At 43.2% G+C, this 59,028-nt stretch overlaps 1 protein-coding gene across 1 annotated transcript; it reads right to left on the bottom strand.

Annotated features, from left to right (window-relative positions):
* Positions 1–353: 353 nt before the first annotated feature.
* Positions 354–44,384, bottom strand: LOC143503133 (uncharacterized; the record flags this gene model as incomplete). Its single annotated transcript, XM_076995576.1, has 51 exons — positions 354–714; positions 929–1,121; positions 1,242–1,297; positions 1,724–1,845; positions 2,269–2,438; positions 4,915–5,073; positions 5,256–5,320; positions 5,437–5,558; positions 5,765–5,943; positions 6,162–6,308; positions 6,449–6,510; positions 6,611–6,732; positions 6,916–7,091; positions 7,281–7,341; positions 7,470–7,523; positions 7,606–7,706; positions 7,801–7,862; positions 8,128–8,249; positions 8,364–8,518; positions 8,609–8,681; positions 8,762–8,862; positions 8,956–9,017; positions 9,297–9,418; positions 9,581–9,735; positions 9,826–9,898; positions 9,981–10,081; positions 10,175–10,236; positions 10,425–10,546; positions 10,658–10,812; positions 10,903–10,975; positions 11,058–11,158; positions 11,252–11,313; positions 11,488–11,609; positions 11,724–11,878; positions 11,976–17,287; positions 17,798–18,387; positions 21,044–21,122; positions 21,905–22,150; positions 22,652–22,843; positions 23,174–23,266; positions 24,986–25,069; positions 25,811–26,497; positions 27,293–27,367; positions 27,443–28,092; positions 28,165–32,710; positions 33,332–34,191; positions 37,289–37,367; positions 38,273–39,174; positions 41,356–42,594; positions 42,847–44,202; positions 44,272–44,384. Coding segments are annotated over 51 exons (20,866 nt in total), but the record flags the coding sequence as incomplete, so codon positions are not given.
* Between the last annotated feature and the right edge of the window lie 14,644 nt (positions 44,385–59,028).

Genomic DNA, 59,028 nt, shown 5'->3' on the forward strand with positions numbered 1-59,028 from the left:
TAAATGCATTAAAATGCGTTAATTTTTTTAGTTCGTTAATTTTCTAGTATTTAATTAATTGAAATTAACGATTTCAGATAATATGCTGTCAGATTCCATGCTGTACTAAATATAATTCCAATGAAATAGCATCATTTTTCCTTGAAAATACTCTCCAGTTATAGTAACACAAACAAGCAGGACTTTATGCAAGGGTCTTTTTAAAAAGTACAGTTGTCTGTTTTTCTTTTTCAGTCTGTGCATTTTGACTTGTATATATGGACATTTATGTATGTATGTATGTATGTATGTATGGACACACACCACTGACAAAAGTACAGTTCAGAGATACATAATTGAATAAATATGTTTAATTTTAAATATATATTTTAAATACATATATTTAATTCTAAAATAAAAATCTGAGAATTTCACATACCACTCAAATTTTAAAAAATCACAACCAATGATGAAACAGTGATGATAAACCTAACTTATGAATAGATTTAATAGATGTGAACAGATATACACATATAAATACATTTTTAAAGATTTTAACAACTACATTTGCTAATTTTTTTGGCAACTACATTTGCTAATTTTTTTGGCATATTTTAAATGTTTTTGTCTTTTTAATATTTAAAAGAGTCCATTCCGTGTTGTGTACTGTATACTGTAGGATCGTCTTCTGTTGTAACGTCTCCTTATAGCAGCACACCAACCACATAGTATACACTGAAACATGCAGAGAGAAACACACCAACAAAAAGAGAAAGAGAAACAGACAAAAGAGAGGACAGATGAAACAATAAAACTTAACATGGCTTCTTAACGAGTGCCTACAGTTACTGTTTATTTGTACTGATATTGATATTCAGTAAGATGCTATGTTTTAGCCAAATAGTATTTTGCAGATATATGGCTTTAAAAATACTTTGATGGTACTTACACAGAGTAGAATCCAGCATGGTACAATAAAGATGGCTATAGCACAGGGGATAATGATGCCCAGAACCCACCATGCTCCGCCACTTGTCAGACCAGTGATTTTAAGTATTTCAGCAAGAAAGTTACTTGGGAAGTTGATATCACTCGGCACATAGACATACTGTGCCTTAGCCATAATCTCCAAATTATTAATCCTGCATGAAACAGATAAATGAAATTGAATCACTATACAGTCATTCTTTATCCTATGAGTTGATGAAGTGCAGAATTAATCTTTTGGCTGAAGTATTCATTTCAAATAGCCCATCACTTACGTGATGTTAGCTGGCGAGAAAGTAAAATTTTGATTCTTGGTCAGTATTGTGTTCATCTGAAAATAAAAGATGAAATACATGATTTTAAATGTTAAGTGCTATTTTAATTTTTACATAGGTTACATTTTATTTTCAGAAGAAAAAAATGAGACTCAATGCTTGTGTGTGATGAATGTGTGGTAAAGCAGGGAGTTCATGAGATGTGAGTGTGTAACTGGTGTTCTTAATTCTCCATGAAGAATGAAAAAACAAGCACATCAGTAAAGCTGTAAAACATTAGGCATATAGTTGTAGCAGACATAGGAAGCACAGTGGTAGCAGTAGACACATTCACAGTGTCAGCAGCACAAGAAGTCATGTACAACATTGGATCAGAGGGATACTTTGGCTGGGTTTTTCCTTTTTCTTTCCTACCAGAAAATTGTTTTGGGAGCAGAAGCTAAGATAAGTATAAAAAAAACATTAACACAGCTTACACTCACCAAGTCGTTGGTTGTTTGTTGAATTCCATCATATGTTTCTTTGTTCAGTTCAGTTTTCGAAGACATAGGCACATTGTTGAGCATGAATCCAAAGTTGATGCTGAATGAGGTGCTGTCAATTACTAAAAAAGACGTGGAAGCATTAGATGTGTGTGCAGACAGTTGCAATAGTTGGTTGAGATAATTATTTGGTAAAGAATATTCATGACGTCCTCCAATGCAACACACAACATATACAGTAACATTGTCATTTTGTTCATTAACTACATAGGCAAGTTTATTTATATAGTACCTTTCATACACAATGGCAATTCAAAGTGCTTCACATAGGAATAGTAAAAGTTTATTACAACTCAATCACCCCAGGAAGGTCTTTGCCAGAAATAATAATAATGTTTAACACAAATATAACAGTGTAAAGGCATAAAATAAAAGGAGAAATTGGGAGAAAAAAAAGATTAAAATGCATTATAATTCAAATGTATGCTTTAGAACTTTAAGAAGTAATCAGGAAAGAACCTCAAATAATCCAGTAAAATACTCACTTTTCAAGGTAGCATTTTGGATACTTTTAGGGTCATTTAGGTTTTGAATTTTATCTTGTGTTTTGACAACTGGGTCCAGCAGAACATAGGCTGTGAGAAACTCTGTCTCACTTGGCATGTGTGTGAAGTTCTTAATCACCACTTCAATATAAATCATTGCAGTCCCAGATCTGAAGCAGGACAGAATATAAGAATTATAGCAGTGGTTCCCAAAGTGGGGGCGCGGAGCTTGGAAGTAAAACATGTGCACATGTTGTCAATATTAGGGATGCACCGATTCCGATACTAATATCTGAAAAAATTCTAGATTGGGTATCGGTGACAATGTGACCGATCCATAAAAACAGATCTATTCAGTCTAATTCTACGCTTGTAATGCTTTTCGGAGTTAGTTCAACCTTAAATATCCACTCTGTCCCAGATAGAAGTGAACTTGGACAGTTAACAGGCGAGTGAAACACGAAGCACACAGACGAGAGGTGAATCACTGACTCCACTTAGTCCGTTTATTTGCTGGTTGACCAAAATAAACCTGGGCTCCAGCACTACGTTACTGTTCATACATGAACTGGTGAGATGTCCAAAGCTCATTGAATGCGTTACTTACAGAAATAAAATAAAGATAATATAAAGAGCAGTGGTCTGAGTCGGTCTACGGCAGAAAGCTAAAAAAAACAACAATATTCCATACGCGCGCTCAACTCGCTCCCTTAAAGAGACACTAGCTGCATAGGTATAGCTGTTTCTCTTATTTCATCTCCTTATTTATTTTAAATTATATTTAGAATTCTTGAATCAAAGGTTTCTTGCCGTTAATTTTTTCATGTTTGACCAAAGTTGTAAACCTATTGTTTTTGCAGGGGTGGAAAGTAACTAATTACATTTACTCACATTACTGTAATTGAGTACTTTTTATGAGTAATTTGTAATTTTCTGAGTAGTTTTTGAAATATGTAATTTTTACTTTTACTTGAGTAAATTTTGACCCAAGTAGTTTTACTTCACTACTTTTGAACGCCCTCACATTACTGAGTAAAAAAATATTGATGGTGAAAAATTAAATGCGGGCAGAAATTTAAAACGCTCACAGGATCCAACTATTCAAAATACAGTGCCCACAGGATTCCACTTTTCACAATAAAATGTCCACAGGATCCCACAGAACCTGATAGATAGAAGATTTAAAGATAGAACAATCTCATCCTTTTGGAAATAAGTGCACCAGATTATGACCTGATTATGAGATAATGGAAAGGGCGCGCGCAAGGCAAGGCCACGCAATTGGCCTTCAGTTCTGGGACTCAGAAGTTTAAATAGTGGAATCCCGTGCATATTTTTGTTTTATTTGGAGATGTGGGATCCTGTGGTCATTTTACATTTTATTTTGAGCTGTGGCAACCTGTGGGCATTTTATTGTGAATAGTGGGATCCGGTGGGCACTGTATTTTGAATAGTTGGATCCTGTGAGCACTTACTTTTAAATTGTGGGATCCTATGAGCATTTTTTAATTTTTGATATGGGATCCTGTGGGCATTTTATTGTGAGTAGTGGAATCCTGTTGCATTTTAGGTTGATTTGTGGCATCTTGCAGGCACTTAATTTTGTGTGCATTTTGTTTTTTGAATAATTTGTAATTTAAATTTCTTTATTCTTATCATAGTGTTGTCCGTTGGACAATAGGACTGAAAATAGTTTGCACTTTATGGTACAGGTTGTGACTGTCCTTGTGCTGTGAGGAAGTATGTTCCTGAGCCCAGCTCATCTTTTGCAAGTGTGGATGTGCACTTAAATACGCTTTGAAATCGATTAAAACAACTTGTGCTGAATTCATCCATTCATCCTGATTCATCCATGCATTAAATAACTGAAAGTAACTAAGTAACTTTTACTCAAATTACATTTTAAATGAAGTAATTTTGTACTTTTACTCGAGTAAATTTTGAGATGGGTAATTTTACTTTTACTCTGAGTAGATTTTAGGCAAAGTAATGATACTTTTACTCAATTACAATTTTTCAGTACTCTTTCCACCTCTGTGTTTTTGTCAGTTTCAGGTTCTTTGGTATTATTTATTTTACATTCAGTGTTATATTCATAATTGCACTGACTGAACAAATGCAAGTTGTGTTGTTTTTACATGTTTTTATGTGTGTTTAAGTGTGCTATACTGGTGCAGAGTTTTCAATAAACTTGTAATTCAGTATGTCTGTGTTAAAAAAAAATGCTTTAAGTTGATTCAGCACTGTTTTACTCTATCAGATCGGTATCGGATTGGTATCGGCCGATACTAAGCCTCAGATATCTGAATCGGTATCGGAAGTGAAAAACGTGAATCGGTGCATCCCTAGTCAATGGGGGGGGGCAAAAATATTCTCATCTACTAAAGGGGGGCACGACAGAAAAAGTTTGGGAACCACTGTATTATAGAATATAATTTTTAAATATTATATGAATATTAAAGAATTATAACTGACATACAGAGAATGTGTAGACAAAATTTACTAGTTATTTACTTCATTACAGTAAATAAAATTGTAATCAAAGTACAATATAATCTTAATGTAATAAGGATTCTTAGTCTTTACATGCAAGAGCACATAGATGCACAATACACTACAGTATTAGTTTGGTATCAGTAAACTCACAGAGGAGTTGACTGGGTTGGCAGGGTAGCTGTAGTTGTAGCAGGAGTAGTAGCCAAACCACTAGCTTGAAGTATCTGAGACAGAAATCCACTTGGTGAGTTGATATCTCCACGCACATAGTCATATTCTGTGTTGGCCATAATCACCGTAGCATTACTCCTGGAAAAAAATGAAGAGATAAAACAGTATCAGTAATGTAACGTTAATGTTCATAATGTAACTGTCCCTCAGAGATAAAATGGATCAATAATATTTTAAAATAATTTTCCACTAATTTAAAATAATGCTGATAACATGGGGATTAACATAAGGATTAACTTAATTAGTGTCTATTTACTTACAAAAAGTTAGTAAGTTGTGGGAGTACAAATGGTGTAGCACTTGGCTTGTTCAGTATTATGTTCAGCTGAGAAAAGTAAATATTATTAGAATAATAACATGTTAATGTTAATTTTAGTTCAAAGACATATTTGCAGGAAAAAAGCAATATATAATACTAAGCATCAAAGTAGATTCACTCACCAAGCTGTTGATGGCATTGTTAATTAACACATATGTTCCATTCCTCAATTCAATATTTGTAGCCATGGGCACTTTACTGATCTCAAATGTAAAGTTGATGCTGTATGAAGTGTTGTCAATTTCTGGAAGAGGGGTGGAGGCATTTTGAGGCATAGAAAACAAAAAAATACTCCAAATGATGACCAGAAATGTCCATATATCTGCATTAGTTGTGGTCATTATTTCCTAAAAATATTCATGCTAACAAAGAACTTACATTTAACATTCAGGATCACACTGATATTTTGTCCATTTACAACACAGGAGAGTAAACAGGACAGATACTCACTGTGGTAGATGATGTTCTGGATGCTCACAGGGTTATTTAGCTTTTGTATTACAATATCTTGTATTGTTTTAACACTTGAGTCCAGCTGAGCATTGGCAACAGCGAGAACCTGATCTGCACTAGGTAGAGTTGTTAAATTCTTAAACACCAGACGAATATAAATCAGTACTGTTCCCAGCCTAAAGCACAATAGACAAGACAAAAATATGTTATTAATGAAATTCATGGAGACTGCAATGTATTCAGTTAATGTGTATATATTTCAGTCAGTAAAACATATCTAGAATTGAGTTCATCTAATCACATTCCGCACGGCATGAGGAGACTTTTGTCTGACAAGCATTACCACACAGATACACAAAACATTAAAATATTTATTTGACATCAGTCCACTCACAAAGTTGGAGATGTAGTAGACTGTGCAGCTGTAGTGAATGTCACACCACTATCTTGAAGTATTTTAGCAAGAAAGCCACTTGGTGAGTTGATATCTCCTTGCTCATAAACATATTGTGTATTAGCCACAATCACTGTAGCATTACTCCTGGAAGAAATGGAGAAATGAATTAAAGTGAATCATTAACGTTTACTGTTTCCCTCTTGTTTTCCACTAAATTTAAAATAGTGCTTTTATTCTACAGGACAATTCTGCATAAAGATTCAGCTCAGAATCTCTTTACTTACGAGAAGTTAAATCGTGGGAGTACATATGTTGAAGCACCTGGACTGCTCAGTATTTTGTCCAGCTGAGAATATATAAATATTCAGTACATCTTAAGATCCTGAACTATAATCAAAAAACATTTTCCCCAGAACGTTTGGAACATAAAGGTAGCTCCCACTCACCAAATCATTGATGGTTTGTTCAATTGAATTATATGTTTCATTCCTCAATTCAATGTCCATTGCCATTGGGACATCACTGATCTTGAATGCAAAGCCAATGCTGTATGAGGTGCTGTTTATTTCTAAAAGAGGTGGAGGGACAAGAGAACACATGAAAAACTAATTCTGAGTTCTGATACGGCATTAGTTGTTTCAGGTCATTATTTGGTAAAGGATATTTAGTATGTCCACACAGAAGTTACACATAACAATTACATTTTTGTTCATTTACAACACAGTGAAATGTAATCAGGAAAGAGACTCACTCAGGTAAGTAATGTTCTGGATGCTGACAGGGGTATTTAGCTTTAGAGTTGTGATTTCCCGCTTTGTTCTGAGACCTTGGTCCAGCTGAGCATAAGCTGCGAGAACCTGAGTCTCCATAGGTACGGTCCGCATGTTCTTAAACACCATGCGAATATAAATCAGCACTGTCCCTAAACTAAAGCAGGAGGAAAAGTTATGATTACTAAAATATACAAAGAATGAAATGTTACCAGTTACACCAAATAATACTTATCTAGAAAACAGTTCACCTTACTATGGTGTCTTGATAATGGAATAAGAAGACCTTAGGCACACATACAACAACAACTTCATTACAGTATTACTTTGGCATCAGCTCACTTACAGGTATGGAGTCCTACTTTGCACAGGTGTGCTGGCTGTAGAAGGTGTGGTTGTTCTCAAACCTTGAAAGTATATTTTTGTAAGATAAATTTGGAAAAGAATCACTTGTAAGTAAATGTTGCAAAATATACTTTTATTTGTAAATAAAATGTTGAAATCGATTGCAGTCAGATATTGATCTTTAACATACCAGATGTTGCCACCATACTGCTTGTAGATGTTGGAGGAATTATTGTAGATGAGACTGCAAAATAGTAAGAGAAAGTTTTAAGGTATGTTTTCATGAGAAAATAGGTGTGCATAACACATAATTTTCTATAACATACCACTCAGTGTTTTGAGACCATTGAGGAAGCTGAGTGGAATTTTGGTTTCTCCATCTTTGAAGTAGTATTTCATGCTACCTTTAATGACATTTTCTAAACTCCTACAACAGAAAAAAGGAAATGCTTTAGAGTAGCAATTTTGTTGTTATTATTATTGTAAGAACAAAATGCCATCAAATAAAATAATAAACTTACATGAAGTCACAGCTCTCAGGTTCAATTTGTTCTGCATCAGGTTCATTCAGAAGCATGTTCAGCTGGAGAAAAACACAGAATGTTAGTACTAAAGTTCATGAATGTTCTTACAGTAAACTACAACTGGAATAATTTCCAACTTAAAACATGTTAAGTGCATCATTTTCTGAGACAAATTTACTTCCCATTTTAAACAGTATTAAAATTAAATTCATTTTTATCTGTCCAAAATCCTTATGTAAAGATGTCAAAACCATGGATGATGCTTAATGACATATTCTTATTAGAGGAAGATTTCCACTTAGCTAGATATTAATATAGCCTTACCACTCTGTTGATTGTTCTTTGCACCTGCTTGTATGTGTTGTTTCTGAGATTTATACTATCTGACATGCTGATTTTGGTGACGGTGAATATGAAGATGACTGCATAGGAGGTATCTGTAATTTCTGTGTAAGGAAGACAGTAGAATTTATATTAATGACTAAGCTATATAATTTATGAAGGTGAGATGGTGAAATAGATAATTGTATCAATGTTGTGGTACTGAACAAGAAACATACTCTCATAGGTCACATTTAACATTTCCACAGGACCAGTCATGTTTGTAAACCGAGAGCTGAGCAGATATCTGGTAGAATTGAGGACCAAATTTTCACTGGGGACTGGAGAGGAGGATTTGAATAAGAGCCTGGTGTTAACCACAGCTGAACCAGTTCTAGAGAAAAAACAAAGAATGTGATCTTCAAGGAAAAGTCAGAATGAACACATGAATATTAAAAACAACTAAATCATAAATGAAACATACATTATAGAGGGAGATGTTACAACGGTCACCATCATAGTGCTTGTAGATGTTGGAGGAACTGTAGTAGATGAGACTGCAAAATAGTAGGAGAAATTTTAAAGGGATGTTTTGATGAGAAAATAGATGCGAATAACACAATTTTCTGTAACATACCACTCAGAGATTTAAGCTCCTTTAGGAAGCTGACTGGAATTTTGGTATCTCCATCTTGGAAGTAGTATTCCATGCTACCTTTAATGACATTTTCTAAACTCCTACAATAGAAAAAAAGGAAATGCTTCAGAGTACCAGTTTTTGTTATAATTGTTGTGAGATCAAAATGGCATCAAATAAAATAATAAACTTACATGAAGTCACAGCTCTCAGGTTCAATTTGTTCTGCATCAGGTTCATTCAGAAGCATGTTCAGCTGGAGAAAAACACAGAATGTTAGTACTAAAGTTCATGAATGTTCTTATAGTAAACTACAACTGGAATAATTTCCAACTGATGTATACATGTTTAAAACATGTTAAGTGCATCATTTTCTGAGACAAATTTACTTCCCATTTTAAACAGTATTAAAATTAAATCCATTTTTATCTGTCCAAAATCCTTATGTAAAGATGTCAAAACCATGGATGATGCTTAATGACATATTCTTATTAGAGGAAGATTTCCACTTAGCTAGATATTATTAAAGCCTTACCAGTCTGTTGATGGTACTTTGCACCTGCTTGTATGTGTTGTTTCTGAGATTTATACTATCTGACATGCTGATTTTGGTGACGGTGAATATAAAGATGACTGCATAGGAGGTATCTGTAATTTCTGTGTAAGGAAGACAGTGGAATTAATATCAATGACTAAGCTATATAATTTATGAAGGTGAGATGGTGAAATAGATAATTCAGAATCAGAAATACTTTATTAATCCCCTGGGGGAAATTGCAAAAATTGTATCAATGTTGTGGTACTGAACAAGAAACATACTCTCGTAGGTCACATTTAACATTTCCACAGGACCAGTCATGTTTGTAAACCGAGAGCTGAGCAGATATCTGGTAGAATTGAGGACCAAATTTTCACTGGGGACTGGAGAGGAGGAGTTGAACAAGAGCCTGGTGTTAACCACAGCTGAACCAGTTCTAGAGAGAAAACAAAGAATGTGATCTTCAAGGAAAAGTCAGAATGAACACATGAATATTAAAAACAACTAAATCATAAATGAAACATACATTATAGAGGGAGATGTTACAACGGTCACAACCATAGTGCTTGTAGATGTTGGAGGAACTGTAGTAGATGAGACTGCAAAATAGTAGGAGAAATTTTAAAGGGATGTTTTGATGAGAAAATAGATGCGAATAACACATAATTTTCTGTAACATACCACTCAGAGATTTGAGCTCATTTAGGAAGCTGACTGGAATTTTGGTATCTCCATCTTGGAAGTAGTATTCCATGCTACCTTTAATGACATTTTCTAAACTCCTACAATAGAAAAAAAGGAAATGCTTCAGAGTACCAGTTTTCATTATAATTATTGTGAGAACAAAATGGAATCAAATAAAAGAATAAACTTACATGAAGTCACAGCTCTCAGGTTCAATTTGTTCTGCATCAGGTTCATTCAGAAGCATGTTCAGCTGGAGAAAAACACAGAATGTTAGTACTAAAGTTCATAAATGTTCTTATAGTAAACTACAACTGGAATATTTTCCAACTGATCCAAAATCCTTGAATATGTAAAGATGTCAAAAATATGGATGATGCTAAATGCCATATTCTTATTAGAGGAAGATTTCCACTTAGCTAGATATTAATATAGCCTTACCACTCTGTTGATTGTTCTTTGCACCTGCTTGTATGTGTTGTTTCTGAGATTTATACTATCTGACATGCTGATTTTGGTGACGGTGAATATGAAGATGACTGCATAGGAGGTATCTGTAATTTCTGTGTAAGGAAGACAGTGGAATTAATATTAATGACTAAGCTATATAATTTATGAAGGTGAGATGGTGAAATAGATAATTGTATCAATGTTGTACTGAACAAGAAACATACTCTCATAGGTCACATTTAACATTTCCACAGGACCAGTCATGTTTGTAAACCAAGAGCTGAGCAGATATTTGGTAGAATTAAGGACCAAATTTTCACTGGGGACTGGAGAGGAGGAGTTGAATAAGAGCCTGGTGTTAACCACAGCTGAACCAGTTCTAGAGAAAAAACAAAGAATGTGATCTTCAAGGAGAAGTCAGAATGAACACATGAATATTAAAAACAACTAAATCATAAATGAAACATACATTATAGAGGGAGATGTTACATTGGTCACCATCATAGTGCTTGTAGATGTTGGAGGAACTGTAGTAGATGAGACTGCAAAATAGTAGGAGAAATTTTAAAGGGATGTTTTGATGAGAAAATAGATGCGAATAACACGTAATTTTCTGTAACATACCACTCAGAGATTTGAGCTCATTTAGGAAGCTGACTGGAATTTTGGTATCTCCATCTTGGAAGTAGTATTCCATGCTACCTTTAATGACATTTTCTAAACTCCTACAATAGAAAAAAAGGAAATGCTTCAGAGTACCAGTTTTCGTTATAATTATTGTGAGATCAAAATGGCATCAAATAAAAGAATAAACTTACATGAAGTCACAGCTCTCAGGTTCAATTTGTTCTGCATCAGGTTCATTCAGAAGCATGTTCAGCTGGAGAAAAACACAGAATGTTAGTACTAAAGTTCATGAATGTTCTTATAGTAAACTACAACTGTAATATTTTCCAACTGATCCAAAATCCTTGTCAAAAACATGGATGATGCTAAATGCCATATTCTTATTAGAGGAAGATTTCCACTTAGCTAGATATTAATATAGCCTTACCACTCTGTTGATTGTTCTTTGCACCTGCTTGTATGTGTTGTTTCTGAGATTTATACTATCTGACATGCTGATTTTGGTGACAGTGAATATGAACATGACTGCATAGGAGGTATCTGTAATTTCTGTGTAAGGAAGACAGTGGAATTAATATCAATGACTAAGCTATATAATGTATGAAGGTGAGATGGTGAAATAGATAATTATATCAATGTTGTGGTACTGAACAAGAAACATACTCTCGTAGGTCACATTTAACATTTCCACAGAACCAGTCATGTTTGTGAATCGAGAGCTGAGCAGATATCTGGTAGAATTGAGAACCAAACTTTCACTGGGGACCGGAGAGGAGGCGTTGAATAAGAGCCTGGTGTTAACAACAGCAGAAACAGGTCTAGAGAAAAAACAAATAATTTGATGGTTTCTTCAACTAAACTTCATAATACACAAAACTCTATTTAAAAACTTTGAACATTATGAATTGAACATACATGGTAAAAGGAGTTGTTACAGACGTCAGCACCACATCACTGATAGGGGATTTTGTTGTTTGCTGTGTTGCAGCCATTGCAGGTGCCAGAATTGATGTTGACATTTTGATATTGATTGGGAGCAGTTCACTTGAAGTAGGTGGTATCACATTTGTTACTGTTTCTGATTTGCTCGCTTCTGTGTTGCTTTCAAATACTTTGGTAGACATTGATATAGATGTTTTGGATGAAGTCATCATGCTGAAATTTGTAAAAGTTAACGTTGGTGAGAATAGAGTGGTTGTTGGTGGTGTTAATGTATTTAAAGTGGCAAATGATGTTTTCTGAGGTGTGGTTTCAGTTGAAGCATCTGAAATTTTTGATCTTGTCTGTAGTCTCGATGCAGAGGTTGACTCTGAAGTAGATGCTGCTGAAGTAGCTAAAACAGAAGTAATCTGGGGTGTGGACATTTTTAAGGACACTAAACTTGTTGCTTCTGTCTGTGGGCTGGATGAAGTGGATGTGCCCATAGTTGTGGAAGTGATTGGTGGTGTGCGTACAATGGTTATATGTGGTTTTGACCCAGTTGAAGGGGTCACTGTTGATGTTGTTTTCTGAAGTTTTGTCTCAGGTGAAGTAACCACACTTGATACTATAGCTTGTTGTGTCAATGTAGCAATTATTTGTGGTGAAGATACAGTTGAAATAGCCACATTAGATGTTTTCTGAGGTGCGGTTTCAGGTAAAATGGTTAAAGTTGTTGCTTTCATCTCTAGTGGCAACGAAGGGATTGTTTGTAAAGTATATTGAGTTGAATTGGCTAATTTGGAAGTTGTTCTCTGTGGCATGGGTGTAATTGAATATGCTAATATTGTTGCAGCTTTCTGTTGAATTGATGCACTAATATGCTTCAAAGTAGTAGGAGTAGTTGATGGTGTGGATGCAGTTGTTTTCTGTATTATGGATATAGTTGAATTGGACAGTGTTGATATTGTGTTCTGAGGACTGTTTTCATGTGATGTGACTACAGCTGTTGCTATAGTCTGTTGTGTAGATGCAGGGGTTATATGTAACATATATGTAGGTAAATTGGTCAATACTGAAGCTGTGATCTGTGAGTTGGTAATTGAAGATGCTAAATTTGTTTGTGTTTTCTTTTGGGTGGATGCAATGGATGGGCTCAAATTTGTTGGAGTGGTTTGTGGTGTGGATGAAATGGTCTGTGAAGTAGTAGCAGATGATGTGGCCAATGTTGAAATTGTTTTTAGGAATTTTATAGGTATCTGTGATGTAGTTGCTGTGGGTGTACTCAGAGATGTTGGAATTGTTGGTGAGGATCCAGTGGTTGTCTCAGCAGAAGTTGCAGTTGAAGTGGACAATGCTGAAGATGTCTTTGGTGTGGATGTACTGGTTGGGCTTAAAGTTGTGGCAGTGGTTGCTGGTGTGGATGAAGAAGTGGTCTGTGAGATAGAAGCTGATGATGTGGCCAATGATGAAGTTGTTATCTGCGATAAAGATGGTGATGATACATAGGTTGAAGATGACTGTGGAGTTGATGCTGTGAATGTGCTCAAAGTTGTTGGAGTTGTTGGTGATGGTCCAATAGTTGTCTCAGCTGAAGTTGTAGATGAACGAGCCAGTGTTGAAGTTGTTTGTGGTGTGGATGTACTGGTGGTGCTCAACATTGTTGGAAAGGTTGTTGATGTGGCTGACAATGTTGTCTTAGCTGAAATTGTACTTGAAGTGGCCAGTGTTGAAGTTGTTTGTGGTGTAGATGTACTGGTGTTGCTCAAAGTTTTTGGAGTGCTTGTTGTTGTGGATAAAGTGTTTGTCTCAGCTGAAGTTGTAGTTGAAGGGGCCAGTGTTGAAGTTGTTTGTGGTGTGGATGTACTTGTGTTGCTCAAAGTTGTTGTTGGTAAGGAGCCAGTGGTTGTCTCAGCTGAAGTTGAAGTTGAAGGGGCCAATGTGGAAGTTGTTGGAGAGGTTGTTGATGTGGCCATAGATGTTGTCTCAGCTGAAGTTGTATTTGAAGGGACCAGTGTTGAAGTTGTTTGTGGTGTGGATGTACTTGTGGTGCTCAAAGTTGTTGGTAAGGAGCCAGTGGTTGTCTCAGCTGAAGTTGTAGTTGAAGGGGCCAGTGATGAAGTTGTTGGGGAGGCTGTTGATGTGGCCGTAGATGTTGTCTCAGCCGAAGTTGTAGTTGAAGTGGCAAGTGATGAAGTAGTTGGAGAGGTTGTTGATGTGGCTGTAAATGTTGTTTCAGCTGAAGTTGTAGTTGAAGTGGCCAGTGTTGAAGTTGTTTGTGGTGTGGATGTACTTGTGGTGCTCAAAGTTGTTGGTAAGGAGCCAGTGGTTGTCTCAGCTGAAGTTGAAGTTGAAGGGGCCAATGTGGAAGTTGTTGGAGAGGTTGTTGATGTGGCCGTAGATGTTGTCTCAGCTGAAGTTGTATTTGAAGGGACCAGTGTTGAAGTTGTTTGTGGTGTGGATGTACTTGTGGTGCTCAAAGTTGTTGGTAAGGAGCCAGTGGTTGTCTCAGCTGAAGTTGAAGTTGAAGGGGCGAGTGTAGAAGTTGTTGGAGAGGCTGTTGATGTGGCTGTAAATGTTGTCTCAGCTGAGGTTGTAGTTGAAGGGGCCAATGTGGAAGTTGTTGGAGAGGTTGTTGATGTGGCCGTAGATGTTGTCTCAGCTGAAGTTGTATTTGAAGGGACCAGTGTTGAAGTTGTTTGTGGTGTGGATGCACTGGTGGTGCTCAAAGTTGTACTTGTTGTTGGTAAGGAGCCAGTGGTTGTCTCAGTTGAAGGTATAGTTGAAGAGGCCAGTGATAAAGTTGTTGGAGATGCTGTTGATGTGGCCGTAGATGTTGTCTCAGCTAAAATTGTAGATGAAGGGGCCAGTGTTGAAGTTGTTGGTGTGGCTGATGATGACGTCTCAGTTGAAGTTGTAGTTGAAGTTGTAGTTGAAGTGGCCAGTGTTGAAGTTGTTTGTGGTGTGGATGCACTTGTGGTGCTCAAAGTTGTTGTAGTTGTTGGTAAGGAGCCAGTGGTTGTCTCAGCTGAATTTATAGTTGAAGAGGCCAGTGATGAAGTTGTTGGAGATGCTTTTGATGTGGTCGTAGATGTTGCCTCAGCTGAAGTTGTAGATGAAGGGGCCAGTGTTGAAGTTTTTGGAGAGGTTGTTGACAGGACTGCAGATGTTGTCACAGCCAAAGTTGTAGTTGGAGTGATGAGTTTTGAAGTTGTTTGTTGTGTGGATGTAGTTGTGCTCAAAGTTGTTGGAGTGCTTGTTGGTGTGGATGAAGTGGTTGTCTCAGCTGAAGTTGTAGTTGAAGGGGCCAGTGATGAAGTTGTTGGGGAGGCTGTTGATGTGGCCATAGATGTTGTCTCAGCTGAAGTTGTAGTTGAATTGGCCAGTGTTGAAGTTGTTTGTGGTGTGGATGCACTGGTGGTGCTCAAACTAATTGTAATTGTTGGTATGGAGCCAGTGGTTGTCTCAGCTGAAGGTATAGTTGAAGGGGCCAGTGATGAAGTCGTTGGAGAGGATGTTGATGTGGCCACAGATGTTGTCTCAGCTGAAGTTGTAGTTGAAGGGACCAGTGATGAAGTTGTTGGAGAGGCTGTTGATGTGGCCGTAGATGTTGTCTCAGCTGAAGTTGAAGTTGAAGTGGCCAGTGTTGAAGTAGTTGGAGAGGTTGTTGATGTGGCCGTAGATGTTGTTTCAGCTGAAGTTGTATTTGAAGAGGCCAGTGTTGAAGGTGTTTGTGGTGTCGGTGCTCTGGCTGTGCTCAAAGATGTAGTTGTTGGTAAGGAGCCAGTGGTTGTCTCAGCTGAAGGTATAGTTGAAGGGGCCAGTGTTGAAGTTGTTGGAGAGATTGTTTGTGTGGCTGATGATGATGTCTCAGTTGACGTTACAGTTGAAGTGGCCAGTGTTGAAGTTGTTTGTTGTGTGGATGCACTGGTGGTGCTCAAAGTTGTACTTGTTGTTGGTAAGGAGCCAGTGGTTGTCTCAGCTGAAGGTATAGTTGAAGAGGCCAGTGATAAAGTTGTTGGAGATGCTGTTGATGTGGCCGTAGATGTTGTCTCAGCTAAAATTGTAGATGAAGGGGCCAGTGTTGAAGTTGTTGGTGTGGCTGATGATGACGTCTCAGTTGAAGTTGTAGTTGAAGTTGTAGTTGAAGTGGCCAGTGTTGAAGTTGTTTGTGGTGTGGATGCACTGGTGGTGCTCAAAGTTGTTGTAGTTGTTGGTAAGGAGCCAGTGGTTGTCTCAGCTGAATTTATAGTTGAAGAGGCCAGTGATGAAGTTGTTGGAGATGCTGTTGATGTGGTCGTAGATGTTGCCTCAGCTGAAGTTGTAGATGAATGGGCCAGTGTTGAAGTTGTTGGAGAGGTTGTTGGTGTGGCTGATGATGGCGTCTCAGTTGAAGTTGTAGTTGAAGTGGCCAGTGTTGAAGTTGTTTGTGGTGTGGATGAACTGGTGGTGCTCAATGTTGTTGTTGGTAAGGAGCCAGTGGTTGTCTCAGCTGAAGGTATAGTTGACGAGGCCAGTGATGAAGTTTTTGGAGATGCTCTTGATGTGGTCGAAGATGTTGCCTCAGCTGAAGTTGTAGATGAAGGGGCCAGTGTTGAAGTTGTTGGAGAGGTTGTTGACAGGACTGCAGATGTTGTCACAGCCAAAGTTGTAGTTGGAGTGATGAGTTTTGAAGTTGTTTGTTGTGTGGAAGTAGTTGTGCTCAAAGTTGTTGGAGTGCTTGTTGGTGTGGATGAAGTGGTTGTCTCAGCTGAAGTTGTAGTTGAAGGGGCCAGTGATGAAGGTGTTGGGGAGGCTGTTGATGTGGCCGTAGATGTTGTCTCAGCTGAAGTTGTAGTTGAATTGGCCAGTGTTGAAGTTGTTTGTGGTGTGGATGCACTGGTGGTGCTCAAACTTGTTGTAATTGTTGGTATGGAGCCAGTGGTTGTCTCAGCTGAAGGTATAGTTGAAGGGGCCAGTGATGAAGTCGTTGGAGAGGTTGTTGATGTGGCCACAGATGTTGTCTCAGCTGAAGTTGTAGTTGAAGGGACCAGTGATGAAGTTGTTGGAGAGGCTGTTGATGTGGCCGTAGATGTTGTCTCAGCTGAAGTTGAAGTTGAAGTGGCCAGTGTTGAAGTAGTTGGAGAGGTTGTTGATGTGGCCGTAGATGTTGTTTCAGCTGAAGTTGTAGTTGAAGTGGCCAGTGTTGAAGGTGTTTGTGGTGTCGGTGCTCTGGCTGTGCTCAAAGATGTAGTTGTTGGTAAGGAGCCAGTGGTTGTCTCAGCTGAAGGTATAGTTGAAGGGGCCAGTGTTGAAGTTGTTGGAGAGATTGTTTGTGTGGCTGATGATGATGTATCAGTTGACGTTACAGTTGAAGTGGCCAGTGTTGAAGTTGTTTGTTGTGTGGATGCACTGGTGGTGCTCAAAGTTGTTGTAGTTGTTGGTAAGGAGCCAGTGGTTGTCTCAGCTGCAGGTATAGTTAAGGAGGCCAGTGATGAAGTTGTTGGAGAGGCTGTTGATGTGGCTGTAGATGTTGTCTCAGCTGAAGTTGTAGATGAAGGAGCCAATACTGAAGTTGTTGGAGAGGTTGTTGGTGTGGCTGATGATGGCTTCTCAGTTGAAGTTGTAGTTGAAGTTGTAGTTGAAGTGGCCAGTGTTGAAGTTGTTTGTGGTGTGGATGCACTGGTGGTGCTCAAAGTTGTTGTAGTTGTTGGTAAGGAGCCAGTGGTTGTCTTAGCTGAATTTATAGTTGAAGAGGCCAGTGATGAAGTTGTTGGAGATGCTGTTGATGTGGTCGTAGATGTTGCCTCAGCTGAAGTTGTAGATGAAGGAGCCAATACTGAAGTTGTTGGAGAGGTTGTTGGTGTGGCTGATGATGGCGTCTCAGTTGAAGTTGTAGTTGAAGTGGCCAGTGTTGAAGTTGTTTGTGGTGTGGATGAACTGGTGGTGCTCAATGTTGTTGTTGGTAAGGAGCCAGTGGTTGTCTCAGCTGAAGGTATAGTTGACGAGGCCAGTGATGAAGTTTTTGGAGATGCTCTTGATGTGGTCGAAGATGTTGCCTCAGCTGAAGTTGTAGATGAAGGGGCCAGTGTTGAAGTTGTTGGAGAGGTTGTTGACAGGACTGCAGATGTTGTCACAGCCAAAGTTGTAGTTGGAGTGAAGAGTTTTGAAGTTGTTTGTTGTGTGGAAGTAGTTGTGCTCAAAGTTGTTGGAGTGCTTGTTGGTGTGGATGAAGTGGTTGTCTCAGCTGAAGTTGTAGTTGAAGGGGCCAGTGATGAAGGTGTTGGGGAGGCTGTTGATGTGGCCGTAGATGTTGTCTCAGCTGAAGTTGTAGTTGAATTGGCCAGTGTTGAAGTTGTTTGTGGTGTGGATGCACTGGTGGTGCTCAAACTTGTTGTAATTGTTGGTATGGAGCCAGTGGTTGTCTCAGCTGAAGGTATAGTTGAAGGGGCCAGTGATGAAGTCGTTGGAGAGGTTGTTGATGTGGCCACAGATGTTGTCTCAGCTGAAGTTGTAGTTGAAGGGACCAGTGATGAAGTTGTTGGAGAGGCTGTTGATGTGGCCGTAGATGTTGTCTCAGCTGAAGTTGAAGTTGAAGTGGCCAGTGTTGAAGTAGTTGGAGAGGTTGTTGATGTGGCCGTAGATGTTGTTTCAGCTGAAGTTGTAGTTGAAGTGGCCAGTGTTGAAGGTGTTTGTGGTGTCGGTGCTCTGGCTGTGCTCAAAGATGTAGTTGTTGGTAAGGAGCCAGTGGTTGTCTCAGCTGAAGGTATAGTTGAAGGGGCCAGTGTTGAAGTTGTTGGAGAGATTGTTTGTGTGGCTGATGATGATGTCTCAGTTGACGTTACAGTTGAAGTGGCCAGTGTTGAAGTTGTTTGTTGTGTGGATGCACTGGTGGTGCTCAAAGTTGTTGTAGTTGTTGGTAAGGAGCCAGTGGTTGTCTCAGCTGCAGGTATAGTTAAGGAGGCCAGTGATGAAGTTGTTGGAGAGGCTGTTGATGTGGCAGTAGATGTTGTCTCAGCTGAAGTTGTAGATGAAGGAGCCAATACTGAAGTTGTTGGAGAGGTTGTTGGTGTGGCTGATGATGGCTTCTCAGTTGAAGTTGTAGTTGAAGTTGTAGTTGAAGTGGCCAGTGTTGAAGTTGTTTGTGGTGTGGATGCACTGGTGGTGCTCAAAGTTGTTGTAGTTGTTGGTAAGGAGCCAGTGGTTGTCTCAGCTGAATTTATAGTTGAAGAGGCCAGTGATGAAGTTGTTGGAGATGCTGTTGATGTGGTCGTAGATGTTGCCTCAGCTGAAGTTGTAGATGAAGGAGCCAATACTGAAGTTGTTGGAGAGGTTGTTGGTGTGGCTGATGATGGCGTCTCAGTTGAAGTTGTAGTTGAAGTGGCCAGTGTTGAAGTTGTTTGTGGTGTGGATGAACTGGTGGTGCTCAATGTTGTTGTTGGTAAGGAGCCAGTGGTTGTCTCAGCTGAAGGTATAGTTGACGAGGCCAGTGATGAAGTTTTTGGAGATGCTCTCGATGTGGTCGAAGATGTTGCCTCAGCTGAAGTTGTAGATGAAGGGGCCAGTGTTGAAGTTGTTGGAGAGGTTGTTGACAGGACTGCAGATGTTGTCACAGCCAAAGTTGTAGTTGGAGTGATGAGTTTTGAAGTTGTTTGTTGTGTGGATGTAGTTGTGCTCAAAGTTGTTGGAGTGCTTGTTGGTGTGGATGAAGTGGTTGTCTCAGCTGAAGTTGTAGTTGAAGGGACCAGTGATGAAGTTGTTGGAGAGGCTGTTGATGTGGTCCTAGATGTTGTCTCAGCTGAAGTTGAAGTTGAAGTGGCCAGTGTTGAAGTAGTTGGAGAGGTTGTTGATGTGGCCGTAGATGTTTCAGCTGAAGTTGTAGTTGAAGTGGTCAGTGTTGAAGGTGTTTGTGGTGTCGGTGCTCTGGCTGTGCTCAAAGATGTAGTTGTTGGTAAGGAGCCAGTGGTTGTCTCAGCTGAAGGTATAGTTGAAGGGGCCAGTGTTGAAGTTGTTGGAGAGATTGTTTGTGTGGCTGATGATGATGTCTCAGTTGACGTTACAGTTGAAGTGGCCAGTGTTGAAGTTGTTTGTTGTGTGGATGCACTGGTGGTGCTCAAAGTTGTTGTAGTTGTTGGTAAGGAGCCAGTGGTTGTCTCAGCTGCAGGTATAGTTAAGGAGGCCAGTGATGAAGTTGTTGGAGAGGCTGTTGATGTGGCTGTAGATGTTGTCTCAGCTGAAGTTGTAGATGAAGGAGCCAATACTGAAGTTGTTGGAGAGGTTGTTGGTGTGGCTGATGATGGCTTCTCAGTTGAAGTTGTAGTTGAAGTTGTAGTTGAAGTGGCCAGTGTTGAAGTTGTTTGTGGTGTGGATGCACTGGTGGTGCTCAAAGTTGTTGTAGTTGTTGGTAAGGAGCCAGTGGTTGTCTTAGCTGAATTTATAGTTGAAGAGGCCAGTGATAAAGTTGTTGGAGATGCTGTTGATGTGGCCGTAGATGTTGTCTCAGCTAAAATTGTAGATGAAGGGGCCAGTGTTGAAGTTGTTGGTGTGGCTGATGATGACGTCTCAGTTGAAGTTGTAGTTGAAGTTGTAGTTGAAGTGGCCAGTGTTGAAGTTGTTTGTGGTGTGGATGCACTGGTGGTGCTCAAAGTTGTTGTAGTTGTTGGTAAGGAGCCAGTGGTTGTCTCAGCTGAATTTATAGTTGAAGAGGCCAGTGATGAAGTTGTTGGAGATGCTGTTGATGTGGTCGTAGATGTTGCCTCAGCTGAAGTTGTAGATGAATGGGCCAGTGTTGAAGTTGTTGGAGAGGTTGTTGGTGTGGCTGATGATGGCGTCTCAGTTGAAGTTGTAGTTGAAGTGGCCAGTGTTGAAGTTGTTTGTGGTGTGGATGAACTGGTGGTGCTCAATGTTGTTGTTGGTAAGGAGCCAGTGGTTGTCTCAGCTGAAGGTATAGTTGACGAGGCCAGTGATGAAGTTTTTGGAGATGCTCTTGATGTGGTCGAAGATGTTGCCTCAGCTGAAGTTGTAGATGAAGGGGCCAGTGTTGAAGTTGTTGGAGAGGTTGTTGACAGGACTGCAGATGTTGTCACAGCCAAAGTTGTAGTTGGAGTGATGAGTTTTGAAGTTGTTTGTTGTGTGGATGTAGTTGTGCTCAAAGTTGTTGGAGTGCTTGTTGGTGTGGATAAAGTGGTTGTCTCAGCTGAAGTTGTAGTTGAAGGGGCCAGTGATGAAGGTGTTGGGGAGGCTGTTGATGTGGCCGTAGATGTTGTCTCAGCTGAAGTTGTAGTTGAATTGGCCGGTGTTGAAGTTGTTTGTGGTGTGGATGCACTGGTGGTGCTCAAAGTTGTTGGAGACATTGTCGATGTGGCTGAAGATGTCTCAGTTGATGTTGTAGTTGAATGGGCCAGTGTTGAAGTTGTATGTGGTGTGGATGTACTTGTGGTGCTCAAAGTTGTTGGAGACGTTGTTGATGTGGCTGAAGATGTTGTCTCAGTTGATGTTGTAGTGGAAGGGGCTAGTGTGGAAGTTGTTGGAGAGATTGTTGATGTGGCCGTAGAAGTTGTCTCTGCTGAAGTTGCTGTTGAAGGGGCCAGTGTTGAAGATATTTGTGGTGTGGATGTACTTGTGGTGCTCAAAGTTGTTGGAGACGTTGATGTGGCTGAAGATGTTGTCTCAGTTGATGTTGTAGTTGAAGGGGCCAGTGTTGAAGTTGTATGTGGTGTGGATGTACTTTTGGTGCTCAAAGTTGTTGGAGACATTGTCGATGTGGCTGAAGATGTCTCAGTTGATGTTGTAGTTGAAGTGATCAGTTTTGAAGTTGTTTGTTGTGTGGATGTACTTGTGCTCAAAGTTGTTGGAGTGCTTGTTGGTGTGGATGAAGTGGTTGTCTCAGCTGAAGTTGTAGTTGAAGGGGCCAGTGATGAAGGTGTTGGAGAGGCTGTTGATGTGGCCGTAGATGTTGTTTCAGCTGAAGTTGTAGTTGAAGTGGCCAGTATTGAAGTTGTTTGTGGTGTGGATGCACTTTTGGTGCTCAAAGTTGTTGGAGACATTGTCGATGTGGCTGAAGATGTCTCAGTTGATGTTGTAGTTGAATGGGCCAGTGTTGAAGTTGTATGTGGTGTGGATGTACTTGTGGTGCTCAAAGTTGTTGGAGACGTTGTTGATGTGGCTGAAGATGTTGTCTCAGTTGATGTTGTAGTGGAAGGGGCTAGTGTGGAAGTTGTTGGAGAGATTGTTGATGTGGCCGTAGAAGTTGTCTCTGCTGAAGTTGCTGTTGAAGGGGCCAGGGTTGAAGATATTTGTGGTGTGGATGTACTTGTGGTGCTCAAAGTTGTTGGAGACGTTGTTGATGTGGCTGAAGATGTTGTCTCAGTTGATGTTGTAGTTGAAGGGGCCAGTGTTGAAGTTGTATGTGGTGTGGATGTACTTTTGGTGCTCAAAGTTGTTGGAGACATTGTCGATGTGGCTGAAGATGTCTCACTTGATGTTGTAGTTGAAGGGGCCAGTGTTGAAGTTGTACGTGGTGTGGATGTACTTGTGGTGCTCACAGTTGTTGGAGACATTGTTGGTGTGGCTGAAGATGTTGTCTCAGTTGATGTTGTAGTGGAAGGGGCCAGTGTTGAAGTTGTTGGAGAGGTTGTTGATGTGGCTGTAGATGTCTCAGCTGAAGTTGTAGTTGAAGGGGCCAGTGTTGAAGATATTTGTGGTGTGGATGTACTTGTGGTGCTCAAAGTTGTTGGAGACGTTGTTGATGTGGCTGAAGATGTTGTCTCAGTTGATGTTGTAGTTGAATAGGCCAGTGTTGAAGTTGTATGTGGTGTGGATGTACTTGTGCTGCTCAAAGTTGTTGGAGACGTTGTTGATGTGGCTGAAGATGTTGTCTCAGTTGATGTTGTACTTGAAGGGGCCAGTGTTGAAGATGTTTGTGGTGTGGATGTACGTGTGCTGCTCAAATTTGTTGGAGACGTTGATTTGGCTGAAGATGTTGTCTCAGTTGATGTTGTACTTGAAGGGGCCAGTGTTGAAGTTGTTTGTGGTGTGGATGTACGTGTGCTGCTCAAATTTATTGGAGATGTTGTTGATGTGGCTGTAGATGTCTCAGCTGATGTTGTACTTGAAGGGGCCAATGTTGAAGTTGTTTGTGGTGTGGATGTACTTGTGGTGCTCACAGTTGTTGGAGACGTTGTTGATGTGGCTGAAAATGTTGTCTCAGTTGATGTAGTTGAAGGGGCCAGTGTTGAAGTTGTATGGGGTGTGGATGTACTTGAGGTGCTCACAGTTGGAGACATTGTTGGTGTGGCTGAAGATGTTGTCTCAGTTGATGTTGTAGTGGAAGGGGCCAGTGTTGAAGTTGTTGGAGAGGTTGTTGATGTGGCTGTAGATGTCTCAGCTGAAGTTGTAGTTGAAGGGGCCAGTGTTGAAGTTGTTTGTGGTGTGGATGTACTTTTGTTGCTCAAAGTTGTTGGAGACGTTGTAGATATGGCTGAAGATGTTGTCTCAGTTGATGTAGTTGAAGGGGCCAGTGTTGAAGTTGTATGGGGTGTGGATGTACTTGTGGTGCTCAAAGATGTTGGAGACGTTGTTGATGTGGTTGAAGATGTTGTCTCAGTTGATGTTGTAGTGGAAGGGGCTAGTGTGGAAGTTGTTGGAGAGGTTGTTGATGTGGCTGTAGATGTCTCAGCTGAAGTTGTAGTTGAAGGGGCCAGTGTTGAAGTTGTTTGTGGTGTGGATGTACTTGTGCTGCTCAAAGTTGTTGGAGACTTTGTTGATGTGGCTGAAGATGTTGTCTCAGTTGATGTTGTACTTGAAGGGGCCAGTGTTGAAGTTGTTTGTGGTGTGGATGTACTTGTGGTGCTCAAATTTGTTGGAGACGTTGTTGATGTGGCTGAAGATGTTGTCTCAGTTGATGTTGTACTTGAAGGGGCCAGTGTTGAAGTTGTTTGTGGTGTGGATGTACGTGTGCTGCTCAAATTTGTTGGAGACGTTGTTGATGTGGCTGTAGATGTCTCAGCTGATGTTGTACTTGAAGGGGCCAGTGTTGAAGTTGTTTGTGGTGTGGATGTACTTGTGGTGCTCAAAGTTGTTGGAGATGTTGTTGATGTGGCTGAAGATGTTGTCTCAGTTGATGTAGTTGAAGGGGCCAGTGTTGAAGTTGTATGGGGTGTGGATGTACTTGTGGTGCTCAAAGATGTTGGAGACGTTGATGTGGCTGAAGATGTTGTCTCAGTTGATGTAGTGGAAGTGGCTAGTGTGGAAGTTGTTGGAGAGATTGTTGATGTGGCCGTAGAAGTTGTCTCTGCTGAAGTTGCTGTTGAAGGGGCCAGTGTTGAAGATATTTGTGGTGTGGATGTACTTGTGGTGCTCAAAGTTGTTGGAGACGTTGATGTGGCTGAAGATGTTGTCTCAGTTGATGTTGTAGTTGAAGGGGCCAGTGTTGAAGTTGTATGGGGTGTGGATGTACTTGTGGTGCTCAAAGATGTTGGAGACGTTGTTGATGTGGTTGAAGATGTTGTCTCAGTTGATGTTGTAGTGGAAGGGGCTAGTGTGGAAGTTGTTGGAAAGATTGTTGATGTGGCCGTAGAAGTTGTCTTTGCTGAAGTTGCTGTTGAAGGGGCCAGTGTTGAAGATATTTGTGGTGTGGATGTACTTGTGGTGCTCAAAGTTGTTGGAGACGTTGTTGATGTGGCTGAAGATGTTGTCTCAGTTGATGTTGTACTTGAAGGGGCCAGTGTTGAAGATGTTTGTGGTGTGGATGTACGTGTGCTGCTCAAATTTATTGGAGATGTTGTTGATGTGGCTGTAGATGTCTCAGCTGATGTTGTACTTGAAGGGGCCAATGTTGAAGTTGTTTGTGGTGTGGATGTACTTGTGGTGCTCACAGTTGTTGGAGACGTTGTTGATGTGGCTGAAAATGTTGTCTCAGTTGATGTAGTTGAAGGGGCCAGTGTTGAAGTTGTATGGGGTGTGGATGTACTTGAGGTGCTCACAGTTGGAGACATTGTTGGTGTGGCTGAAGATGTTGTCTCAGTTGATGTTGTAGTGGAAGGGGCCAGTGTTGAAGTTGTTGGAGAGGTTGTTGATGTGGCTGTAGATGTCTCAGCTGAAGTTGTAGTTGAAGGGGCCAGTGTTGAAGTTGTTTGTGGTGTGGATGTACTTTTGTTGCTCAAAGTTGTTGGAGACGTTGTAGATATGGCTGAAGATGTTGTCTCAGTTGATGTAGTTGAAGGGGCCAGTGTTGAAGTTGTATGGGGTGTGGATGTACTTGTGGTGCTCAAAGATGTTGGAGACGTTGTTGATGTGGTTGAAGATGTTGTCTCAGTTGATGTTGTAGTGGAAGGGGCTAGTGTGGAAGTTGTTGGAGAGGTTGTTGATGTGGCTGTAGATGTCTCAGCTGAAGTTGTAGTTGAAGGGGCCAGTGTTGAAGTTGTTTGTGGTGTGGATGTACTTGTGCTGCTCAAAGTTGTTGGAGACTTTGTTGATGTGGCTGAAGATGTCTCATTTGATGTTGTAGTTGAAGGGGCCAGTGTTGAAGTTGTTTGTGGTGTGGATGTACTTGTGGTGCTCAAATTTGTTGGAGACGTTGTTGATGTGGCTGAAGATGTTGTCTCAGTTGATGTTGTACTTGAAGGGGCCAGTGTTGAAGTTGTTTGTGGTGTGGATGTACGTGTGCTGCTCAAATTTGTTGGAGACGTTGTTGATGTGGCTGTAGATGTCTCAGCTGATGTTGTACTTGAAGGGGCCAGTGTTGAAGTTGTTTGTGGTGTGGATGTACTTGTGGTGCTCAAAGTTGTTGGAGATGTTGTTGATGTGGCTGAAGATGTTGTCTCAGTTGATGTAGTTGAAGGGGCCAGTGTTGAAGTTGTATGGGGTGTGGATGTACTTGTGGTGCTCAAAGATGTTGGAGACGTTGATGTGGCTGAAGATGTTGTCTCAGTTGATGTAGTGGAAGTGGCTAGTGTGGAAGTTGTTGGAGAGATTGTTGATGTGGCCGTAGAAGTTGTCTCTGCTGAAGTTGCTGTTGAAGGGGCCAGTGTTGAAGATATTTGTGGTGTGGATGTACTTGTGGTGCTCAAAGTTGTTGGAGACGTTGATGTGGCTGAAGATGTTGTCTCAGTTGATGTTGTAGTTGAAGGGGCCAGTGTTGAAGTTGTATGGGGTGTGGATGTACTTGTGGTGCTCAAAGATGTTGGAGACGTTGTTGATGTGGTTGAAGATGTTGTCTCAGTTGATGTTGTAGTGGAAGGGGCTAGTGTGGAAGTTGTTGGAAAGATTGTTGATGTGGCCGTAGAAGTTGTCTTTGCTGAAGTTGCTGTTGAAGGGGCCAGTGTTGAAGATATTTGTGGTGTGGATGTACTTGTGGTGCTCAAAGTTGTTGGAGACGTTGTTGATGTGGCTGAAGATGTTGTCTCAGTTGATGTTGTACTTGAAGGGGCCAGTGTTGAAGATGTTTGTGGTGTGGATGTACGTGTGCTGCTCAAATTTGTTGGAGAGGTTGTTGATGTGGCTGTAGATGTCTCAGCTGAAGTTGTAGTTGAAGGGGCCAGTGTTGAAGTTGTTTGTGGTGTGGATGTACGTGTGCTGCTCAAATTTATTGGAGACGTTGTTGATGTGGCTGTAGATGTCTCAGTTGATGTTGTACTTGAAGGGGCCAGTGTTGAAGTTGTTTGTGGTGTGGATGTACTTGTGGTGCTCAAAGTTGTTGGAGACATTGTTGTTGTGGCAGAAAATGTTGTCTCAGTTGATGTAGTGGAAGGGGCCAGTGTTGAAGTTGTATGGGGTGTGGATGTACTTGAGGTGCTCACAGTTGTTGGAGACATTGTTGGTGTGGCTGAAGATGTTGTCTCAGTTGATGTTGTAGTGGAAGGGGCCAGTGTTGAAGTTGTTGGAGAGGTTGTTGATGTGGATGTAGATGTCTCAGCTGAAGTTGTAGTTGAAGGGGCCAGTGTTGAAGTTGTTTGTGGTGTGGATGTACTTTTGTTGCTCAAAGTTGTTGGAGACGTTGTAGATGTGGCTGAAGATGTTGTCTCAGTTGATGTAGTTGAAGGGGCCAGTGTTGAAGTTGTTTGTGGTGTGGATGTACTTGTGCTGCTCAAAGTTGTTGGAGACTTTGTTGATGTGGCTGAAGATGTCTCATTTGATGTTGTAGTTGAAGGGGCCAGTGTTGAAGATATTTGTGGTGTGGATGTACTTGTGGTGCTCAAAGTTGTTGGAGACGTTGTTGATGTGGCTGAAGATGTTGTCTCAGTTGATGTTGTACTTGAAGGGGCCAGTGTTGAAGTTGTTTGTGGTGTGGATGTACGTGTGCTGCTCAAATTTGTTGGAGACGTTGTTGATGTGGCTGTAGATGTCTCAGCTGATGTTGTACTTGAAGGGGCCAGTGTTGAAGTTGTTTGTGGTGTGGATGTACTTGTGGTGCTCAAAGTTGTTGGAGACGTTGTTGATGTGGCTGAAGATGTTGTCTCAGTTGATGTAGTTGAAGGGGCCAGTGTTGAAGTTGTATGGGGTGTGGATGTACTTGTGGTGCTCAAAGATGTTGGAGACGTTGATGTGGCTGAAGATGTTGTCTCAGTTGATGTAGTGGAAGTGGCTAGTGTGGAAGTTGTTGGAGAGATTGTTGATTTGGCCGTAGAAGTTGTCTCTGCTGAAGTTGCTGTTGAAGGGGCCAGTGTTGAAGATATTTGTGGTGTGGATGTACTTGTGGTGCTCAAAGTTGTTGGAGACGTTGATGTGGCTGAAGATGTTGTCTCAGTTGATGTTGTAGTTGAAGGGGCCAGTGTTGAAGTTGTTGGAGAGATTGTTGATGTGGCCGTAGAAGTTGTCTTTGCTGAAGTTGCTGTTGAAGGGGCCAGTGTTGAAGATATTTGTGGTGTGGATGTACTTGTGGTGCTCAAAGTTGTTGGAGACGTTGTTGATGTGGCTGAAGATGTTGTCCCAGTTGATGTTGTAGTTGAATAGGCCAGTGTTGAAGTTGTATGTGGTGTGGATGTACTTGTGCTGCTCAAAGTTGTTGGAGACGTTGTTGATGTGGCTGAAGATGTTGTCTCAGTTGATGTTGTACTTGAAGGGGCAAGTGTTGAAGTTGTTTGTGGTGTGGATGTACGTGTGCTGCTCAAATTTGTTGGAGACATTGTTGATGTGGCTGAAGATGTTGTCTCAGTTGATGTTGTACTTGAAGTGGCCAGTGTTGAAGTTGTTTGTGGTGTAGATGTACTGGTGTTGCTCAAAGTTTTTGGAGTGCTTGTTGTTGTGGATAAAGTGTTTGTCTCAGCTGAAGTTGAAGTTGAAGGGGCCAATGTGGAAGTTGTTGGAGAGGTTGTTGATGTGGCCATAGATGTTGTCTCAGCTGAAGTTGTATTTGAAGGGACCAGTGTTGAAGTTGTTTGTGGTGTGGATGTACTTGTGGTGCTCAAAGTTGTTGGTAAGGAGCCAGTGGTTGTCTCAGCTGAAGTTGTAGTTGAAGGGGCCAGTGATGAAGTTGTTGGGGAGGCTGTTGATGTGGCCGTAGATGTTGTCTCAGCCGAAGTTGTAGTTGAAGTGGCAAGTGATGAAGTAGTTGGAGAGGTTGTTGATGTGGCTGTAAATGTTGTTTCAGCTGAAGTTGTAGTTGAAGTGGCCAGTGTTGAAGTTGTTTGTGGTGTGGATGTACTTGTGGTGCTCAAAGTTGTTGGTAAGGAGCCAGTGGTTGTCTCAGCTGAAGTTGAAGTTGAAGGGGCCAATGTGGAAGTTGTTGGAGAGGTTGTTGATGTGGCCGTAGATGTTGTCTCAGCTGAAGTTGTATTTGAAGGGACCAGTGTTGAAGTTGTTTGTGGTGTGGATGTACTTGTGGTGCTCAAAGTTGTTGGTAAGGAGCCAGTGGTTGTCTCAGCTGAAGTTGAAGTTGAAGGGGCGAGTGTAGAAGTTGTTGGAGAGGCTGTTGATGTGGCTGTAAATGTTGTCTCAGCTGAGGTTGTAGTTGAAGGGGCCAATGTGGAAGTTGTTGGAGAGGTTGTTGATGTGGCCGTAGATGTTGTCTCAGCTGAAGTTGTATTTGAAGGGACCAGTGTTGAAGTTGTTTGTGGTGTGGATGCACTGGTGGTGCTCAAAGTTGTACTTGTTGTTGGTAAGGAGCCAGTGGTTGTCTCAGTTGAAGGTATAGTTGAAGAGGCCAGTGATAAAGTTGTTGGAGATGCTGTTGATGTGGCCGTAGATGTTGTCTCAGCTAAAATTGTAGATGAAGGGGCCAGTGTTGAAGTTGTTGGTGTGGCTGATGATGACGTCTCAGTTGAAGTTGTAGTTGAAGTTGTAGTTGAAGTGGCCAGTGTTGAAGTTGTTTGTGGTGTGGATGCACTTGTGGTGCTCAAAGTTGTTGTAGTTGTTGGTAAGGAGCCAGTGGTTGTCTCAGCTGAATTTATAGTTGAAGAGGCCAGTGATGAAGTTGTTGGAGATGCTTTTGATGTGGTCGTAGATGTTGCCTCAGCTGAAGTTGTAGATGAAGGGGCCAGTGTTGAAGTTTTTGGAGAGGTTGTTGACAGGACTGCAGATGTTGTCACAGCCAAAGTTGTAGTTGGAGTGATGAGTTTTGAAGTTGTTTGTTGTGTGGATGTAGTTGTGCTCAAAGTTGTTGGAGTGCTTGTTGGTGTGGATGAAGTGGTTGTCTCAGCTGAAGTTGTAGTTGAAGGGGCCAGTGATGAAGTTGTTGGGGAGGCTGTTGATGTGGCCATAGATGTTGTCTCAGCTGAAGTTGTAGTTGAATTGGCCAGTGTTGAAGTTGTTTGTGGTGTGGATGCACTGGTGGTGCTCAAACTAATTGTAATTGTTGGTATGGAGCCAGTGGTTGTCTCAGCTGAAGGTATAGTTGAAGGGGCCAGTGATGAAGTCGTTGGAGAGGATGTTGATGTGGCCACAGATGTTGTCTCAGCTGAAGTTGTAGTTGAAGGGACCAGTGATGAAGTTGTTGGAGAGGCTGTTGATGTGGCCGTAGATGTTGTCTCAGCTGAAGTTGAAGTTGAAGTGGCCAGTGTTGAAGTAGTTGGAGAGGTTGTTGATGTGGCCGTAGATGTTGTTTCAGCTGAAGTTGTATTTGAAGAGGCCAGTGTTGAAGGTGTTTGTGGTGTCGGTGCTCTGGCTGTGCTCAAAGATGTAGTTGTTGGTAAGGAGCCAGTGGTTGTCTCAGCTGAAGGTATAGTTGAAGGGGCCAGTGTTGAAGTTGTTGGAGAGATTGTTTGTGTGGCTGATGATGATGTCTCAGTTGACGTTACAGTTGAAGTGGCCAGTGTTGAAGTTGTTTGTTGTGTGGATGCACTGGTGGTGCTCAAAGTTGTACTTGTTGTTGGTAAGGAGCCAGTGGTTGTCTCAGCTGAAGGTATAGTTGAAGAGGCCAGTGATAAAGTTGTTGGAGATGCTGTTGATGTGGCCGTAGATGTTGTCTCAGCTAAAATTGTAGATGAAGGGGCCAGTGTTGAAGTTGTTGGTGTGGCTGATGATGACGTCTCAGTTGAAGTTGTAGTTGAAGTTGTAGTTGAAGTGGCCAGTGTTGAAGTTGTTTGTGGTGTGGATGCACTGGTGGTGCTCAAAGTTGTTGTAGTTGTTGGTAAGGAGCCAGTGGTTGTCTCAGCTGAATTTATAGTTGAAGAGGCCAGTGATGAAGTTGTTGGAGATGCTGTTGATGTGGTCGTAGATGTTGCCTCAGCTGAAGTTGTAGATGAATGGGCCAGTGTTGAAGTTGTTGGAGAGGTTGTTGGTGTGGCTGATGATGGCGTCTCAGTTGAAGTTGTAGTTGAAGTGGCCAGTGTTGAAGTTGTTTGTGGTGTGGATGAACTGGTGGTGCTCAATGTTGTTGTTGGTAAGGAGCCAGTGGTTGTCTCAGCTGAAGGTATAGTTGACGAGGCCAGTGATGAAGTTTTTGGAGATGCTCTTGATGTGGTCGAAGATGTTGCCTCAGCTGAAGTTGTAGATGAAGGGGCCAGTGTTGAAGTTGTTGGAGAGGTTGTTGACAGGACTGCAGATGTTGTCACAGCCAAAGTTGTAGTTGGAGTGATGAGTTTTGAAGTTGTTTGTTGTGTGGAAGTAGTTGTGCTCAAAGTTGTTGGAGTGCTTGTTGGTGTGGATGAAGTGGTTGTCTCAGCTGAAGTTGTAGTTGAAGGGGCCAGTGATGAAGGTGTTGGGGAGGCTGTTGATGTGGCCGTAGATGTTGTCTCAGCTGAAGTTGTAGTTGAATTGGCCAGTGTTGAAGTTGTTTGTGGTGTGGATGCACTGGTGGTGCTCAAACTTGTTGTAATTGTTGGTATGGAGCCAGTGGTTGTCTCAGCTGAAGGTATAGTTGAAGGGGCCAGTGATGAAGTCGTTGGAGAGGTTGTTGATGTGGCCACAGATGTTGTCTCAGCTGAAGTTGTAGTTGAAGGGACCAGTGATGAAGTTGTTGGAGAGGCTGTTGATGTGGCCGTAGATGTTGTCTCAGCTGAAGTTGAAGTTGAAGTGGCCAGTGTTGAAGTAGTTGGAGAGGTTGTTGATGTGGCCGTAGATGTTGTTTCAGCTGAAGTTGTAGTTGAAGTGGCCAGTGTTGAAGGTGTTTGTGGTGTCGGTGCTCTGGCTGTGCTCAAAGATGTAGTTGTTGGTAAGGAGCCAGTGGTTGTCTCAGCTGAAGGTATAGTTGAAGGGGCCAGTGTTGAAGTTGTTGGAGAGATTGTTTGTGTGGCTGATGATGATGTCTCAGTTGACGTTACAGTTGAAGTGGCCAGTGTTGAAGTTGTTTGTTGTGTGGATGCACTGGTGGTGCTCAAAGTTGTTGTAGTTGTTGGTAAGGAGCCAGTGGTTGTCTCAGCTGCAGGTATAGTTAAGGAGGCCAGTGATGAAGTTGTTGGAGAGGCTGTTGATGTGGCTGTAGATGTTGTCTCAGCTGAAGTTGTAGATGAAGGAGCCAATACTGAAGTTGTTGGAGAGGTTGTTGGTGTGGCTGATGATGGCTTCTCAGTTGAAGTTGTAGTTGAAGTTGTAGTTGAAGTGGCCAGTGTTGAAGTTGTTTGTGGTGTGGATGCACTGGTGGTGCTCAAAGTTGTTGTAGTTGTTGGTAAGGAGCCAGTGGTTGTCTTAGCTGAATTTATAGTTGAAGAGGCCAGTGATGAAGTTGTTGGAGATGCTGTTGATGTGGTCGTAGATGTTGCCTCAGCTGAAGTTGTAGATGAAGGAGCCAATACTGAAGTTGTTGGAGAGGTTGTTGGTGTGGCTGATGATGGCGTCTCAGTTGAAGTTGTAGTTGAAGTGGCCAGTGTTGAAGTTGTTTGTGGTGTGGATGAACTGGTGGTGCTCAATGTTGTTGTTGGTAAGGAGCCAGTGGTTGTCTCAGCTGAAGGTATAGTTGACGAGGCCAGTGATGAAGTTTTTGGAGATGCTCTTGATGTGGTCGAAGATGTTGCCTCAGCTGAAGTTGTAGATGAAGGGGCCAGTGTTGAAGTTGTTGGAGAGGTTGTTGACAGGACTGCAGATGTTGTCACAGCCAAAGTTGTAGTTGGAGTGAAGAGTTTTGAAGTTGTTTGTTGTGTGGAAGTAGTTGTGCTCAAAGTTGTTGGAGTGCTTGTTGGTGTGGATGAAGTGGTTGTCTCAGCTGAAGTTGTAGTTGAAGGGGCCAGTGATGAAGGTGTTGGGGAGGCTGTTGATGTGGCCGTAGATGTTGTCTCAGCTGAAGTTGTAGTTGAATTGGCCAGTGTTGAAGTTGTTTGTGGTGTGGATGCACTGGTGGTGCTCAAACTTGTTGTAATTGTTGGTATGGAGCCAGTGGTTGTCTCAGCTGAAGGTATAGTTGAAGGGGCCAGTGATGAAGTCGTTGGAGAGGTTGTTGATGTGGCCACAGATGTTGTCTCAGCTGAAGTTGTAGTTGAAGGGACCAGTGATGAAGTTGTTGGAGAGGCTGTTGATGTGGCCGTAGATGTTGTCTCAGCTGAAGTTGAAGTTGAAGTGGCCAGTGTTGAAGTAGTTGGAGAGGTTGTTGATGTGGCCGTAGATGTTGTTTCAGCTGAAGTTGTAGTTGAAGTGGCCAGTGTTGAAGGTGTTTGTGGTGTCGGTGCTCTGGCTGTGCTCAAAGATGTAGTTGTTGGTAAGGAGCCAGTGGTTGTCTCAGCTGAAGGTATAGTTGAAGGGGCCAGTGTTGAAGTTGTTGGAGAGATTGTTTGTGTGGCTGATGATGATGTCTCAGTTGACGTTACAGTTGAAGTGGCCAGTGTTGAAGTTGTTTGTTGTGTGGATGCACTGGTGGTGCTCAAAGTTGTTGTAGTTGTTGGTAAGGAGCCAGTGGTTGTCTCAGCTGCAGGTATAGTTAAGGAGGCCAGTGATGAAGTTGTTGGAGAGGCTGTTGATGTGGCAGTAGATGTTGTCTCAGCTGAAGTTGTAGATGAAGGAGCCAATACTGAAGTTGTTGGAGAGGTTGTTGGTGTGGCTGATGATGGCTTCTCAGTTGAAGTTGTAGTTGAAGTTGTAGTTGAAGTGGCCAGTGTTGAAGTTGTTTGTGGTGTGGATGCACTGGTGGTGCTCAAAGTTGTTGTAGTTGTTGGTAAGGAGCCAGTGGTTGTCTCAGCTGAATTTATAGTTGAAGAGGCCAGTGATGAAGTTGTTGGAGATGCTGTTGATGTGGTCGTAGATGTTGCCTCAGCTGAAGTTGTAGATGAAGGAGCCAATACTGAAGTTGTTGGAGAGGTTGTTGGTGTGGCTGATGATGGCGTCTCAGTTGAAGTTGTAGTTGAAGTGGCCAGTGTTGAAGTTGTTTGTGGTGTGGATGAACTGGTGGTGCTCAATGTTGTTGTTGGTAAGGAGCCAGTGGTTGTCTCAGCTGAAGGTATAGTTGACGAGGCCAGTGATGAAGTTTTTGGAGATGCTCTTGATGTGGTCGAAGATGTTGCCTCAGCTGAAGTTGTAGATGAAGGGGCCAGTGTTGAAGTTGTTGGAGAGGTTGTTGACAGGACTGCAGATGTTGTCACAGCCAAAGTTGTAGTTGGAGTGAAGAGTTTTGAAGTTGTTTGTTGTGTGGAAGTAGTTGTGCTCAAAGTTGTTGGAGTGCTTGTTGGTGTGGATGAAGTGGTTGTCTCAGCTGAAGTTGTAGTTGAAGGGGCCAGTGATGAAGGTGTTGGGGAGGCTGTTGATGTGGCCGTAGATGTTGTCTCAGCTGAAGTTGTAGTTGAATTGGCCAGTGTTGAAGTTGTTTGTGGTGTGGATGCACTGGTGGTGCTCAAACTTGTTGTAATTGTTGGTATGGAGCCAGTGGTTGTCTCAGCTGAAGGTATAGTTGAAGGGGCCAGTGATGAAGTCGTTGGAGAGGTTGTTGATGTGGCCACAGATGTTGTCTCAGCTGAAGTTGTAGTTGAAGGGACCAGTGATGAAGTTGTTGGAGAGGCTGTTGATGTGGCCGTAGATGTTGTCTCAGCTGAAGTTGAAGTTGAAGTGGCCAGTGTTGAAGTAGTTGGAGAGGTTGTTGATGTGGCCGTAGATGTTGTTTCAGCTGAAGTTGTAGTTGAAGTGGCCAGTGTTGAAGGTGTTTGTGGTGTCGGTGCTCTGGCTGTGCTCAAAGATGTAGTTGTTGGTAAGGAGCCAGTGGTTGTCTCAGCTGAAGGTATAGTTGAAGGGGCCAGTGTTGAAGTTGTTGGAGAGATTGTTTGTGTGGCTGATGATGATGTCTCAGTTGACGTTACAGTTGAAGTGGCCAGTGTTGAAGTTGTTTGTTGTGTGGATGCACTGGTGGTGCTCAAAGTTGTTGTAGTTGTTGGTAAGGAGCCAGTGGTTGTCTCAGCTGCAGGTATAGTTAAGGAGGCCAGTGATGAAGTTGTTGGAGAGGCTGTTGATGTGGCAGTAGATGTTGTCTCAGCTGAAGTTGTAGATGAAGGAGCCAATACTGAAGTTGTTGGAGAGGTTGTTGGTGTGGCTGATGATGGCTTCTCAGTTGAAGTTGTAGTTGAAGTTGTAGTTGAAGTGGCCAGTGTTGAAGTTGTTTGTGGTGTGGATGCACTGGTGGTGCTCAAAGTTGTTGTAGTTGTTGGTAAGGAGCCAGTGGTTGTCTCAGCTGAATTTATAGTTGAAGAGGCCAGTGATGAAGTTGTTGGAGATGCTGTTGATGTGGTCGTAGATGTTGCCTCAGCTGAAGTTGTAGATGAAGGAGCCAATACTGAAGTTGTTGGAGAGGTTGTTGGTGTGGCTGATGATGGCGTCTCAGTTGAAGTTGTAGTTGAAGTGGCCAGTGTTGAAGTTGTTTGTGGTGTGGATGAACTGGTGGTGCTCAATGTTGTTGTTGGTAAGGAGCCAGTGGTTGTCTCAGCTGAAGGTATAGTTGACGAGGCCAGTGATGAAGTTTTTGGAGATGCTCTCGATGTGGTCGAAGATGTTGCCTCAGCTGAAGTTGTAGATGAAGGGGCCAGTGTTGAAGTTGTTGGAGAGGTTGTTGACAGGACTGCAGATGTTGTCACAGCCAAAGTTGTAGTTGGAGTGATGAGTTTTGAAGTTGTTTGTTGTGTGGATGTAGTTGTGCTCAAAGTTGTTGGAGTGCTTGTTGGTGTGGATGAAGTGGTTGTCTCAGCTGAAGTTGTAGTTGAAGGGGCCAGTGATGAAGGTGTTGGGGAGGCTGTTGATGTGGCCGTAGATGTTGTCTCAGCTGAAGTTGTAGTTGAATTGGCCAGTGTTGAAGTTGTTTGTGGTGTGGATGCACTGGTGGTGCTCAAACTTGTTGTAATTGTTGGTATGGAGCCAGTGGTTGTCTCAGCTGAAGGTATAGTTGAAGAGGCCAGTGATAAAGTTGTTGGAGATGCTGTTGATGTGGCCGTAGATGTTGTCTCAGCTGAAGTTGTAGTTGAATTGGCCAGTGTTGAAGTTGTTTGTGGTGTGGATGCACTGGTGGTGCTCAAACCTGTTGTAATTGTTGATATGGAGCCAGTGGTTGTCTCAGCTGAAGGTATAGTTGAAGGGGCCAGTGATGAAGTCGTTGGAGAGGTTGTTGATGTGGCCACAGATGTTGTCTCAGCTGAAGTTGTAGTTGAAGGGACCAGTGATGAAGTTGTTGGAGAGGCTGTTGATGTGGTCCTAGATGTTGTCTCAGCTGAAGTTGAAGTTGAAGTGGCCAGTGTTGAAGTAGTTGGAGAGGTTGTTGATGTGGCCGTAGATGTTTCAGCTGAAGTTGTAGTTGAAGTGGTCAGTGTTGAAGGTGTTTGTGGTGTCGGTGCTCTGGCTGTGCTCAAAGATGTAGTTGTTGGTAAGGAGCCAGTGGTTGTCTCAGCTGAAGGTATAGTTGAAGGGGCCAGTGTTGAAGTTGTTGGAGAGATTGTTTGTGTGGCTGATGATGATGTCTCAGTTGACGTTACAGTTGAAGTGGCCAGTGTTGAAGTTGTTTGTTGTGTGGATGCACTGGTGGTGCTCAAAGTTGTTGTAGTTGTTGGTAAGGAGCCAGTGGTTGTCTCAGCTGCAGGTATAGTTAAGGAGGCCAGTGATGAAGTTGTTGGAGAGGCTGTTGATGTGGCTGTAGATGTTGTCTCAGCTGAAGTTGTAGATGAAGGAGCCAATACTGAAGTTGTTGGAGAGGTTGTTGGTGTGGCTGATGATGGCTTCTCAGTTGAAGTTGTAGTTGAAGTTGTAGTTGAAGTGGCCAGTGTTGAAGTTGTTTGTGGTGTGGATGCACTGGTGGTGCTCAAAGTTGTTGTAGTTGTTGGTAAGGAGCCAGTGGTTGTCTTAGCTGAATTTATAGTTGAAGAGGCCAGTGATAAAGTTGTTGGAGATGCTGTTGATGTGGCCGTAGATGTTGTCTCAGCTAAAATTGTAGATGAAGGGGCCAGTGTTGAAGTTGTTGGTGTGGCTGATGATGACGTCTCAGTTGAAGTTGTAGTTGAAGTTGTAGTTGAAGTGGCCAGTGTTGAAGTTGTTTGTGGTGTGGATGCACTGGTGGTGCTCAAAGTTGTTGTAGTTGTTGGTAAGGAGCCAGTGGTTGTCTCAGCTGAATTTATAGTTGAAGAGGCCAGTGATGAAGTTGTTGGAGATGCTGTTGATGTGGTCGTAGATGTTGCCTCAGCTGAAGTTGTAGATGAATGGGCCAGTGTTGAAGTTGTTGGAGAGGTTGTTGGTGTGGCTGATGATGGCGTCTCAGTTGAAGTTGTAGTTGAAGTGGCCAGTGTTGAAGTTGTTTGTGGTGTGGATGAACTGGTGGTGCTCAATGTTGTTGTTGGTAAGGAGCCAGTGGTTGTCTCAGCTGAAGGTATAGTTGACGAGGCCAGTGATGAAGTTTTTGGAGATGCTCTTGATGTGGTCGAAGATGTTGCCTCAGCTGAAGTTGTAGATGAAGGGGCCAGTGTTGAAGTTGTTGGAGAGGTTGTTGACAGGACTGCAGATGTTGTCACAGCCAAAGTTGTAGTTGGAGTGATGAGTTTTGAAGTTGTTTGTTGTGTGGATGTAGTTGTGCTCAAAGTTGTTGGAGTGCTTGTTGGTGTGGATAAAGTGGTTGTCTCAGCTGAAGTTGTAGTTGAAGGGGCCAGTGATGAAGGTGTTGGGGAGGCTGTTGATGTGGCCGTAGATGTTGTCTCAGCTGAAGTTGTAGTTGAATTGGCCGGTGTTGAAGTTGTTTGTGGTGTGGATGCACTGGTGGTGCTCAAAGTTGTTGGAGACATTGTCGATGTGGCTGAAGATGTCTCAGTTGATGTTGTAGTTGAATGGGCCAGTGTTGAAGTTGTATGTGGTGTGGATGTACTTGTGGTGCTCAAAGTTGTTGGAGACGTTGTTGATGTGGCTGAAGATGTTGTCTCAGTTGATGTTGTAGTGGAAGGGGCTAGTGTGGAAGTTGTTGGAGAGATTGTTGATGTGGCCGTAGAAGTTGTCTCTGCTGAAGTTGCTGTTGAAGGGGCCAGTGTTGAAGATATTTGTGGTGTGGATGTACTTGTGGTGCTCAAAGTTGTTGGAGACGTTGATGTGGCTGAAGATGTTGTCTCAGTTGATGTTGTAGTTGAAGGGGCCAGTGTTGAAGTTGTATGTGGTGTGGATGTACTTTTGGTGCTCAAAGTTGTTGGAGACATTGTCGATGTGGCTGAAGATGTCTCAGTTGATGTTGTAGTTGAAGTGATCAGTTTTGAAGTTGTTTGTTGTGTGGATGTACTTGTGCTCAAAGTTGTTGGAGTGCTTGTTGGTGTGGATGAAGTGGTTGTCTCAGCTGAAGTTGTAGTTGAAGGGGCCAGTGATGAAGGTGTTGGAGAGGCTGTTGATGTGGCCGTAGATGTTGTTTCAGCTGAAGTTGTAGTTGAAGTGGCCAGTATTGAAGTTGTTTGTGGTGTGGATGCACTTTTGGTGCTCAAAGTTGTTGGAGACATTGTCGATGTGGCTGAAGATGTCTCAGTTGATGTTGTAGTTGAATGGGCCAGTGTTGAAGTTGTATGTGGTGTGGATGTACTTGTGGTGCTCAAAGTTGTTGGAGACGTTGTTGATGTGGCTGAAGATGTTGTCTCAGTTGATGTTGTAGTGGAAGGGGCTAGTGTGGAAGTTGTTGGAGAGATTGTTGATGTGGCCGTAGAAGTTGTCTCTGCTGAAGTTGCTGTTGAAGGGGCCAGGGTTGAAGATATTTGTGGTGTGGATGTACTTGTGGTGCTCAAAGTTGTTGGAGACGTTGTTGATGTGGCTGAAGATGTTGTCTCAGTTGATGTTGTAGTTGAAGGGGCCAGTGTTGAAGTTGTATGTGGTGTGGATGTACTTTTGGTGCTCAAAGTTGTTGGAGACATTGTCGATGTGGCTGAAGATGTCTCACTTGATGTTGTAGTTGAAGGGGCCAGTGTTGAAGTTGTACGTGGTGTGGATGTACTTGTGGTGCTCACAGTTGTTGGAGACATTGTTGGTGTGGCTGAAGATGTTGTCTCAGTTGATGTTGTAGTGGAAGGGGCCAGTGTTGAAGTTGTTGGAGAGGTTGTTGATGTGGCTGTAGATGTCTCAGCTGAAGTTGTAGTTGAAGGGGCCAGTGTTGAAGATATTTGTGGTGTGGATGTACTTGTGGTGCTCAAAGTTGTTGGAGACGTTGTTGATGTGGCTGAAGATGTTGTCTCAGTTGATGTTGTAGTTGAATAGGCCAGTGTTGAAGTTGTATGTGGTGTGGATGTACTTGTGCTGCTCAAAGTTGTTGGAGACGTTGTTGATGTGGCTGAAGATGTTGTCTCAGTTGATGTTGTACTTGAAGGGGCCAGTGTTGAAGATGTTTGTGGTGTGGATGTACGTGTGCTGCTCAAATTTGTTGGAGACGTTGATTTGGCTGAAGATGTTGTCTCAGTTGATGTTGTACTTGAAGGGGCCAATGTTGAAGTTGTTTGTGGTGTGGATGTACTTGTGGTGCTCACAGTTGTTGGAGACGTTGTTGATGTGGCTGAAAATGTTGTCTCAGTTGATGTAGTTGAAGGGGCCAGTGTTGAAGTTGTATGGGGTGTGGATGTACTTGAGGTGCTCACAGTTGGAGACATTGTTGGTGTGGCTGAAGATGTTGTCTCAGTTGATGTTGTAGTGGAAGGGGCCAGTGTTGAAGTTGTTGGAGAGGTTGTTGATGTGGCTGTAGATGTCTCAGCTGAAGTTGTAGTTGAAGGGGCCAGTGTTGAAGTTGTTTGTGGTGTGGATGTACTTTTGTTGCTCAAAGTTGTTGGAGACGTTGTAGATATGGCTGAAGATGTTGTCTCAGTTGATGTAGTTGAAGGGGCCAGTGTTGAAGTTGTATGGGGTGTGGATGTACTTGTGGTGCTCAAAGATGTTGGAGACGTTGTTGATGTGGTTGAAGATGTTTTCTCAGTTGATGTTGTAGTGGAAGGGGCTAGTGTGGAAGTTGTTGGAGAGGTTGTTGATGTGGCTGTAGATGTCTCAGCTGAAGTTGTAGTTGAAGGGGCCAGTGTTGAAGTTGTTTGTGGTGTGGATGTACTTGTGCTGCTCAAAGTTGTTGGAGACTTTGTTGATGTGGCTGAAGATGTCTCATTTGATGTTGTAGTTGAAGGGGCCAGTGTTGAAGTTGTTTGTGGTGTGGATGTACTTGTGGTGCTCAAATTTGTTGGAGACGTTGTTGATGTGGCTGAAGATGTTGTCTCAGTTGATGTTGTACTTGAAGGGGCCAGTGTTGAAGTTGTTTGTGGTGTGGATGTACGTGTGCTGCTCAAATTTGTTGGAGACGTTGTTGATGTGGCTGTAGATGTCTCAGCTGATGTTGTACTTGAAGGGGCCAGTGTTGAAGTTGTTTGTGGTGTGGATGTACTTGTGGTGCTCAAAGTTGTTGGAGATGTTGTTGATGTGGCTGAAGATGTTGTCTCAGTTGATGTAGTTGAAGGGGCCAGTGTTGAAGTTGTATGGGGTGTGGATGTACTTGTGGTGCTCAAAGATGTTGGAGACGTTGATGTGGCTGAAGATGTTGTCTCAGTTGATGTAGTGGAAGTGGCTAGTGTGGAAGTTGTTGGAGAGATTGTTGATGTGGCCGTAGAAGTTGTCTCTGCTGAAGTTGCTGTTGAAGGGGCCAGTGTTGAAGATATTTGTGGTGTGGATGTACTTGTGGTGCTCAAAGTTGTTGGAGACGTTGATGTGGCTGAAGATGTTGTCTCAGTTGATGTTGTAGTTGAAGGGGCCAGTGTTGAAGTTGTATGGGGTGTGGATGTACTTGTGGTGCTCAAAGATGTTGGAGACGTTGTTGATGTGGTTGAAGATGTTGTCTCAGTTGATGTTGTAGTGGAAGGGGCTAGTGTGGAAGTTGTTGGAAAGATTGTTGATGTGGCCGTAGAAGTTGTCTTTGCTGAAGTTGCTGTTGAAGGGGCCAGTGTTGAAGATATTTGTGGTGTGGATGTACTTGTGGTGCTCAAAGTTGTTGGAGACGTTGTTGATGTGGCTGAAGATGTTGTCTCAGTTGATGTTGTACTTGAAGGGGCCAGTGTTGAAGATGTTTGTGGTGTGGATGTACGTGTGCTGCTCAAATTTGTTGGAGACGTTGTTGATGTGGCTGAAGATGTTGTCTCAGTTGATGTTGTACTTGAAGGGGCCAGTGTTGAAGTTGTTTGTGGTGTGGATGTACGTGTGCTGCTCAAATTTATTGGAGACGTTGTTGATGTGGCTGTAGATGTCTCAGCTGATGTTGTACTTGAAGGGGCCAATGTTGAAGTTGTTTGTGGTGTGGATGTACTTGTGGTGCTCAAAGTTGTTGGAGACGTTGTTGATGTGGCTGAAAATGTTGTCTCAGTTGATGTAGTTGAAGGGGCCAGTGTTGAAGTTGTATGGGGTGTGGATGTACTTGAGGTGCTCACAGTTGTTGGAGACATTGTTGGTGTGGCTGAAGATGTTGTCTCAGTTGATGTTGTAGTGGAAGGGGCCAGTGTTGAAGTTGTTGGAGAGGTTGTTGATGTGGCTGTAGATGTCTCAGCTGAAGTTGTAGTTGAAGGGGCCAGTGTTGAAGTTGTTTGTGGTGTGGATGTACTTTTGTTGCTCAAAGTTGTTGGAGACGTTGTAGATGTGGCTGAAGATGTTGTCTCAGTTGATGTAGTTGAAGGGGCCAGTGTTGAAGTTGTATGGGGTGTGGATGTACTTGTGGTGCTCAAAGATGTTTGAGACGTTGTTGATGTGGTTGAAGATGTTGTCTCAGTTGATGTTGTAGTGGAAGGGGCTAGTGTGGAAGTTGTTGGAGAGGTTGTTGATGTGGCTGTAGATGTCTCAGCTGAAGTTGTAGTTGAAGGGGCCAGTGTTGAAGTTGTTTGTGGTGTGGATGTACTTGTGCTGCTCAAAGTTGTTGGAGACTTTGTTGATGTGGCTGAAGATGTCTCATTTGATGTTGTAGTTGAAGGGGCCAGTGTTGAAGTTGTTTGTGGTGTGGATGTACTTGTGGTGCTCAAATTTGTTGGAGACGTTGTTGATGTGGCTGAAGATGTTGTCTCAGTTGATGTTGTACTTGAAGGGGCCAGTGTTGAAGATGTTTGTGGTGTGGATGTACGTGTGCTGCTCAAATTTGTTGGAGACGTTGTTGATGTGGCTGTAGATGTCTCAGCTGATGTTGTACTTGAAGGGGCCAGTGTTGAAGTTGTTTGTGGTGTGGATGTACTTGTGGTGCTCAAAGTTGTTGGAGACGTTGTTGATGTGGCTGAAGATGTTGTCTCAGTTGATGTAGTTGAAGGGGCCAGTGTTGAAGTTGTATGGGGTGTGGATGTACTTGTGGTGCTCAAAGATGTTGGAGACGTTGATGTGGCTGAAGATGTTGTCTCAGTTGATGTAGTGGAAGTGGCTAGTGTGGAAGTTGTTGGAGAGATTGTTGATTTGGCCGTAGAAGTTGTCTCTGCTGAAGTTGCTGTTGAAGGGGCCAGTGTTGAAGATATTTGTGGTGTGGATGTACTTGTGGTGCTCAAAGTTGTTGGAGACGTTGATGTGGCTGAAGATGTTGTCTCAGTTGATGTTGTAGTTGAAGGGGCCAGTGTTGAAGTTGTATGGGGTGTGGATGTACTTGTGGTGCTCAAAGATGTTGGAGACGTTGTTGATGTGGTTGAAGATGTTGTCTCAGTTGATGTTGTAGTGGAAGGGGCTAGTGTGGAAGTTGTTGGAGAGATTGTTGATGTGGCCGTAGAAGTTGTCTTTGCTGAAGTTGCTGTTGAAGGGGCCAGTGTTGAAGATATTTGTGGTGTGGATGTACTTGTGGTGCTCAAAGTTGTTGGAGACGTTCTTGATGTGGCTGAAGATGTTGTCTCAGTTGATGTTGTAGTTGAAGAGGCCAGTGTTGAAGTTGTATGTGGTGTGGATGTACTTGTGGTGCTCACAGTTGTTGGAGACGTTGATGTGGCTGGAGATGTTGTCTCAGTTGATGTTGTAGTGGAAGGGGCCAGTGTTGAAGTTGTTGGAGAGGTTGTTGATGTGGCTGTAGATGTCTCAGCTGAAGTTGTAGTTGAAGGGGCCAGTGTTGAAGTTGTTGGTGGTGTGGATGTACTTGTGCTGCTCAAAGTTGTTGGAGACTTTGTTGATGTGGCTGAAGATGTCTCAGTTGATGTTGTAGTTGAAGGGGCCAGTGTTGAAGTTGTTTGTGGTGTGGATGTACTTGTGGTGCTCAAAGATGTTGGAGACATTGTCGATGTGGCTGAAGATGTCTCAGTTGATGTTGTAGTTGAAGGGGCCAATGTTGAAGTTGTATGTGGTGTGGATGTACTTGTGGTGCTCAAAGTTGTTGGAGACGTTGTAGATGTGGCTGAAGATGTTGTCTCAGTTGATGTAGTTGAAGGGGCCAGTGTTGAAGATATTTGTGGTGTGGATGTACTTGTGGTGCTCAAAGTTGTTGGAGACGTTGTTGATGTGGCTGAAGATGTTGTCTCAGTTGATGTTGTAGTTGAAGGGGCCAGTGTTGAAGTTGTATGTGGTGTGGATGTACTTTTGGTGCTCAAAGTTGTTGGAGACATTGTCGATGTGGCTGAAGATGTCTCAGTTGATGTTGTAGTTGAAGGGGCCAGTGTTGAAGTTGTATGGGTTGTGGATGTACTTGTGGTGCTCAAAGATGTTGGCGACGTTGTTGATGTGGCTGAAGATGTTGTCTCAGTTGATGTTGTAGTGGAAGGGGCTAGTGTGGAAGTTGTTGGAGAAATTGTAGATGTGGCCGTAGAAGTTGTCTTTGCTGAAGTTGCTGTTGAAGGGGCCAGTGTTGAAGATATTTGTGGTGTGGATGTACTTGTGGTGCTCAAAGTTGTTGGAGACATTGTCGATGTGGCTGAAAATGTTGTCTCAGTTGATGTTGTAGTTGAAGGGGCTAGTGTGGAAGTTGTTGGAGAGATTGTTGATGTGGCCGTAGAAGTTGTCTTTGGTGAAGTTGCTGTTGAAGGGGCCAGTGTTGAAGATATTTGTGGTGTGGATGTACTTGTGGTGCTCAAAGTTGTTGGAGACATTGTCGATGTGGCTGAAAATGTCTCAGTTGATGTTGTAGTTGAAGGGGCCAGTGTTGAAGTTGTATGTGGTGTGGATGTACTTGTGGTGCTCAAAGTTGTTGGAGACGTTCTTGATGTGGCTGAAGATGTTGTCTCAGTTGATGTTGTAGTTGAAGGGGCCAGTGTTGAAGTTGTATGGGTTGTGGATGTACTTGTGGTGCTTAAAGATGTTGGAGACGTTGTTGATGTGGCTGAAGATGTCTCAGTTGATGTTGTAGTTGAAGGGGCCAGTGTTGAAGTTGTATGTGGTGTGGATGTACTTGTGGTGCTCACAGTTGTTGGAGACGTTGTTGATGTGGCTGGAGATGTTGTCTCAGTTGATGTTGTAGTGGAAGGGGCCAGTGTTGAAGTTGTTGGAGAGGTTGTTGATGTGGCTGTAGATGTCTCAGCTGAAGTTGTAGTTGAAGGGGCCAGTGTTGAAGTTGTTGGTGGTGTGGATGTACTTGTGCTGCTCAAAGTTGTTGGAGACTTTGTTGATGTGGCTGAAGATGTGTCAGTTGATGTAGTTGAAGGGGCCAGTGTTGAAGTTGTATGGGTTGTGGATGTACTTGTGGTGCTCAAAGATGTTGGAGACGTTTTTGATGTGGCTGAAGATGTTGTCTCAGTTGATGTTGTAGTTGAAGGGGCCAGTGTTGAAGATATTTGTGGTGTGGATGTATTTGTGGTGCTCAAAGTTGTTGGAGACGTTGTTGATGTGGCTGAAGATGTTGTCTCAGTTGATGTTGTAGTGGAAGGGGCTAGTGTGGAAGTTGTTGGAGAGATTGTTGATGTGGCCGTAGAAGTTGTCTTTGCTGAAGTTGCTGTTGAAGGGGCCAGTGTTGAAGATATTTGTGGTGTGGATGTACTTGTGGTGCTCAAAGTTGTTGGAGACGTTGTTGATGTGGCTGAAGATGTCTCAGTTGATGTTGTAGTTGAAGGGGCCAGTGTTGAAGTTGTATGTGGTGTGGATGTACTTGTGGTGCTCACAGTTGTTGGAGACGTTGTTGATGTGGCTGGAGATGTTGTCTCAGTTGATGTTGTAGTGGAAGGGGCCAGTGTTGAAGTTGTTGGAGAGGTTGTTGATGTGGCTGTAGATGTCTCAGCTGAAGTTGTAGTTGAAGGGGCCAGTGTTGAAGTTGTTGGTGGTGTGGATGTACTTGTGCTGCTCAAAGTTGTTGGAGACTTTGTTGATGTGGCTGAAGATGTCTCAGTTGATGTTGTAGTTGAAGGGGCCAGTGTTGAAGTTGTTTGTGGTGTGGATGTACTTGTGGTGCTCAAAGATGTTGGAGACATTGTCGATGTGGCTGAAGATGTCTCAGTTGATGTTGTAGTTGAAGGGGCCAATGTTGAAGTTGTATGTGGTGTGGATGTACTTGTGGTGCTCAAAGTTGTTGGAGACGTTGTAGATGTGGCCGTAGAAGTTGTCTTTGCTGAAGTTGCTGTTGAAGGGGCCTGTGTTGAAGTTGTATGGGGTGTGGATGTACTTGTGGTGCTCAAAGATGTTGGAGACGTTGTTGATGTGGCTGAAGATGTTGTCTCAGTTGATGTTGTAGTTGAAGGGGCCAGTGTTGAAGTTGTATGTGGTGTGGATGTACTTTTGGTGCTCAAAGTTGTTGGAGACATTGTCGATGTGGCTGAAGATGTCTCAGTTGATGTTGTAGTTGAAGGAGCCAGTGTTGAAGTTGTATGTGGTGTGGATGTACTTGTGGTGCTCAAAGTTGTTGGAGATGTTGTTGATGTGGCTGAAGATGTTGTCTCAGTTGATGATGTAGTGGAAGGGGCTAGTGTGGAAGTTGTTGGAGAGATTGTTGATGTGGCCGTAGAAGTTGTCTCTGCTGAAGTTTCTGTTGAAGGGGCCAGTGTTGAAGATATTTGTGGTGTGGATGTACTTGTGGTGCTCAAAGTTGTTGGAGACGTTCTTGATGTGGCTGAAGATGTTGTCTCAGTTGATGTTGTAGTTGAAGGGGCCAGTGTTGAAGTTGTATGTGGTGTGGATGTACTTGTGGTGCTCAAAGTTGTTGGAGACGTTGTTGATGTGGCTGAAGATGTTGTCTTAGTTGATGTAGTGGAAGTGGCTAGTGTGGAAGTTGTTGGAGAGATTGTTGATGTGGCCGTAGAAGTTGTCTCTGCTGAAGTTGCTGTTGAAGGGGCTAGTGTTGAAGATATTTGTGGTGTGGATGTACTTGTGGTGCTCAAAGTTGTTGGAGACGTTCTTGATGTGGCTGAAGATGTTGTCTCAGTTGATGTTGTAGTTGAAGGGGCCAGTGTTGAAGTTGTATGGGTTGTGGATGTACTTGTGGTGCTTAAAGATGTTGGAGACGTTGTTGATGTGGCTGAAGATGTCTCAGTTGATGTTGTAGTTGAAGGGGCCAGTGTTGAAGTTGTATGTGGTGTGGATGTACTTGTGGTGCTCACAGTTGTTGGAGACGTTGTTGATGTGGCTGGAGATGTTGTCTCAGTTGATGTTGTAGTGGAAGGGGCCAGTGTTGAAGTTGTTGGAGAGGTTGTTGATGTGGCTGTAGATGTCTCAGCTGAAGTTGTAGTTGAAGGGGCCAGTGTTGAAGTTGTTTGTGGTGTGGATGTACTTGTGCTGCTCAAAGTTGTTGGAGACTTTGTTGATGTGGCTGAAGATGTCTCAGTTGATGTTGTAGTTGAAGGGGCCAGTGTTGAAGTTGTTTGTGGTGTGGATGTACTTGTGGTGCTCAAAGATGTTGGAGACATTGTCGATGTGGCTGAAGATGTCTCAGTTGATGTTGTAGTTGAAGGGGCCAATGTTGAAGTTGTATGTGGTGTGGATGTACTTGTGGTGCTCAAAGTTGTTGGAGACGTTGTAGATGTGGCTGAAGATGTTGTCTCAGTTGATGTAGTTGAAGGGGCCAGTGTTGAAGTTGTATGGGATGTGGATGTACTTGTGGTGCTCAAAGATGTTGGAGACGTTGTTGATGTGGCTGAAGATGTTGTCTCAGTTGATGTTGTAGTGGAAGGGGCTAGTGTGGAAGTTGTTGGAGAGATTGTTGATTTGGCCGTAGAAGTTGTCTTTGCTGAAGTTGCTGTTGAAGGGGCCAGTGTTGAAGATATTTGTGGTGTGGATGTACTTGTGGTGCTCAAAGTTGTTGGAGACATTCTTGATGTGGCCGTAGAAGTTGTCTCTGCTGAAGTTGCTGTTGAAGGGGCCAGTGTTGAAGATATTTGTGGTGTGGATGTACTTGTGGTGCTCAAAGTTGTTGGAGACGTTCTTGATGTGGCTGAAGATGTTGTCTCAGTTGATGTTGTAGTTGAAGGGGCCAGTGTTGAAGTTGTATGGGTTGTGGATGTACTTGTGGTGCTTAAAGATGTTGGAGACGTTGTTGATGTGGCGGAAGATGTCTCAGTTGATGTTGTAGTTGAAGGGGCCAGTGTTGAAGTTGTATGTGGTGTGGATGTACTTGTGGTGCTCACAGTTGTTGGAGACGTTGTTGATGTGGCTGGAGATGTTGTCTCAGTTGATGTTGTAGTGGAAGGGGCCAGTGTTGAAGTTGTTGGAGAGGTTGTTGATGTGGCTGTAGATGTCTCAGCTGAAGTTGTAGTTGAAGGGGCCAGTGTTGAAGTTGTTGGTGGTGTGGATGTACTTGTGCTGCTCAAAGTTGTTGGAGACTTTGTTGATGTGGCTGAAGATGTCTCAGTTGATGTTGTAGTTGAAGGGGCCAGTGTTGAAGTTGTTTGTGGTGTGGATGTACTTGTGGTGCTCAAAGATGTTGGAGACGTTGTAGATGTGGCTGAAGATGTTGTCTCAGTTGATGTAGTTGAAGGGGCCAGTGTTGAAGATATTTGTGGTGTGGATGTACTTGTGGTGCTCAAAGTTGTTGGAGACGTTGTTGATGTGGCTGAAGATGTTGTCTCAGTTGATGTTGTAGTTGAAGGGGCCAGTGTTGAAGTTGTATGTGGTGTGGATGTACTTTTGGTGCTCAAAGTTGTTGGAGACATTGTCGATGTGGCTGAAGATGTCTCAGTTGATGTTGTAGTTGAAGGGGCCAGTGTTGAAGTTGTATGGGTTGTGGATGTACTTGTGGTGCTCAAAGATGTTGGCGACGTTGTTGATGTGGCTGAAGATGTTGTCTCAGTTGATGTTGTAGTGGAAGGGGCTAGTGTGGAAGTTGTTGGAGAAATTGTAGATGTGGCCGTAGAAGTTGTCTTTGCTGAAGTTGCTGTTGAAGGGGCCAGTGTTGAAGATATTTGTGGTGTGGATGTACTTGTGGTGCTCAAAGTTGTTGGAGACATTGTCGATGTGGCTGAAAATGTTGTCTCAGTTGATGTTGTAGTTGAAGGGGCTAGTGTGGAAGTTGTTGGAGAGATTGTTGATGTGGCCGTAGAAGTTGTCTTTGGTGAAGTTGCTGTTGAAGGGGCCAGTGTTGAAGATATTTGTGGTGTGGATGTACTTGTGGTGCTCAAAGTTGTTGGAGACATTGTCGATGTGGCTGAAAATGTTGTCTCAGTTGATGTTGTAGTTGAAGGGGCTAGTGTGGAAGTTGTTGGAGAGATTGTTGATGTGGTCGTAGAAGTTGTCTTTGGTGAAGTTGCTGTTGAAGGGGCCAGTGTTGAAGATATTTGTGGTGTGGATGTACTTGTGGTGCTCAAAGTTGTTGGAGACATTCTTGATGTGGCCGTAGAAGTTGTCTCTGCTGAAGTTGCTGTTGAAGGGGCCAGTGTTGAAGATATTTGTGGTGTGGATGTACTTGTGGTGCTCAAAGTTGTTGGAGACGTTCTTGATGTGGCTGAAGATGTTGTCTCAGTTGATGTTGTAGTTGAAGGGGCCAGTGTTGAAGTTGTATGGGTTGTGGATGTACTTGTGGTGCTTAAAGATGTTGGAGACGTTGTTGATGTGGCTGAAGATATCTCAGTTGATGTTGTAGTTGAAGGGGCCAGTGTTGAAGTTGTATGTGGTGTGGATGTACTTGTGGTGCTCACAGTTGTTGGAGACGTTGTTGATGTGGCTGGAGATGTTGTCTCAGTTGATGTTGTAGTGGAAGGGGCCAGTGTTGAAGTTGTTGGAGAGGTTGTTGATGTGGCTGTAGATGTCTCAGCTGAAGTTGTAGTTGAAGGGGCCAGTGTTGAAGTTGTTGGTGGTGTGGATGTACTTGTGCTGCTCAAAGTTGTTGGAGACTTTGTTGATGTGGCTGAAGATGTCTCAGTTGATGTTGTAGTTAAAGGGGCCAGTGTTGAAGTTGTTTGTGGTGTGGATGTACTTGTGGTGCTCAAAGATGTTGGAGACATTGTCGATGTGGCTGAAGATGTCTCAGTTGATGTTGTAGTTGAAGGGGCCAATGTTGAAGTTGTATGTGGTGTGGATGTACTTGTGGTGCTCAAAGTTGTTGGAGACGTTGTAGATGTGGCTGAAGATGTTGTCTCAGTTGATGTAGTTGAAGGGGCCAGTGTTGAAGATATTTGTGGTGTGGATGTACTTGTGGTGCTCAAAGTTGTTGGAGACGTTGTTGATGTGGCTGAAGATGTTGTCTCAGTTGATGTTGTAGTTGAAGGGGCCAGTGTTGAAGTTGTATGTGGTGTGGATGTACTTTTGGTGCTCAAAGTTGTTGGAGACATTGTCGATGTGGCTGAAGATGTCTCAGTTGATGTTGTAGTTGAAGGGGCCAGTGTTGAAGTTGTATGGGTTGTGGATGTACTTGTGGTGCTCAAAGATGTTGGCGACGTTGTTGATGTGGCTGAAGATGTTGTCTCAGTTGATGTTGTAGTGGAAGGGGCTAGTGTGGAAGTTGTTGGAGAAATTGTAGATGTGGCCGTAGAAGTTGTCTTTGCTGAAGTTGCTGTTGAAGGGGCCAGTGTTGAAGATATTTGTGGTGTGGATGTACTTGTGGTGCTCAAAGTTGTTGGAGACATTGTCGATGTGGCTGAAAATGTTGTCTCAGTTGATGTTGTAGTTGAAGGGGCTAGTGTGGAAGTTGTTGGAGAGATTGTTGATGTGGCCGTAGAAGTTGTCTTTGGTGAAGTTGCTGTTGAAGGGGCCAGTGTTGAAGATATTTGTGGTGTGGATGTACTTGTGGTGCTCAAAGTTGTTGGAGACATTGTCGATGTGGCTGAAAATGTTGTCTCAGTTGATGTTGTAGTTGAAGGGGCTAGTGTGGAAGTTGTTGGAGAGATTGTTGATGTGGTCGTAGAAGTTGTCTTTGGTGAAGTTGCTGTTGAAGGGGCCAGTGTTGAAGATATTTGTGGTGTGGATGTACTTGTGGTGCTCAAAGTTGTTGGAGACATTCTTGATGTGGCCGTAGAAGTTGTCTCTGCTGAAGTTGCTGTTGAAGGGGCCAGTGTTGAAGATATTTGTGGTGTGGATGTACTTGTGGTGCTCAAAGTTGTTGGAGACGTTCTTGATGTGGCTGAAGATGTTGTCTCAGTTGATGTTGTAGTTGAAGGGGCCAGTGTTGAAGTTGTATGGGTTGTGGATGTACTTGTGGTGCTTAAAGATGTTGGAGACGTTGTTGATGTGGCTGAAGATATCTCAGTTGATGTTGTAGTTGAAGGGGCCAGTGTTGAAGTTGTATGTGGTGTGGATGTACTTGTGGTGCTCACAGTTGTTGGAGACGTTGTTGATGTGGCTGGAGATGTTGTCTCAGTTGATGTTGTAGTGGAAGGGGCCAGTGTTGAAGTTGTTGGAGAGGTTGTTGATGTGGCTGTAGATGTCTCAGCTGAAGTTGTAGTTGAAGGGGCCAGTGTTGAAGTTGTTGGTGGTGTGGATGTACTTGTGCTGCTCAAAGTTGTTGGAGACTTTGTTGATGTGGCTGAAGATGTCTCAGTTGATGTTGTAGTTGAAGGGGCCAGTGTTGAAGTTGTTTGTGGTGTGGATGTACTTGTGGTGCTCAAAGATGTTGGAGACATTGTCGATGTGGCTGAAGATGTCTCAGTTGATGTTGTAGTTGAAGGGGCCAATGTTGAAGTTGTATGTGGTGTGGATGTACTTGTGGTGCTCAAAGTTGTTGGAGACGTTGTAGATGTGGCTGAAGATGTTGTCTCAGTTGATGTAGTTGAAGGGGCCAGTGTTGAAGATATTTGTGGTGTGGATGTACTTGTGGTGCTCAAAGTTGTTGGAGACGTTGTTGATGTGGCTGAAGATGTTGTCTCAGTTGATGTTGTAGTTGAAGGGGCCAGTGTTGAAGTTGTATGTGGTGTGGATGTACTTTTGGTGCTCAAAGTTGTTGGAGACATTGTCGATGTGGCTGAAGATGTCTCAGTTGATGTTGTAGTTGAAGGGGCCAGTGTTGAAGTTGTATGGGTTGTGGATGTACTTGTGGTGCTCAAAGATGTTGGCGACGTTGTTGATGTGGCTGAAGATGTTGTCTCAGTTGATGTTGTAGTGGAAGGGGCTAGTGTGGAAGTTGTTGGAGAAATTGTAGATGTGGCCGTAGAAGTTGTCTTTGCTGAAGTTGCTGTTGAAGGGGCCAGTGTTGAAGATATTTGTGGTGTGGATGTACTTGTGGTGCTCAAAGTTGTTGGAGACATTGTCGATGTGGCTGAAAATGTTGTCTCAGTTGATGTTGTAGTTGAAGGGGCTAGTGTGGAAGTTGTTGGAGAGATTGTTGATGTGGCCGTAGAAGTTGTCTTTGGTGAAGTTGCTGTTGAAGGGGCCAGTGTTGAAGATATTTGTGGTGTGGATGTACTTGTGGTGCTCAAAGTTGTTGGAGACATTGTCGATGTGGCTGAAAATGTCTCAGTTGATGTTGTAGTTGAAGGGGCCAGTGTTGAAGTTGTATGTGGTGTGGATGTACTTGTGGTGCTCAAAGTTGTTGGAGACGTTCTTGATGTGGCTGAAGATGTTGTCTCAGTTGATGTTGTAGTTGAAGGGGCCAGTGTTGAAGTTGTATGGGTTGTGGATGTACTTGTGGTGCTTAAAGATGTTGGAGACGTTGTTGATGTGGCTGAAGATGTCTCAGTTGATGTTGTAGTTGAAGGGGCCAGTGTTGAAGTTGTATGTGGTGTGGATGTACTTGTGGTGCTCACAGTTGTTGGAGACGTTGTTGATGTGGCTGGAGATGTTGTCTCAGTTGATGTAGTGGAAGGGGCCAGTGTTGAAGTTGTTGGAGAGGTTGTTGATGTGGCTGTAAATGTCTCAGCTGAAGTTGTAGTTGAAGGGGCCAGTGTTGAAGTTGTTGGTGGTGTGGATGTACTTGTGCTGCTCAAAGTTGTTGGAGACTTTGTTGATGTGGCTGAAGATGTGTCAGTTGATGTTGTAGTTGAAGGGGCCAGTGTTGAAGTTGTATGGGTTGTGGATGTACTTGTGGTGCTCAAAGATGTTGGCGACGTTTTTGATGTGGCTGAAGATGTCTCAGTTGATGTTGTAGTTGAAGGGGCCAGTGTTGAAGTTGTATGTGGTGTGGATGTACTTGTGGTGCTCACAGTTGTTGGAGACGTTGTTGATGTGGCTGGAGATGTTGTCTCAGTTGATGTTGTAGTGGAAGGGGCCAGTGTTGAAGTTGTTGGAGAGGTTGTTGATGTGGCTGTAGATGTCTCAGCTGAAGTTGTAGTTGAAGGGGCCAGTGTTGAAGATATTTGTGGTGTGGATGTACTTGTGGTGCTCAAAGTTGTTGGAGACGTTGTTGATGTGGCTGAAGATGTTGTCTCAGTTGATGTTGTAGTTGAAGGGGCCAGTGTTGAAGTTGTATGTGGTGTGGATGTACTTTTGGTGCTCAAAGTTGTTGGAGACATTGTCGATGTGGCTGAAGATGTCTCAGTTGATGTTGTAGTTGAAGGGGCCAGTGTTGAAGTTGTATGGGTTGTGGATGTACTTGTGGTGCTCAAAGATGTTGGCGACGTTGTTGATGTGGCTGAAGATGTTGTCTCAGTTGATGTTGTAGTGGAAGGGGCTAGTGTGGAAGTTGTTGGAGAAATTGTAGATGTGGCCGTAGAAGTTGTCTTTGCTGAAGTTGCTGTTGAAGGGGCCAGTGTTGAAGATATTTGTGGTGTGGATGTACTTGTGGTGCTCAAAGTTGTTGGAGACATTGTCGATGTGGCTGAAAATGTTGTCTCAGTTGATGTTGTAGTTGAAGGGGCTAGTGTGGAAGTTGTTGGAGAGATTGTTGATGTGGTCGTAGAAGTTGTCTTTGGTGAAGTTGCTGTTGAAGGGGCCAGTGTTGAAGATATTTGTGGTGTGGATGTACTTGTGGTGCTCAAAGTTGTTGGAGACATTCTTGATGTGGCCGTAGAAGTTGTCTCTGCTGAAGTTGCTGTTGAAGGGGCCAGTGTTGAAGATATTTGTGGTGTGGATGTACTTGTGGTGCTCAAAGTTGTTGGAGACGTTCTTGATGTGGCTGAAGATGTTGTCTCAGTTGATGTTGTAGTTGAAGGGGCCAGTGTTGAAGTTGTATGGGTTGTGGATGTACTTGTGGTGCTTAAAGATGTTGGAGACGTTGTTGATGTGGCTGAAGATATCTCAGTTGATGTTGTAGTTGAAGGGGCCAGTGTTGAAGTTGTATGTGGTGTGGATGTACTTGTGGTGCTCACAGTTGTTGGAGACGTTGTTGATGTGGCTGGAGATGTTGTCTCAGTTGATGTTGTAGTGGAAGGGGCCAGTGTTGAAGTTGTTGGAGAGGTTGTTGATGTGGCTGTAGATGTCTCAGCTGAAGTTGTAGTTGAAGGGGCCAGTGTTGAAGTTGTTGGTGGTGTGGATGTACTTGTGCTGCTCAAAGTTGTTGGAGACTTTGTTGATGTGGCTGAAGATGTCTCAGTTGATGTTGTAGTTGAAGGGGCCAGTGTTGAAGTTGTTTGTGGTGTGGATGTACTTGTGGTGCTCAAAGATGTTGGAGACATTGTCGATGTGGCTGAAGATGTCTCAGTTGATGTTGTAGTTGAAGGGGCCAATGTTGAAGTTGTATGTGGTGTGGATGTACTTGTGGTGCTCAAAGTTGTTGGAGACGTTGTAGATGTGGCCGTAGAAGTTGTCTTTGCTGAAGTTGCTGTTGAAGGGGCCTGTGTTGAAGTTGTATGGGGTGTGGATGTACTTGTGGTGCTCAAAGATGTTGGAGACGTTGTTGATGTGGCTGAAGATGTTGTCTCAGTTGATGTTGTAGTTGAAGGGGCCAGTGTTGAAGTTGTATGTGGTGTGGATGTACTTTTGGTGCTCAAAGTTGTTGGAGACATTGTCGATGTGGCTGAAGATGTCTCAGTTGATGTTGTAGTTGAAGGAGCCAGTGTTGAAGTTGTATGTGGTGTGGATGTACTTGTGGTGCTCAAAGTTGTTGGAGATGTTGTTGATGTGGCTGAAGATGTTGTCTCAGTTGATGATGTAGTGGAAGGGGCTAGTGTGGAAGTTGTTGGAGAGATTGTTGATGTGGCCGTAGAAGTTGTCTCTGCTGAAGTTTCTGTTGAAGGGGCCAGTGTTGAAGATATTTGTGGTGTGGATGTACTTGTGGTGCTCAAAGTTGTTGGAGACGTTCTTGATGTGGCTGAAGATGTTGTCTCAGTTGATGTTGTAGTTGAAGGGGCCAGTGTTGAAGTTGTATGTGGTGTGGATGTACTTGTGGTGCTCAAAGTTGTTGGAGACGTTGTTGATGTGGCTGAAGATGTTGTCTTAGTTGATGTAGTGGAAGTGGCTAGTGTGGAAGTTGTTGGAGAGATTGTTGATGTGGCCGTAGAAGTTGTCTCTGCTGAAGTTGCTGTTGAAGGGGCTAGTGTTGAAGATATTTGTGGTGTGGATGTACTTGTGGTGCTCAAAGTTGTTGGAGACGTTCTTGATGTGGCTGAAGATGTTGTCTCAGTTGATGTTGTAGTTGAAGGGGCCAGTGTTGAAGTTGTATGGGTTGTGGATGTACTTGTGGTGCTTAAAGATGTTGGAGACGTTGTTGATGTGGCTGAAGATGTCTCAGTTGATGTTGTAGTTGAAGGGGCCAGTGTTGAAGTTGTATGTGGTGTGGATGTACTTGTGGTGCTCACAGTTGTTGGAGACGTTGTTGATGTGGCTGGAGATGTTGTCTCAGTTGATGTTGTAGTGGAAGGGGCCAGTGTTGAAGTTGTTGGAGAGGTTGTTGATGTGGCTGTAGATGTCTCAGCTGAAGTTGTAGTTGAAGGGGCCAGTGTTGAAGTTGTTTGTGGTGTGGATGTACTTGTGCTGCTCAAAGTTGTTGGAGACTTTGTTGATGTGGCTGAAGATGTCTCAGTTGATGTTGTAGTTGAAGGGGCCAGTGTTGAAGTTGTTTGTGGTGTGGATGTACTTGTGGTGCTCAAAGATGTTGGAGACATTGTCGATGTGGCTGAAGATGTCTCAGTTGATGTTGTAGTTGAAGGGGCCAATGTTGAAGTTGTATGTGGTGTGGATGTACTTGTGGTGCTCAAAGTTGTTGGAGACGTTGTAGATGTGGCTGAAGATGTTGTCTCAGTTGATGTAGTTGAAGGGGCCAGTGTTGAAGTTGTATGGGATGTGGATGTACTTGTGGTGCTCAAAGATGTTGGAGACGTTGTTGATGTGGCTGAAGATGTTGTCTCAGTTGATGTTGTAGTGGAAGGGGCTAGTGTGGAAGTTGTTGGAGAGATTGTTGATTTGGCCGTAGAAGTTGTCTTTGCTGAAGTTGCTGTTGAAGGGGCCAGTGTTGAAGATATTTGTGGTGTGGATGTACTTGTGGTGCTCAAAGTTGTTGGAGACATTCTTGATGTGGCCGTAGAAGTTGTCTCTGCTGAAGTTGCTGTTGAAGGGGCCAGTGTTGAAGATATTTGTGGTGTGGATGTACTTGTGGTGCTCAAAGTTGTTGGAGACGTTCTTGATGTGGCTGAAGATGTTGTCTCAGTTGATGTTGTAGTTGAAGGGGCCAGTGTTGAAGTTGTATGGGTTGTGGATGTACTTGTGGTGCTTAAAGATGTTGGAGACGTTGTTGATGTGGCGGAAGATGTCTCAGTTGATGTTGTAGTTGAAGGGGCCAGTGTTGAAGTTGTATGTGGTGTGGATGTACTTGTGGTGCTCACAGTTGTTGGAGACGTTGTTGATGTGGCTGGAGATGTTGTCTCAGTTGATGTTGTAGTGGAAGGGGCCAGTGTTGAAGTTGTTGGAGAGGTTGTTGATGTGGCTGTAGATGTCTCAGCTGAAGTTGTAGTTGAAGGGGCCAGTGTTGAAGTTGTTGGTGGTGTGGATGTACTTGTGCTGCTCAAAGTTGTTGGAGACTTTGTTGATGTGGCTGAAGATGTCTCAGTTGATGTTGTAGTTGAAGGGGCCAGTGTTGAAGTTGTTTGTGGTGTGGATGTACTTGTGGTGCTCAAAGATGTTGGAGACATTGTCGATGTGGCTGAAGATGTCTCAGTTGATGTTGTAGTTGAAGGGGCCAATGTTGAAGTTGTATGTTGTGTGGATGTACTTGTGGTGCTCAAAGTTGTTGGAGACGTTGTAGATGTGGCTGAAGATGTTGTCTCAGTTGATGTAGTTGAAGGGGCCAGTGTTGAAGATATTTGTGGTGTGGATGTACTTGTGGTGCTCAAAGTTGTTGGAGACGTTGTTGATGTGGCTGAAGATGTTGTCTCAGTTGATGTTGTAGTTGAAGGGGCCAGTGTTGAAGTTGTATGTGGTGTGGATGTACTTTTGGTGCTCAAAGTTGTTGGAGACATTGTCGATGTGGCTGAAGATGTCTCAGTTGATGTTGTAGTTGAAGGGGCCAGTGTTGAAGTTGTATGGGTTGTGGATGTACTTGTGGTGCTCAAAGATGTTGGCGACGTTGTTGATGTGGCTGAAGATGTTGTCTCAGTTGATGTTGTAGTGGAAGGGGCTAGTGTGGAAGTTGTTGGAGAAATTGTAGATGTGGCCGTAGAAGTTGTCTTTGCTGAAGTTGCTGTTGAAGGGGCCAGTGTTGAAGATATTTGTGGTGTGGATGTACTTGTGGTGCTCAAAGTTGTTGGAGACATTGTCGATGTGGCTGAAAATGTTGTCTCAGTTGATGTTGTAGTTGAAGGGGCTAGTGTGGAAGTTGTTGGAGAGATTGTTGATGTGGCCGTAGAAGTTGTCTTTGGTGAAGTTGCTGTTGAAGGGGCCAGTGTTGAAGATATTTGTGGTGTGGATGTACTTGTGGTGCTCAAAGTTGTTGGAGACATTGTCGATGTGGCTGAAAATGTTGTCTCAGTTGATGTTGTAGTTGAAGGGGCTAGTGTGGAAGTTGTTGGAGAGATTGTTGATGTGGTCGTAGAAGTTGTCTTTGGTGAAGTTGCTGTTGAAGGGGCCAGTGTTGAAGATATTTGTGGTGTGGATGTACTTGTGGTGCTCAAAGTTGTTGGAGACATTCTTGATGTGGCCGTAGAAGTTGTCTCTGCTGAAGTTGCTGTTGAAGGGGCCAGTGTTGAAGATATTTGTGGTGTGGATGTACTTGTGGTGCTCAAAGTTGTTGGAGACGTTCTTGATGTGGCTGAAGATGTTGTCTCAGTTGATGTTGTAGTTGAAGGGGCCAGTGTTGAAGTTGTATGGGTTGTGGATGTACTTGTGGTGCTTAAAGATGTTGGAGACGTTGTTGATGTGGCTGAAGATATCTCAGTTGATGTTGTAGTTGAAGGGGCCAGTGTTGAAGTTGTATGTGGTGTGGATGTACTTGTGGTGCTCACAGTTGTTGGAGACGTTGTTGATGTGGCTGGAGATGTTGTCTCAGTTGATGTTGTAGTGGAAGGGGCCAGTGTTGAAGTTGTTGGAGAGGTTGTTGATGTGGCTGTAGATGTCTCAGCTGAAGTTGTAGTTGAAGGGGCCAGTGTTGAAGTTGTTGGTGGTGTGGATGTACTTGTGCTGCTCAAAGTTGTTGGAGACTTTGTTGATGTGGCTGAAGATGTCTCAGTTGATGTTGTAGTTGAAGGGGCCAGTGTTGAAGTTGTTTGTGGTGTGGATGTACTTGTGGTGCTCAAAGATGTTGGAGACATTGTCGATGTGGCTGAAGATGTCTCAGTTGATGTTGTAGTTGAAGGGGCCAATGTTGAAGTTGTATGTGGTGTGGATGTACTTGTGGTGCTCAAAGTTGTTGGAGACGTTGTAGATGTGGCTGAAGATGTTGTCTCAGTTGATGTAGTTGAAGGGGCCAGTGTTGAAGATATTTGTGGTGTGGATGTACTTGTGGTGCTCAAAGTTGTTGGAGACGTTGTTGATGTGGCTGAAGATGTTGTCTCAGTTGATGTTGTAGTTGAAGGGGCCAGTGTTGAAGTTGTATGTGGTGTGGATGTACTTTTGGTGCTCAAAGTTGTTGGAGACATTGTCGATGTGGCTGAAGATGTCTCAGTTGATGTTGTAGTTGAAGGGGCCAGTGTTGAAGTTGTATGGGTTGTGGATGTACTTGTGGTGCTCAAAGATGTTGGCGACGTTGTTGATGTGGCTGAAGATGTTGTCTCAGTTGATGTTGTAGTGGAAGGGGCTAGTGTGGAAGTTGTTGGAGAAATTGTAGATGTGGCCGTAGAAGTTGTCTTTGCTGAAGTTGCTGTTGAAGGGGCCAGTGTTGAAGATATTTGTGGTGTGGATGTACTTGTGGTGCTCAAAGTTGTTGGAGACATTGTCGATGTGGCTGAAAATGTTGTCTCAGTTGATGTTGTAGTTGAAGGGGCTAGTGTGGAAGTTGTTGGAGAGATTGTTGATGTGGCCGTAGAAGTTGTCTTTGGTGAAGTTGCTGTTGAAGGGGCCAGTGTTGAAGATATTTGTGGTGTGGATGTACTTGTGGTGCTCAAAGTTGTTGGAGACATTGTCGATGTGGCTGAAAATGTCTCAGTTGATGTTGTAGTTGAAGGGGCCAGTGTTGAAGTTGTATGTGGTGTGGATGTACTTGTGGTGCTCAAAGTTGTTGGAGACGTTCTTGATGTGGCTGAAGATGTTGTCTCAGTTGATGTTGTAGTTGAAGGGGCCAGTGTTGAAGTTGTATGGGTTGTGGATGTACTTGTGGTGCTTAAAGATGTTGGAGACGTTGTTGATGTGGCTGAAGATGTCTCAGTTGATGTTGTAGTTGAAGGGGCCAGTGTTGAAGTTGTATGTGGTGTGGATGTACTTGTGGTGCTCACAGTTGTTGGAGACGTTGTTGATGTGGCTGGAGATGTTGTCTCAGTTGATGTAGTGGAAGGGGCCAGTGTTGAAGTTGTTGGAGAGGTTGTTGATGTGGCTGTAAATGTCTCAGCTGAAGTTGTAGTTGAAGGGGCCAGTGTTGAAGTTGTTGGTGGTGTGGATGTACTTGTGCTGCTCAAAGTTGTTGGAGACTTTGTTGATGTGGCTGAAGATGTGTCAGTTGATGTTGTAGTTGAAGGGGCCAGTG

The sequence above is a fragment of the Brachyhypopomus gauderio genome, unplaced genomic scaffold (genome assembly GCF_052324685.1).
Source record: "Brachyhypopomus gauderio isolate BG-103 unplaced genomic scaffold, BGAUD_0.2 sc218, whole genome shotgun sequence".
NCBI lineage: Eukaryota > Metazoa > Chordata > Actinopteri > Gymnotiformes > Hypopomidae > Brachyhypopomus > Brachyhypopomus gauderio.